Here is a 71021-nt window from a genome sequence, read left to right as displayed (position 1 = left end):
GAGTGATGGAGAGAGAGAGAGAGAGAGAGAGAGAGAATGAAAATAGGGTGCTGGAAGCTTACCAGAATAACAGAGAGTGGGTGGGGAATCCCAGGACAGTTTCACATGAGCCTCTGAGAAAGCAGGCACGTCAGGTTCATCTCAGCCAGCAAGAGAATGGGTAACTATGAGTAATCACCCATGTAAGGGTAGTCTCAGCCAATCAGAGGGAGGGTGACAATCAAAAACTATCCATGTAAGGGTAGTCTCAGCCAATCAGAGTGAGGGTGACAATCAAAAACCACCCATGTAAGAATAGTCTCAGCCAATCAGGGAGTGGGTAACAATCAGAGACTATCCATGTAAGGGTAGTCTCAGCCAATCAGGGAGTGGGTAACAATCAGAGACTAACCATGTAAGGGTAGTCTCAGCCAATCAGGGGGTGCGTGACAATCAGCAATCCCATGGCCTTTTTTAATATCTCAAAAGACAGTTGTCTTGCTGTGAATAAAGAGAAGCCTATAATGGGAAGCTGAATTGCAAAGGGTCCTCGGGCGGCGAAAGTGACACTGAGCACGGTCTCTCCACTTAACAGCTTCAGCCAGCCGCATCCCCAGCAGGTACGTACATGACCAAATGCCACGATAAGTCATACCGCTCAATGGCATCCATTACGCCGTTGCCATGGGAATTAGGTCGATGGACTGCAGAATTGGAACAGCAGCCTTGAGACCCTTGGACAGTGACAGGACTGTGTTTTGCGTGTGAAATAATAGCAGCAGCTCCCAGGAAGTGTGAAATATTGGCCGTGTGCTGTGGACTGCGATCTCTTTGGGAATCCAGCATTGCAGGCAGCGGCGTGTCCAGCGGGTCGGGGGGGGCACAAGGACACTGGCCCCTGCTGAAAGCTGAGTGACCCCCCCTCCCCGGAGCATCCCATCCCCTGTCACTCACCAGTTCAAAACATATAATTGATCAATGTATGAATTATTGCCCCTCATGTGTCCGTCACCATAAAAAATACCCTCAAATTGCCCCCTGGGGAAAAGGGACTGTTGAGGTCAAGGTGAAAGACGGGGGAGGGGCCACAACCGGGAGATAATTAGCAGTAATCAGTAAATGGCAATTAAGCAGCTGGAGAGCTGGTAATCCCCGGCGGTTTATACGTTGTACCATCAAGTAGAACAATGTCAGCAAATATAAGAATAAACACACCGGTTTAAAAAACAAAAAAGCTTTGAAAACAAAATAGTTGTCTGCAAAAAATTACATTTCACATTAGCACCTCGGAGAGATGTGGGCTTTCACATAACATGTGCTGATGTAGTTTAACGCTCGTTGACGGGCGGTTTTCGCAGTGAGACGTTCATTAAGCGTCGAGATTAATAGCCCCCGCGCTGCGAGCAGCTGAAGCAGTTTGCTTTGATACTCTTGAATGAGACACCTAAATGTGAGGGAGATAAGATACCACACCTGCTGTAATCATGCCGCCGTACCCTTCATACTGCAAGTACCCTTCATAAACAAAGAAGAAAATAGCAGAAAAATGATACATTCCATAGAAGCGTCTCCCTTAAATTCTAATCAATGCTACTGGATGCATCGCTGATTAAAGTTTTATCATTCAAATTCTCAATGACATCAGCAAGCCCTTGCTTTTCTCCACACTAAATAAAAATGCTTCATTTGTTGATTTATCTTGTTTCTGCAGTGAAACACACAGATCTCCTTCACACACCAGGCCTGTGTGCTATTCTAATGATATTTTTCAAAAGCAACGCTGCAGTGGTGTTTTGAAATCTTGGAGATAAAATTCGCCAAATGGAGGTTGGGGGACAGGGGTGTTTATAGCTATTGAAAAGAATCAGGGGCTGAGTCGAGTTTACCTGGGGCTTAACCTGGGGCTTAACCTGGGGCTTAACTTTTTTTTGAAGGAAAAAATACTCGGGGCTAAAATACTCTGGACTATAGTCCTCAGAGATTGGACCTAATGATGTCCATAGAGGGAGTATTAGGGTTACCCAACAATATGATTTGCTGAATTTTGTCACCATGATCTCAAAATGCCACTATATACCCGAAATACCACAGTATAACCGAAATACCACAGCATACCATATCGCTGCCCAAGCCTGCACGAATGCATATCATAGCTTATGGCTTGTGTAAGCAGGGCGGGAGAGGAATGGAACCTTCTGGATTAGTGTCACTAAATAAAGAAGTTACATCTTCACAAGCAGGAGCTGCTGGGGTGTGGAGGGGAGCTCAGTCTGTCATTATATGTTAATACCCAGCTTAATTCACACCTCGGGTCTTACGGGAAGACTAACTTGGACCTGTCACCCATAAACGCGATAATGATGCACAGGGATGAGAAATTTTCTTCATTCATCATCCTGACGTCGCTCATTATCGAGTAACTGGGGTCAATGATGAAATCCTCAGACTCGATGTGACCTTGGTGATGGGGGTGTCTGGACCAGCGCAATATGCCAGACAGAGCAGAAAAGCCAGGAGGCCACACAAATAAGCTCTAATCCACATTTAGGACTAGAGGAATTATTCAAATTAAGCGGCGTTAGATGGTGTAACAGGAATGGACCAGCCTGACCCGTTCTGAGCACTGTCCCAGGAGCCGTGTTAAGAAAGTCCCCCGGGAACACATGGGACTCATTACTCAGACGTCACATGACCACGAGCTGGGCTCTGCACCGGTAACTTTCTCATCATTATGGGGAAGATCTGGTTGGAAGCGGTAAATTCACATTTTATGTAGTTTTTGAGGAAGCAGGGTCAGACAATCAAAGGTTGAGAGCCTTGCTCAAGGGTCCAACGGTAAAACCACAATGCCGACCCAGGGATTTGAACCACTGACCTTCCGATCACAGGCTCAGTGTCCTAACCCGCTAAGGCATACACTGAAATATTTCACATTTTATAGCGGGTATGGACCGAATTTGTGCTGTACATTATGCACCATGGACACTGGTCCCTGGCAGATTTGACTATAAAAAACAGACACAACCCCTCCACCATCCCGGTGAACCCCTCCGCCATTCTGGTGAACGTACTGAAGCCCTGAGAATATGCTTGACCAGCAAAGAGGAATGGCATTTTTCAGTGTGACCAGTGGGGGAGGGGGCTGGGAACTATATCTCCATGACAACGCAAGCGCACACGTACCCCATTAGCCGTGGAGTGTCCGGTAAATAGGGTGTGTTTGTGCTATGAGAGAGCGGCGTGATCGTTTAAGCGGGTCTCCCCGCGTGTGTGCATGCATACAGGGAAATGTGAAATGGGAGGAGTTTATGGCCCCTCTATTTAATATTCTCAATGACTGTTTTACCATGAAGGTGGGATTTTCTAATTCCATTTCCTGTTAACAGGCCTGGATTTTGGGCAGGGCTTTCTCATGCCCGTAGGATGTGAAATTTGCCTCCCACACCCCCCAGATTAATCTCGCTCCCTCTGGGGTCAGGGGCTGGGTTCACACGGTCCGAGAGTGGCCGGTGTTCTGTCATCCTGGTGCCTTTGTGTCCGTACGTGGTTTTCATAACCGAGCAATGTCCAAACCCCCCCGACTATAATGGTACTTGGCCTGTTGATCTGGCACCGGGTTCTGTTCTACCCCAACGGGGGACCTACAATCGCACAGTGTTCCTGCCAGAAGGACAGAAGAGGTTGCAGGAGGACAGGAGGGCTAAAGGCCGGGGGGGGGGGGGGGGGGGGGGAATATGAGGGTTAATAGCAGTCAGGGGGCTCTCCATGGAAACTCATGCCAGCGGGCTGAAGGGCTTCACCATCAGTGAAATGGCGGTTATCATGGTAACACAGCATCCTATTAATTTACATCACAAAGTGAGACAGATTGATTTGTTTACAATATCGCCGTGTTTGTTTCATAAGTTTAAGAATTAATTGAGACATAAATGTGGCTAAACGAAAGCGAGCATGAGCCTGAGGATCAGGCCGCCCCTGAAGCCCGAACCACTCGCAGGACTGACGCCCGGGCAGCTCAGAGCTGAACATATGGCCGCCGAACACGGAGCCGCCGCGCTCCCGCCCGCGTGTGACCAACATCACACGGATTCACCATATGCACCGTTCTGAGAGGAGCGGGGTGGCTGCCAGCAGATGCTCAGTGCCCTCGCAATGCTCCAGCAACGGTGTGGAAACGTTACTGTTCCTGCTGCAAAATCGAGGGAGTGCCCACTCTGAGTCGTTAAGCGTCTCCCTCTAGCTGCCGTTATTACACTCCCTTGTAATTGCCGATCGCCATGGCAACCTCGACCTGGTCTCTGATCCTCTCACCTATTTTGCCTCTGCACTGGCAAGCGGGTACAGAATGGGCCGGAATGTTCTGGAATGACATGTGTTGACCAAGTGAGTCTAGTGAGTCCAGCAGTAGTGAAGCGCCAAGTGGTAGTGAAGCACCAGCGGTAGTGAAGCACCAGTGGTAGTGAAGTACCAAGTAGTAGTGAAACACCAGCGGTAGTGAAGCACCAGCGGTAGTGAAGTACCAAGTGGTAGTGAAGCACCAGTGGTAGTGAAACACTAGCAGTAGTGAAGCACCAACTGGTAGTGAAGCACCAGCGGTAATGAAGCACCAAATAGTAGGTTTTGCTTTGGCACAGCAGCTCAGAGTGTAATGACAGGGTCGGTGGTTTCCTGCATCGACGCTCCAATGCATCACTCTGATTTCAACAGTAAATCTAAAGCAGATGAGCTGTTTTTGTTCATCTCTGAGTCATTTCATCCTGACTATAAGGGAGGAGCCGATACAGAGAGCCCAGGCTAACATGCATGACTGAAATCCAGAGAAAAGAAACACAGATACGGACATATACAGGCATGGGAGGTCACATGCAAGGTCAAATACACAATAAAAGTCAAATACAGACACACACATGCTTACAAGGCCATAGACGCACAGACATGCATGTTCATATCAAATTCAAGCATCAGTCGAACATCTGATGAAGGTTCTACTCGCATATAAACACGCACACACCTGTGGCTAGGCAACCATTTTAAAAAAGCCTCAGTGACCTCTACACAAGTATACATAAATTAATTTTGCTTCATGCTGTGTGCCTTTGTGTGAAAATAATTACACTGTGGGCTGAAAGGCAGAAACAGGGGGAGGGGCAGACACTGGAGGAGGGGCAGATACAGGGGGTGGGGCAGATGCAGGGGGGTTGGGGCAGGAGGTGGGGCAGATGCAGGGGGGGCAAATGCAGGAGGTGGGGGAGATGCAGGGGGGTGGGGCAGATGCAGGGGGGTGGGGCAGATACAGGGGGGTGGGGCAGATGCAGGGGGGGTGGGGCAGATGCAGAGGGGGCAAATGCAGGAGGTGGGGGAGATGCAGGGGGGTGGGGCAGATGCAGGGGGGTGGGGCAGATACAGGGGGGTGGAGCAGGAGGCGGGGCAGATGCAGGGGGTGAGACAGGCCACATCAATGGGGTCCCATTTCAGTAGCAGCATGAGCTTCTCTTCTCACCTCTGATCACACCCACGGAAAAAAAGCTAAAAGGTGAGCTGTGTGTTCCTTTACAAAAAGTGTGTCTGAATGTGTGCGTGTCAGAGAGAGACAGAGACAGACAGAGAGACAGACTGAGACAGAGAGACAGAGACAGACTGAGACAGAGACAGACAGAGACAGACTAAGACAGAGAGACAGAGAGATGCACCCTTTTTACCTGCTTACAATGCATTGTTCTCCATGTTATTTTAAAACAAAAACAAAAGCATTTCATTGGCCACTGCATGATGAATTAATAGCAGAAATTACAAACTGAAAGTAGCATCACAACGTGAGAAAATGACAAGATAAGAGGAGCACCTTGGCGAGGCACAGCCTTTCACAGGGGGCTGTCCCTCCCGGGGTCTGTGTGCTGGATTCTCAGCCCTGCTTGGGTGCCCATAGCTACCCTCGCAGAAACACTATCCCAGAGCATCTCAGATCGTTCAAGTAAAACAATCTACCTGAAGGTCCTTTCAGATATTAAGAAGTATTTTGTCCAATGTTGGATTTATAGTTCAATAGGTGTTCTGAATACGAAAAGAAAACTCAAACATCATAAAAATGCAAAGGCAATCAGCATCCATACGATAAGAGCTTCTACACTTACGGGATACTATAAATGCCTAATTAGGTTAACATCCATTTTCCAGTTAAGATTTTTTTAACGGTTCAGCGTCAAAGGTAATTGGAGCAGGATCATGGGCCAGGTCCTGTGTGTTGTCCCACGGTCAGTACAATCCGTGCCACCCACTGTAAAACCCACTATTAGAAGCGTTAATCGTTAATCTCCCAATTAAAGTCTCTCAGAGTCTTTCTTTCCCCGTAAAGAATGATGCAACTGTTAAAGTAATTAACTTGTCAGCCGAGAGCTGCTGCTTAAATGAGGCAGAATGCTCAGATTTAATTAGCAGCGAGTGTCTGTTTTATCACAGATAGTGGCGGGATTTTGCACACAGGTCATGCTGGAACATTCGAAACTCCACAGAGGCAGAAATAACTGCCCGTAATGGCCACATAACTCTGTGAACTCTTTGTTTCATCACTTTGTGTGTCTGTGAGTAAATTCATGTAGTTAACTAAAAATAATGCAATTAATTAAAAGCATTTTTGACGCTAACCTTAACCCTCACCAAGGTAGCACCTGGATTCCTCTGGATCTGAAGTTTAGCTCCCAGTGAGGAGGAAGAGGATGTAGGATGAAGGATGAATCCCCCCCTCCCCCGGTTCATTGTAATTAGTACTGGGGCCTGTATCACAGAGCAAGATTTGTTGGTCAGATAGATAACTTGTCGGATTTAAGGTGCCCCAGTATAAATGGATTTTATTTTTCTTCATGAACATTTAGCCCAGACTACCTTAAATCCAGCAAGTTATCTTGCAAACCCAAAAATCGAGCTCCATGCTACAGACCCCAGATCAGCTTACACTAATCATTTCCCTGGATCATATTTCTTTCCACAGAATTTCCTTGGTATGACAAAAAAACTCCTGCTCATTCTAAACCTTAAACCTCTACTCTGTATGTAAAATCCTTTTTTTAAACTTTAGTGCAATGTTAATATTGCTCTATATGTTTACATTGCACTGTTTACATATTTATTGCCCTTTTGACATACTGTTTAATTGCACTTTTAGCGCCCTAATTTATATTTGTTAATATAAACAATTTTGTTGACAAACTCTTGGATCTCAAGGGGTCTGTTTCATGAAGCAAGATTTCTTGCTTAGCCAGATAACTTGTTGGATTTAAGGTACTCTGGGCGAAATGGACTTTATCTTTTGTTCACTTACATTTTGCCCAGACTACCTTAAATCTGACAAGTGATCCTGCTAATCAAAAATCCTGCTTTGTGAAACAGGCCTCAGCCTCCTTCTTGAAGGATGAAATCATGCACCAATGCTCTTTAATGAGCGGAGCAGACTCTCCGCTACCATTGAAATTCATGGCCATGACCAGACTGCATATATTCTGATCTTTAGGTGTGTTGGCGCAGAATTGTCACTTCACCTGTCACCCCAGGCCCCTCCTGTCTCCCCCCCCATCTCAATGTGAGGTTATACCTCCCTATCACGGCCCTTCTCTCCGGCTGGGGACAGGGTAGGTGGGGGGGGGGGGGCGCCCCTGTCTAAGCCCAGCCTCCCCCTTTGACATGAGGCAGCTGGTGCTGGCACGTTCTCACTCGGCAGTGGGGGCAGGGGGGTTGGGGGGGGGGCGGTCCTGCTTGCCATGTTATGTCATCGTCTTGAAGGGAGCAGCAACCCTTTTATCTTCAGGATGTAATGGAATGGGGGGGCTCAGACGGGCTCACGTCGTTAGAAGCACCGTGACAACTGCAAGTAAGTGAAAAGGACTGAAACCCCCCCCCCCCCCCCCCCCCCCCGCCCCCGCCCCCGGGTCTGTAGCCTATAGCCCTATTTCATCATCAGGATCCTCACTCCTGGGCATAAAGTCACGGGCCAAACTTTTATCATTTTGAACCAAATAAATTTCACAAAACAAATATGATATAAAATGCAGTAACAGTAGCACAGTGCTTTTTTTTTTGATTGTTGCACATGTTCCTGAAGCATGACCCAAAGCCCGGGCCTGATCACATGTGAGCGATGCACATTACAGCCTCACTGGGAAAGGGTTATGGAAAAGATCAGGCTTTGCATGAAGAACCTGCCGGATCACTGGCCCCGAGATGCATTTGATGGGGGCCCTGAGGGTGCCAGCCTGCACACCCGGGGTAATTAGCTCACGGGGGGGAGGGGGGGGGGGGCTGTTATTCTTATATTTGCAGCCAACTGACTTCCAGCCTCTGTAAATAATGCTTTCCATGGCACAGAATCCAAGCATGGATCAGAAGAACTTTCAGTCAGTGAGCCGACCGCTGCAGTGAATTGTTCAATTACAGCTGCAGAATCCATCTGCATAATTACCCCAGTGCCATCTCCGACATGCGCACTGAGGGGAACGATACAACAGGCCTCCAGAGGGCGAAATGCCTGCCCTGCAGTGGGGGGATGTCAGCGATGCGTATTCATGCTCCCCAGTACGCTCTCCAGCTGTGTGACGCTGTGTCAGTTCGCTCAAAACACTCCTTCCCCTCCCCTGATTGGCCTGTATCGATTGGTGTGCTGTCCGTCAGGCTCCGGCTTAGCCGTGCATTGCCATGGAAACAACGAAATGCACAGGTGAGGTGAAGTAGGGGAGGAAGTGGACACCGATAGTGGACCAGGAAACGTAGACCCTTCCAGCGTGCATTTTAAAAACATGCGAGAAGGTGACCGCTAAAACCTGGAGCTTTATCTTATACACCACACAAGGCTAAAGGGGTGAGAAATCAGGTTATTTTTTAACCAGAATATGGTTAAATCCTTCAAATCCGACCCATGCAGGAAGGTACCTTTGTTACATACAGTATAGATTCTACAGAGGCTACTCTTGTGTGAAGCTCAGATGAGTGAAAAACAGCATCTCTGTGCGAGGTTACTGTACCATAGCTCATAAAAGAGACCCAGGAGACCCACTGTAATAAACTAGCTTTGACGTGAACAAATACTTTGAGGGGTCAAAGCTGATTTCATTACTGCGACAGGGCTATTGAAAATGCAGATGCACGGGGAGTCGGAGAGGGACTCTGAATACAAACGAGCGTCTCATTGCACCTGCCGGCCCCAAGGGGGCAGTAGCAGAGTGGAGGGGCTGCTGTCGGCTCACAGCGACATGCTACATGAGCCCTGTGCTGGGGGGCAGAGACTACATAGGACACTTCTGCTGCCTCTGTGAGACTCAGTTATGCCCGGGTAGATATGCCCGGGTAGACTTTATATTTACTTTCAGTTACAATATAGAGCAATGCCAATATCATCAGAAACAAGAGTCATACCAATTCCTCTAGTAAACAGTAAAGGCCATTCCTATTCAACCAATAAGGAGTGAGGTTCATCCCATTTCCTTGAATCAAGTTAATCTCATTCCCACTCCTCCAATCAATCTTTCCAATCATCAGTAAAGACAATGCCCATTCCTCGAATTAGCAAAAATCAATTTCAATAATATTTCAACAAGCAAGATCATTCGTACCTGTGCTAAATCTGCAGTGAAGTTTGAGAGCATCAATAGTGAAATGAAGTTAAAATGTCTTGGCTGACCTGAACAGCCAAGGGTGTACTACAGCATTGACCCTGGAGGGGGCAGCATTGAGCTATTCTTACCGAGGTCTCATGGGATAAACCCTGAAAAATGCTGCATTCTTGTCCTCCAAACAGTGTGTGGTGATGTGACAAGCAAGCCCAGCACAAAACGCTTTTTTGCTTTGCAGAGGAACAGAGGACAGAAAAGAAGAAAACTGGGCAGATTTACACCATAAACCACATAAAAAGAGTGATTAAAAAAAAAAAACCATTTAACTATCAAGGTGCATCCAGGATGTTTAGTGTCCATTTTCAAACCCAGCTCATCACGCAACAGAAGCATGTCACAAGGTGGTTAATGACCTAACCTCAGGATTGGACGGTTCACCTGGGACATTTGTGCTGTTGTACCCTGGAGTACAATTCTTAAACAACCTCCCTTTAGGTACACAGGGGACAAATCTGGTGATGAATTGCTCATTTCATCTCATGCCTTGGCCCTCCATTAATCCAGACTTGCTTCTCTTCAAAAATTAGCTGTACATAGGAATATGGCATCCCACACACATTGTGTTAAAGAATAATGAAAAGATGCTGATGATGAATTGAAGAGGCTGGTCTTGGGGGGGGGGGGGGGGGGGGACTGCATAATTAAACAAAGCACTGAAAGAAATCAATCATTTTGACAGAGAGATCTCACAAACCATGCAGATCCAGAGATACTGTCATTATATGAGGATGTTCAATGAGTATTACTTAAAAGCATACCTCTGCCTGAACCGTATTTTTATAATTCAGGATTCAGGGACTGCGGTGGAATAACAGCGAAAAAGGCAATAAAGTTTTAGGCCAAGATTTTATTAGTGAGTTAATAACTTTAATAACCGGGTGACAAGGAACCAAAATGGCATGAACTGTAACAGAATTTGCCAGCTACAGTCTCAGTCTAAGCTGCAGTACGACTTCCCGCCCCGATGAAGACCGCGGATTGCCGGATGAGCACTTCTAATTTTGATCATAATCTTAAAATATCAGTTACACTTTTCCTTTTAGTCATTAGTTTTTTTTTGTTTTAATTTGTGCTTGCCGAACCATTTCCTCTACTTTTCTCTATATTCCTATTGGTATAATTATTTCTGGTTTTCCTGATCCGAGATAAACATATATAGACCTATATTTAATGTGGCACCTAACAGGAAGCACACGGCCTTTGAAATCATACTTCATTTATTCATTTAAAACACTCTGAGGAAATTAGACAATTCGGTATATCTCATGAGCTACACGTGAGGATGAATTAAAACAAAAAGCACAACTTGCGTTTAGTCTGAAGTCATATTATTTGTAAATTTATTCCACCTATCACACGATTTATTTTAAAGCATATCTGGCGATTATATAAGATGATTTGAAAAAAAATCGTTATAAAGAGCTACCATATTAAAATCCATTGATGTTTTCCTTTCCCACTTAATATTACATGTAAAGTGGGTCAAAGTCCATATCTAGGTCAGCTTCACTAACAGGGGCTTTTGGATGGTGCACAACTTTTTGTGCAACGCATGCTTTTGTATACAAGTAATTTAGACTATTGTAATGCGCAGTATTATCTAGTATGACTACATAACCGCTACTCATAGTTCCCTGCACTGACTTCCTGTCAGGTTCAAGACTGACTTCAAAGTTCTCCTACTTAGGTCTATAAGGCGGAAGTTGGACCCTGGGAAAATTACGTTTTAAATTTGTCACTCTTTAAACTTGACAAGACAATTACATGGATTAATTACTAAATGATTAAGAATAGCTTTAATACCGGTAATAATAAGGGGGAAAGCGATTCAGAGGCAAATTGAATTTGTCAAAATGTAAGATATTAGAATAATTTTACGTTCTACACTGAATCGACGGCAAGAAACGTAAAGTGTATAGCGGACTTAGTTCATTTTAGTGAAACTTGAGAATGAGTTACTATAATTTATTTTCACATTTATGTGGTATTAATACACTGATATTACGGTATAAGAGTGTTTTTGTAAAGTTAAACTGATTCTGAGGTAATTTGTGTTTTAAACCGACCACTCAAACAGCAATCGTTTTGTACACAGTTAAGAACAGCTGTTTGAGGCGCTGCAATGAAAAAAAAGTAGCCGAAACTTCTTTTCTAACTACCGTTTCTGTCGTACACATATGTTAATCGATCGTTGTCTTAAACTAAAATGATCGTAATATCCCCATGCCACCAGAGGAAGCGGAGAGCCGAGCGGGATGCCAGAACTCCAGCCACTATGCTCCGGGGTTAATAACGCCGAATTAATATAGACTAAATAAAAGCAACATTTAATGTAGTCAGAGGTGAACTGGAGGATGAGAACATTTCTAAAGAAATAGTAAAATCTTATAAAGATGATCTGAATATTACCCAGGCAAGAGGCTAAAGAGGTTAGTTAAGGGGACACTACAAGTGGACACTGCAGTGGACTGGTGAAGTCAAGTGTCACGTGGGCATCAAACTAATAGCAGCAGATGGTAAGAATGTATTTAGTCCAAGTTTCTCTACAGTTACTTTAATTGTGGGTGGGGGGGAGGCCTTAAGCAGACTGATGGTCTGTGAGCCTGTCGATTTCTTCTGAAGTGATTTATCAGTGAAAACCTGGGCAGGATCCAGTGGAAGATGCGATAATGTTCCGGACCTGCAGCAAACACAGGCAGCGTCATCCTTATCTCACCTGTATGTCCCTCACAACAGGGCAGCAGTAAGTAACAGTTAAGTTTCTGGAAGCTCAATGATGGTGTAATTAATTTTGGTCTATTATAAATAGTTAATTGCATTAACAATCCAAGCATTAAGACAGTCATAGCCTAGGTCCTGTAGAAAACTGCACAAGGGGGCTGCAGGAGAGACTGTAGGCGGAATTCACCTTGAACAGTACCGTGTTACTGTTTCCTCACCCTTTGTACTGTTAATGAGAAAAGCACAGGGGCCTGGTTGCAGCCTCTTCCAGGCCCAGCAGGTCATCGCTTGCCAGGTGTAGTTCACCAGGCTCTCCATGTCAGAGGTCCTGGGACACAAACATTTTGGACACAATGCCCTGCATGCTGAATTCGGCTGGGCCGGCGACTAGAGGATGTGATTGCGGTGTTAGCCAGTGAATCACATTAACACCAGAGTGAAACACAAGATATATATAAAGAAACACATATTCCCAGTGTGCAAGTAAACGGCAATCCTGTATCTTAAGCTTTTGGAAAAATATTTTTTTTAATATAAGATACAAGGTTATTTACACAATACCACCACATCATCTACGTGCTGGGGGGGTGGTGGGGAGGGGGTGATCACACATGTAATGACATACTACAAGCAATTTAGAGACACCAGCTAGCCTGACTGCATGTCTTTGCACTACAGGAGGAAACTAGAGTATCTCGTGTGTGACATTGACAGATCATGCAAATGGCACACAAAGCCAGCATTGGACGGATTCAACGCACCAGCAATGGAGATATGCCACCAACTAAGAAGCACAAAACAGCTCCTCCTTACAAAGGTGAAGACCACGTACAGACCTTTAACATATAGACATTTAAAAAGTTAAGGTAACAGACTGATCATTCAATAGGCTGATCATTCAATTGGATGTTTTTGTGTGAAACCTATGCTATGAAGCAGTCATGCAAAAATGCAGGCCAGCACACGGAATATACATGTGTGACTGCCCTCTACTGGAACCGTGTGATATCTACAAGAACACGCAAAATAAATGCTATATAGAGATGTATGCTTTGGGAAGACAGCCTTCAGTTCCTGATCATGCAAAATAATATAATATGGTTTCTCTCGTAAGCTAGCTGTAGATAAACCTGTTAAGATAACAGCTGTTTGACTGTAGTAATGCAGCTTTCTCCCACTCATCTTAACAAGCGGGCTCAGTTGAGATCTCATGTTAAACCATTAAAAAACGCTCACCTTGATTTCCTCTTACTGTCCCTCCAAGGCATCCGAGTATAATTGCATTTGGGAGGGGTGTGTTTCGTGTCGACTGGCAGTTTAATTATCAAGAGGGACCAATAGTTACAGATCTAGGTTTAGATTTGGTGGCAAAGGACGCTTTTCAGAGGGGTGTCAAGCCTACAGTCGCGCATTATCATTCAGCTCACATGTCCCGGGCTGCAGCCGGAGCGGGCACAGCCCCTGTGGGGGAATGCGTCGTGTTTCTCAATGAGCTCATTAACCTTCGCAAACGGGCTGAACCCAACCTCCTTTCATGCTAGTAGCCGTCTTGGCTTCATCCTCAGCTCCCTTACACTGCGCCGACCGTCTCCCCTCCTCCGCAGCCGGCGCGACCAAGGGGGAGAGCAGCATCTGTGCCGAAGAGCTACACTATTATCTACACCGGAGATAAATCCACATAGTAAGGACTGTTAAGAATAAAACGAGGAAAACACTGAGAGCAATATGCTCCAACACAAAGTCACCTTACACTGCTTACATGGTAAAGAGGTACTGTAGGTGATTTGTTTTCAAGTGGTAAACATATTCATCCAGTACAATTATTATGGAGTTTTGAATTCATTTTCTCTGTCAGCTTCAATATTGCTTGGGATGCAACTTACAGGGCAGAGTACAGAGAGTAGATAGGACGAAGAGCCAGAATTTATACCAATACAAAGGCTCCATTCAGCAAGAACTAAACAAGAAACAACAGGGTCACTTTAGGGTAAAAAACAAACAAACCAGTAGAACCATCTTAACAATAAAAAGGAAATACAGCCACAGAACAAGAAGACTGTCCCCTTTACCTCTAACCAGTAATTCCCCATCCTGTCTTAACATTCACTGCTACTGCAGTCGTCAGTTAGATTGTTTGGTGGCAAGGGTTTGTCAAACCACTTCTCCAGCTGATCATTGTTAGCATAAAGGCCTGCTGAGTCTTATTATCCAGGTCACCAGGGTGTCATCAAGGGCCTAGTCCTGATCACTCACCGTGGCACTGAAACCACTCATCCAGGAGGAAACTCCATGAGTAGAAAAGGGTTGCACCCTAACTGCTCTATTATCCAAGGGCCTCAGCTGTCTGCCATGTGTAAGGATTGCATTTCCCTTCCGTGCTTCTTAATTTCATTACAGGTTACCCATAATTTATCAGAAGAGAAGTCGTTACAGTTTATTTTTACTCATTGGATGCCCGAATTTAGGGACTGTACCTTTCTAAGGTTACATTCTAAGACTGAATGAGACACAGCAGTGCGACAAGGCTGTCCCATTTCGAACACCCCTTCAAGCGCAGTCTATCAATGTTTCATTTTGCCAAGTCGCGAAGAATTCACCTGATGAATCATTTGCAGCCCAACATATCCCAAGATTCACCGTGCAGAGGTAAATTGAGTGTGTCCCAGCAGGGCAATAGGAGCTAGGAGCAGCGCTTTATGACTCAAGGCTAAGGGTAGGAATAGTTGGTGATGCAAATAGAAATTATCCATAGGCCAGACCGTTCCATTCCTAAGCACTTTCTGTTTGACCTTCAAAGGACAGAGCCTACAAAGGCCACACTTTCAGAAACAGCAGCCTTCAAAGGATGTAGTTCCTGAATTCAGACACAACCACTGACTCCGTACTTGTTAAATTGTTAATTAAGCTATTTCCTCTTTAAAATGAATCATTCTCCCTCAACAGCTGCTGTTTACTCGGGCCATCAGGGCTTTAGAGAGTGATCTGTAGGGTAACTATCCACCAGTTAACAGGTAAACATGTTCCTGAGTGACACACAAAGGAAAACACACATCATGGCAAACTAAAGCGCATTTTGACATTTTATTTCAGTACCAAATATACATGTTTGAGAGTACCAACAAAACTGGTCACGCTTTTTCCTGATACAAACATTCCTCTCATCTATGAGAGGCTGTCACCTCGGAATGCCGAATTTCTGTCATAGAGCGCTCACACCTACGAGAGCTTTGATTTATGTGGCACAGAGGTACCTGTGATCTTAATTACCGAGATGAACGACCTGTATATCTCACAGAAACATCCGTGTACTGGCCGACAGAGGGCATGACTCTCCACGACTGCGACTGGCTGGGACTCATCATAACCTTGCCTTAAATGCCTTTTCGAAATTCTCCCATCAGACGAGAGACTTTAATTTTTATTATTTAGGTTAAAAATATCCTTCATTCTATGAAAAAGTGCATTTGCCTTATGAAATATAAAACTGCATAATCATCTCTTCAAAGCAGCATTCAGCAGGAATAATCAGGTGAGGTTACTGATAAAGACAAGCGTCATTAGTAAACACTAATCAGCTTTTTAGTGTGCAATGTTTCACTTTGAAGAAAACAAAACTAAATGTAGTTCTTTGGAAAAATAAGCAGATCACTTTCTCTGCCGACTTGGTGTTCTGCATAGGCTTATAGCAAACATCAACATGACATTTAAATGTTTCTCTGTAAGCACAGCAATGCTTTCTTAAAATCACAGCTGCATATCTTAGTGGCATTTTAACACAAACTACTCGTTTTCTCAACATCGATACCTTCCTTCAGTTTGTTTGTGAGAGAGAGACCTGCACCAGCAATAAACAGAGTTTAAATCAAAAGTAAAAGCATCTTTTGTTGACATCCTTTTTTCAAAGCCACATAGGACGACGGTTGATATTGGTTAAATACCTGCTGACATATCATAATATAGTTCAAAGTCACAGTTATCAAACAAAGACATAGTGTTCCTTACCCTCAGGGCTAGATTTATGATAATTAAACCCTAACATTGCGGCATTTTACCTATTAAAGCCATATGTCACCATTCTCCTGACACTCTTGTAAGCACTGAACTAGTGTGTTAATGCAACGTGCACAATTCCAGTGTAATGTTTCCTCTGACAGTGATTTAAACAGTTTTCATGTATTTTTTTTTGGGGGGGGGGGTGGCTAAGAATAAAACACCAGCAGCCTCTTGGCACACGTACAAGGTTCAATAAATAAGAAGCAGGAGGTATCAGGCTGTGATTAGGAAGGCTCACTCCCATTGTGTTTTACGGGCTTCTCAACAATCAAGTGATATAGGACCTTTTTTGAGATGAACCTACCAAAAACAAAGAAAAGAACAATATCATAAACACAAAGCGTGATACTGTGCTAAAAAAATGTCGGAAAAACGACTAGATGGGCACCTCACCTGGAAAAAGAATTGTCAAAAATGAACGTGTAAATTCCTGGGTTCCTGACTTTCAGCTGTCCGTGGATGGTTTCCTTGTGTGAGTTACAGCGTGTCAGCGGGATCAGAACCTTAAAACATGACGAGGAAAAGGTTATCCCAGATTCAACAGTACTGTGACAGTACCGGACAAATGTGATGGCCAAATGAAGCTTTATGAACCATTTGCTGTATTTTCTAACCCCACTAGGTGGTGCTCTCTGCCCAAAAAGGGGCTCAAAGCATGCACCAAAGCAAACCAAAAGCACAATGTCGTGGGGCAAAAATACAGCAAATGGTTCATGAAGCTTCATTTGACCACCACTACTATCTATGACATCAGGTTAGATCACGGACTACTTCTTCACCTTGTTCTGCTCGAGGGGGGAGTCAGCAGCTGGTCTGTGCACCACGCTGAAGGAGATGCTCTTGGGCTCGGAGGAGAAGACCCAGGCGATGGTAGGACCAGCCTCAGGTGCCGTGATAGCGATGGAGCTGTAGCAGCTGGACTTAATGAAGAGCTCCCGGGAGGTCTCGCCAAAACATGCCACGTCCTCCAAGCTGAGGGGGACCAGGAGCCTGGGGAAAGGCAGTCACGGATGTACATTCCTTTGTGGCCACTGCTGATTTGGATCTCTGTTCCCATCAAGTACATGGCCACAGAATACTGTACACACAGCCATGTGAAAGAAGACCTCAAGGTTTCAAACAAGCATGGGTAAACTCAGCTAAACTTTCATGGAACACATCAACTCATTGGGTCAGTGATGTACTGATCCCAGAAACATCTGAAATTTGGTCAATGTAAAAAACAGAAAAAAGTACAGAAGTATAATTTTATCACTACAAATTGATTGAACACTAATGAACGGAGGGAACTTGTCACCTGGATAACACAAAAATATCATATAGCTAGGCAGCTATGACATACAGCATCGAAAAACAGGAAAATAAACTCACGTGAGTTCTCCAGACTTTAGCAGGTATATTTCAGCATCCTGGACAACAGGAGTCAACTCATCAGTGTCGTCAAGGGTCATGTCTCCCACACTATTACTCCTGAAATCAACACCACCAAAATGCAGTCGCTCAGAAAATTGCAGCGCCCCCTATCCACTTGGATGAATGATTCCTGCAGGACCAAATAAGCCTGATGTTCCGTTGAGCGTTTAGCAGACAGGAAGTATTCGTGAGGAGTTCTCCCATGGGAGATTAATCCTCAATGAAGCCTAATTAATTAAAAAGCTCAGCTGGAACGAAACCAGTGTAGCCCACAGACGTTCCCTTAACAAACTGGACCCCGGAGACACACATTCGCGAAAGGGATGTCTGACACCCAAGCATTCTGTCAGCTGAAATTAAGCAAGCAATGACAGTGGATTCTGGGAACATCACCGTTGCCTTACGGACAGGAGAGAACAAGGTATTTAATGTCACCGTTAATCTTTCTCAAAAAGTGATAACAAAGCGGCGTGGTAATGCAGCTCATTCATATCATATTGAATAATCCTTTAACGTGGATGCTGTAACCAACACACCTACAGTACCGTCATTTTTGTTTATGCACGTGATCAGTGTTGATTACAGCCTGGGTTCTGTAGCAAACATGTCAGAGGTCCTGCGTCCCAGTGCGCATGCGGTAGCGTAGATACACGCGCGTGTGCGGCATGACATGACTCACAGGTCCAGAGCTCTTGGCTGAAGCGTGCCGGGCGTCCGCTCAGGAGAGCCCTCCATCACCTGAGAGAAGGAATCGCCGTCATGCACTTCATTCACCTCCTCTTCTGAGATGATGTCAAACACGCCATCGTCCACCTTAGGTGACTGCGGCGTCGCTGGCCAGCATCAAAGGAACAGTCTTACAACGGGATACAAACGTCGGTACGTCCAGATACGCAAACCGGCTTCCAAACTGGTTCACCTGCGCCAATGGGTGTTGGCCTGTAGGGAGAGGAGTGGCTGCTGGGTGTGTTGGGGGGGCTGCCGACGTCAGGATCCGAGGTGCGGCCCGGCGCGGCCCCGCAGTCCCGGCAGCAGCGGTCTCGCTTTCCGCTGGGCAGCATCCTGGTGGCGCTGTTGCTGCAGTAATAGCAAAAGGGACGGGCGCACAGCCTGGGACAAACAGCCCGCAGAGCCGATTACTGGCCAGCTCCGGGATACAGACAATCATGGTCGGAGGGACTGCACATCTCTCACGGCTTACTTGTTTAGCCCTGCTTCCTTTGGCGGAAGAGTGTCTCACCCTACCTGCCACATACAAGAAGCACCAAGTACTGATGATTCAGCTATTTTATGAAACGGGCCCTTGGGCGGGGGGGTTTGTAACGGGGACACCACTGACTGCCACCCACCTGCAGGGGTGGCGCCGGAGCCACCAGCTAAACTGGCCCTGGCAGCCGAGGCAGTGGGTGCCGTCGCGGTCATTCGGCTCCTCAGAGCGCAGATTCTGCTTGAACAGGGCGTCTTTGTCCCTGGGTTAGAGACACCAGTTTGGGTTAATTAATAAACTGGCAAATTCAAAGCAGGAGAAATGGCAGCACAACATGGGACACGGGAGCGGCATGTACTGGATTAGCTCGATGAGCCGCTCCTCCAGGTTCTTCTTGGTCCGGTAAAGGTCGTCTATCTCGGCCGCGGTCTTCATGTCACAGCTGCGCCTGTCGGCAGCCGCGAGATCCATCTGCTCCCTCAGGTCGCGGCAGGCGGCCTGTGTGGCGGACAGCTCCTCCTCGGCGCTGGCGGGGAGACAAACAGTGGCGCCTGCTAAGTGTGTGAGCGCCACCTGCTGGTCATCGGTGATAACAATTCAGTGGCATGGAGATATCCTTTAGTCAGGATTTCTCCCTTTTAAGTCTCCAGTAATGCACATGACATCAAGAGCAGTTAGGTTCAGGCTATCAATTTTGCACTAATATTAATTAACAATTTCTTAACAATAACATTAAATCTGCAAATTGCTTATGCAATCCTTTAATTATGGGAGCTGCTCCTCCAGAATAACATAAAGCAACTTAAGACCTTGTCAGATTCTCAGTCAGCCTGACCATCTCTGCACCCTTCTGCTGAATCACGGACTCCGACTTCTCCACAAGGACGTTTCTCTCCTCCAGCAGCTGCGAGTATCTGCCAATTTCATCCTTTGACACAAGAGTAAAACATTTTTTTTTTTAAATCACAGCAGAGTGTGTTCAGCTGAAATGCAGGATTCTTTAAGCAACAGAACTTTGCTTATATTTCATTTAGTTTTCAGGCAGCACTATTAGTCCCTGTCTCTCAAGCTGGGGCACTAACAGGCTTGTCTGCTAAAATGAGTGTGACCAAACACACTGGCCCAATGCCATAGTATGGCCACGGGTGTCCCTGTGGACGGGACGGACCTCCAGCTGGGATAGCCTGGCCTCCAGCCCACGCGTCTTCTCCAACTCCACTGCATGCCACTGCCTGACACTCTCCAGCTCTCCACTGGCACACTGCAGGGAGAGGCGAGGCATCACTCGGCATGCGTGTATAGAGGCCCCTTCGCAGACGACTGTCAACATTAGTGTAATGGGGTTACGAGGGACACATCCACCGCCTTCTGTTCATGTTCCTTAAAAGTTATGCAATTAATTTCTGCTGCCACATTTACACAGTGATTTCAGCAGTCTCCCCCAGCAACGCATCTACACTATGCCAATTTAATCTCAGTATTAGTGCAGGTGACAGATTCTGCTACCTGGAGCTGGTTCTGGAGGGTCAAGGCCTCACCGCTCATCTGGAACCTGACAGTGTCCACCTCCTCCCTGGCTCGGACCTCAGCCTGCTTCAGCCTCTCCTGAAGCTGAGGCACGGTGCCTGAGAGAGCCTCTGCCTGCTGCAGTCGCTTGTGCAGGCTGGTGTTCTCCTGCTCCAGTACCTGCAGCCGGCCGTAAGCCTCCTCCTTCTCGGACGTCAGGCCACCTACGCGGATGCCCAGCTCAGCCGTCTCTGTGGTGGCCTTCTCCAGGTACGCCTTGGTCTCGGCGTGCTCCAAGGCTAGCCGCTCAAGACGCTGCTTTAGCACATCCAGCTCCTCCCTGCAAGAGGCGCTCTCCAGGCTGTGGGCCTCCTCCTCAGTCTCCAGCATCTCCTCCCTCTGCTGGTGCAGCAGGATCTCCTGCACATGCCGCCGGTTCAGCTCCTCCACCTGGGACTTTAGCTGGTCCGTCAGGGACTTCAGCTCCTCACAGGAGGCCTCTGCCACTTCCAGCTGGGCCTGGGCCTTAAGCTTCTCCTTTGCCAGGTCCTGGACCCTGCAGCGCAGGTCCACAGCCTCGGTCTGGAGCCGGGAGACCTCCTTCACATGCAGCTCCAGCTGTGCCTGCAGTGCCAGTGCGGAGGGACCTCTCTCCGTACTCTGCAGCCCGGCCTGCAGCTCCTCGCTCTGCTGATCCCTGCTCTCTAAGAGACCAGCCCCCTTCAACTGCTCCCGGAATGTGGCTTCACTCCTCCTGGAGGAGGTGAGGCTGCTCTCCAGCTCAGTGATGTGGCAGCCAATGGCACGCAGCTCCTCCCGCGTGGATGACAGTGCCTCTGTCAGGATGCCCTGCTTCTCCCCCAGCTCCCGGTTTTCCAGCTGTAGCCTCCGTATCACACCCTGAACCATGGTGTCAGCTGCCTGCCCCCCCATATGCGCCTCCTGGACCTCCGTCAGCTCCCTCTTGGTTTCCTTATTCCTGCTCATGATCTGGAGCATCCTGTCATTGAGCTCCATCAGACAGGCACACCGCGCCTTGTAGTCATCCACCTTCCCGCGCTGCTGCTGCACGTCAGCCTCCGACTCGACCAGGCCAGTGCTCACACTCTGCTCCTGCGTCTCCATCTCGGGGCTGACAGACAGCTCCTCTTTCTCGGCCCCCAGTTGCTTTGTGAGTGCATGGAGTTGCCCCTCCAGCTCGTTCCAATCACTGCCCTGTCGCACATTAAGGTTGCCCTTCTCCTCCTGCAACTTCCACTTCAGCTCTTCTACATGCCGATCCCTTGCCTCTAGGGAGCTCTGCAAGTCAAGCAGCTGCATTTGAAGCTTGCGGGACTCCTTCTCCTTAACTGCTAGCGCCCCCTGCAGTTTTTCAATGGTACTGTGCATCTCCTCCATTTCACAGCCCGATGCTTCATCACGCCTCAAATCTTCAGCCAGTCCATCTGCCTCTTGCCGTCTTGTTTCAGCCTCACGCAGAGCCTCAAACTTTGCCTTCTCTGCTTCCTTGAGTTTGTCCAGAAGCACATGGATTTTCTGGGCATAGTCTAGATGGCCAACAGCATGCTGCCCCATCTCGACTAGTGCGGCATCAAGCCTAGCCAGGAGCTCATCATTCTTTTGGTTGGCACTGCGGTGCCGGGCCTCCAGCTGGCTCTCCAGGGACTTCACTAGGGCGCGCAGACCTGCTGCCTCCTCATTCGCCCGTTCCACCTGCTCCAACAGCTCCTGCTGCCTCAGCTCAGACTGGTCCAGCTCCACCCGCAGGTCTTCTGCGGCACTGCAGGGGGTCAGGCTACTCAGGTCACTTATGAAGCTCGGGCCTGGCTCAGGGCTGCATACGAACTCAGGGGCCTGTGAAAGGTAACAGAGACCAATCTGACCCACTAAGCCAACCAGGTCTCTACAAGACTCAATGGTTAAACAACACAAACCAGATGAACAGAATTGCTTATATTTAATTAAGTATTCAGCTAACACTATTATTCTGAGTTCCTGTCTCTCATACTGGGGCAGTTTAAATGCACTTTCCCACTGAAGTTCAAGAATCTAGTTCTTGGGCCATCTCGAACAGGAACTTTTGTAGTTCCTGGTCACTTTCATGTATCAGTTGGCCACCACACAACAGGAACAGTGGCCTTTATCTTACACGCAAAAAGCTCATAGGTTAAACTTCACATGTAACATACAAACCTACACCACTACCCCAAAATGATGGAGGGTGAACAACATTTTGTTAGTTATTGTGGGGGGGGGGGGGGGAGTAATGTGGTTCAAAAATACGGGACAAATCGCATTTTTAAAATATTTTTTATGGCCTGTGACACATTTGTAATTCATCATTAAATCTTAAAATATTAAAACGAAAGGTAGGTACTCTGGGGAAAGGACTTAAAAAAAGGCTCAGGAACTACCTCCAAGGAACAAAAACTGGGCCAAGTGCCAGTGCTGGAAATATGACAGAACTCATGGTTCCTGAAAAAGTTTCTGGTTCCTGAAAAAGTTTTCTGAGGTGGGAAAGTGCCTTAAGTGCCTTCAATGATATTACAGCAGAGCCCCAGAGGGATTCAACACAACAATGTACAGCCCAACCCAACGTTACTGCTGTTGTAACTGACCCAAAAATAACACTCTGTAGAGTGTAACTCAATTCTCATGGAACTGGCCGTGACTGAATGGCTGATCTCACACAAACAGTACAGAAATGGGAGCAGTTTACACTGGAGTCATAGAAAAGCTGCAGTACCTCAATGATCATAAGTTGGTATGTCCCAATCCACTTTTCCAGTACCCCGATCTGATCCATTCAATATTTCTATCTACCGAGTCCTGATCCAATCTTTTAATAATAAATATTTAAATATACATACACAAACAGTGGGCATTGGTAATGCTCTGTTTGAGTAAGCATTGTGAGTTTGCAGTATTATTCCTTATGATGTTTCTGCAAGTGTCTAATTAGATTAAATTAAACGACGTTCTGTTGCTACCTCAACTTGAACGGATGCCATCGCAATCATTGAAGGTAACTATTGGGCTACGTTGAGTTTCCAAATTAAAGAATTTCCACACAGCTGATATCTCGATAGTTGGTAGTTGCAAGCCATGTGCCTCAGGCTTACTGCAGCGTGTAACGGAACCTTACAATCTGCGCACCTGACATAAATTAGGCGGATGCAGAACCTTAAATAGATGGGGGTTTTGATCGGGCTGTGGTAGCCAATACTGATCAAGTTAATTATTTGACTCTCCCTGCCGGCCCCTGGGGGATGGGCTCCCCCATTGAGTCTGGTCCCTCCCAAGGTTTCTTCCTTCTAGGGAGTTTTTCCTTGCCACTGTCGCCTCTGGCTTACTCACTGGGGGCTTTGGGTGGGGATGCTGTAAAGTGCTTTGAGACGATGTAATGTTGTGATAACGCGCTATACAAAAATAAATTTGTTGTTGTTGTTGTTGTTGTTGTTAAAAATGCCTGGATCGGGCCGGATTCCGACCTTTGATATCGGCTGGGGACGTCAGTATTTGTAACATTTATCTTCATCGTTTTGACCTGTCAACAACAGCGAAACAGTGTCATCAGCTTGCCTCCAGTCTGCCCCAGAATATGCTGTGTGACAGTCAGCTCTCACTGTCTGGGCTGCTTTAAAATTATGTGGTTGACAGGTATTGTTATTTGTCATATGAGTAAACAGCACCATCTGCAGGTGTTATTTATTATTGCCATTTTTACACTGGCAAACAGCTATTTGTCTACAGCTATGGAGCAAGGCCAGCCCGAGCCCAGCCACCATCAAGGTGATTACCAGTCCTCAGTAGATATCATGATATCACATCATGATGTAATTGCGATTACATGGGGCATGTGCAAAAATCACCAAGGCTTCATATGAGGGGCATAACCATATTGTTCGCACTCCATCTTTTCGGTACTATCTGGACGTTTTCTTACGCCCACAATTTAGTAATCAGATTACTAAGTAGTACACCTAAATTATTAATGAGAGGTAATGTTGTGACGCCCAACAGTTAGCGATCTGTATAAATTTACTGCTTTGGTATATAGGCAGCGATGAGCACTGTAGTGAAGGTGAAGAAAGGGACAGCTCAACCGCCACAACATCTGTGGAATCAGGAGATACTGTGGATTAACAAGGTAAAAATGATGTCGCTGGTGTGGTGGTACTTTCTGCAGTTTACAGTTTGACACGTTCATTAAAACATAAGGATAGGCCAAATTTATACAGATTACTAACTTTTGGACGTCACAATATGCCTCTCATCGATACTTTAGGTACACTGCTAATCTTCTGTCAGTATATTTCTGAAAAGTCAGCGTCCAGACAAACGTCTACGCCTGTCATCAGAAGCCCTGGTGACTGCTGCGCATGCGCTACATAACTGCAATGTGATATTGCGCAGTCCTACTCCTCAGTATTAGGGGACCGGCACCCACCTGTGAGTAGCTGCTAACCAGGCTGCTGATGCTGGAGCTGCGGCTGGGGGGCCTCCACATGTGGGCCGGCGATCCCAGTGTCCTCCTGCAGGGGGCGATATGTGCGCACCATGGTATTGCTGAGGTCTGTCCCAATATAGGTCGGGATGAACCTCAAAGTGATACTTCCTGTGGTTATGCACTGTAGAGCTGGAAGGAGTGTGTTTTTTTTTGTAGCATGGACACCAACTACCACAAAGTTAGGCGTTTGTTCCACATCACCGACCACACTGGACCAATTCGGTGTTTATTACACGGCACTGATCGCACCCAAGGAACCGTCCTGCCATCACTGGTATAACGGCTGTGATATTGGCAGCCATTTCAATGACCCAGCTTACAGCCCACAAGGAGAAGTAATGCTGATCATTACAAAAACAGAAGCTCGCCTACAGCCTCGTCTCCAGGGGAAGTGTGCAGTTTCCTTACTGTTAACTTTGACGTTAGCACACCATGTGTCAAACTTCGATCTCACTCATTCCTCTTTCCAGTCTGCCCATACCCATCCTGCCCGTCTCACCATGCGTCATGACTCCCACTTGAACCCGAAGCGCAGATCTAGCCAAACCCCAGGCATACTGAGCTTTTCCACAGAATGTATATGGGTTAGGCCAAAACCTTGCAAAAACCCGGTAACGCCTAAGTTCATAACAATGACTCCTCAACGTGAAAGCGTTCCTCGCCCCTCCCCCCTTTGTACCTGGCGAAAGTGGGCCAGGACGAGTCCAGGTCGAAGCCCCTGGAAGCCACGTCAAACTGGACCTCGTTTAGCTCGTACAGGTGATTGATGATACCCGCTGCAAGGTGGGACTTCAGGAATGGGCTGCGAGCATAATACCAGTCGCTGCGTGGAGAGAGGACGACAAATGTCAGGACCATGTGGAAAAAGCCCTGAAGAGGACTGCATGCGTGCCACATTTAATCAGCCAGGCGTTTAACCTTATGTTTGCATTTCTCCTTAAGGGCAGATGATAAAACACCGTAAAGAGCTTCTGCGTGGACAGAAGCATGTTTTGAAGCCCCTCAAGTCACACTGCCGACAGGAACAGGGAAACGATACAGACGATCAGCAGTTAATGGAGAAGCAAGTCTGAATAAAGGAAGGAGATACTGGACAAGTTTCTGCTCAGAAATATTTTTATTAATATCCATTAGATGGAAATATGGTCAGACTATAATATATGAAAAAACCGAATCTGAAAAATCTGATGACTCTTCTCTGACAAGGCTCTGACATAGAAAATATTTCATGAGGAATATGAAAAACTGACACACAAAAATTCTATAAATCGTGTTGGTTTGTCTAAAGCAATGGTTCCCAATCCTGTCCTTGGGGATACCCAGACAATCCATGTTTTTCCAGGTAGGGAGCAAAAATGTATACTAGGAGGGTGCAAAAACGTGGGCCATCTGTGGGTGCCTGAAGATTTGGTTGGGAAACAGTGCTTTAAAGAATGAATTCAGGATTCATCTTCTATGTGTTATGCGATCACCCAGCCTACATTATGGAAGATTACTCTGTAATCTCTATCAAATGTACTGGTGAAACTGGTGTGCTCTGGCCTGCAGCTTACACAGCAAACTGATTCTACAGCAAATGCTGCATTTCCATTTTGCTAAACTTTAGTCAAATACATATATACACCTGTCCATCACCACATATGAAGTGGTTTCTGCTCCAATGAAAGAAGCCAGCACTGTGGTAACCAGAGCACCTAGAAAGTGACATGCAGAGTGACTTGTAATGGCTACCTGGTGACCCGCTGGTTCATCAGGCATTGCTGCAGGGTGTCGGCCAGTCGCTGGTGGAACAAGGAGTAGCGGATGAAGGCTCTGCCTTTCCCCAGGGAAGTCTTCAGCTGAAACGGCGAGATGCTGCAGGTTATCTCAGCTCCAGAGTGGGATGGGAACCAGGGGGCTGCAGCTTCAAGGCCCATGGAGCCAAAATTATATACACAGCTCTGGGTAAAGGCTCTACAACCAGCTGTAAGAACATCAAGTTTAGTCAGCCTGCATTCTCAGCTTAAGCCACTGGTGACTGAAACTGAAGTCACACCAGTTTCAACAACTGGTTTAATTTAGGCAAATTCACGGTCGAGGCCAGAAGTCTGTAGTTTGTGTGAAGATCATAAAGAATGTTACCATCATCTGGGCCGTACTACCTTCATGCAATATCTTCAATATCTTCATTCAAGTATGATGTGTGCAGTCTTCATTAGACAGAGCTGATTTTATGTGGATTTGTATATGAATAAGAAACTCTGGTCAAAGTAAAAAGCACCTTTGGATAAATCGAGTACAAGACATAGACATTTACTTACAAAAAAATACATGAAATATTATTCATATATATATAATTAACCAAGTGATCAACTGACTGATTAGCTGAATGTTAAAATAAATTTTAAAATTAGCTCTGTTTTACATATGAACATGCAGCTTGTGTTCCTCCAACCTTTATAACCATCACAAAAGCATGGTATCCACAAAATGAAAGGCATGTCTACTTTTCTGGAGAGTAGAAAACTCCAGATGCAAAGGATTTCCAGAAGTGAGACGACAAGAGAGTTGAGGATTACAGTCGCACAGCTGACATGAGTATCGACGGGGGGGGGGGGGCAGCTTACCGAAATTCCCCCTCTGGCCAAAAACCGCCAAAAACTATGGTGACTTCTTGAGGAACATTTACTGATGGAGATCCTGGCAACAAGAATGACGTAAAGCGGCAGGATAACAGAGAGCTCGCTGTCAGCAAGGTGAGCTCCTGGGAACGAGAGACGCGCCTCGAAAGTGAGCTACAACTGACGCAAACAGCTTAACAATGGTGACCAGAAACAAAATACTAATCAACTGCCCAATTAGCACATGGGATAAGAGTGGGGAAAAATGGTCATCAAAAACTGAAGTGTACAGCGGCAATCTCCAATGGGGGGCATAGAGGAGAAGGAAGTGTATTATCACTGATGTTTGACAGAAATCATGTGCGTGCGTGCCTCGTAGATTTGCTGTAAATGATGTAATTTTATTATTACATAGGTTTGTTACTTGAAACTTTAAAGTTTCCCATTTATTACAGCAAGCCCTTTAGGTCAGACAAACTTAATAAGTAACCAAATGTTGTTCAGACCATCGATCAGAGGTATTCAAATTATGGGCGCATCCCTCTGGTGGGGTTCAAAGGAATTGCCGGGGGGGGGGGGGCACAGGTGAGGGCGGGAAAAAACAGAGCTGTAGGGGAGGGGGTTGAGCTATGAGTAGATCTACTTTGAAACTGCAACCTTCAAAAATATTTAAAATAATGTGAACACATCGTATGCCTGTACACGTTTTACGACGCCGACAAATTTAACTAACCAAAATGTGTAAAACAGACAGGCACCACATAATGAATACAACAGACTGTGTGCTAAAAGTTTACAATAGGAGAAATGCTGAGTTAATGCATACCTACTTGGAGGAACCATATCTAGCTACTAGTAGTGTTAAAAGAAAACGTGATAGCAAAGCAACACCTAAAATGATTAGAATCAGAAAAGATGACAAATCATATCTATAATACCTTTTTGTGTGTGTGGTTTGGGGGGGGTGGAAAATCAGGACAAATATATCAGCCCTAGGGGACCCTGTCAAAAAAATTTTACCACTGCTGAAGACCTATAGTACACAGAACATATGTGCAGCGCTGGGATTTGTGTTTATATACATAGGCAAATAAAGATATTCATATAATCATGTAGTGTATATACAGACCTGCATAACTTTATTTTATGTGACACACACACATACATATAAATATAATTTATATTGTGTGTGTGTGTGATATATATATATATATACTGTATATCTGTATATATATATATATATATATATATACATACACACTGTACACATATATGTATGTATGTATGTATGTATATGTATATACACTCACCTAAAGGATTATTAGGAACACCATACTAATACAGTGTTTGACCCCCTTTCGCCTTCAGAACTGCCTTAATTCTACGTGGCATTGATTCAACAAGGTGCTGAAAGCATTCTTTAGAAATGTTGGCCCATATTGATAGGATAGCATCTTGCAGTTGATGGAGATTTGTGGGATGCACATCCAGGGCACGAAGCTCCCATTCCACCACATCCCAAAGATGCTCTATTGGGTTGAGATCTGGTGACTGTGGGGGCAATTTTAGTACAGTGAACTCATTGTCATGTTCAAGAAACCAATTTGAAATGATTCGAGCTTTGTGACATGGTGCATTATCCTGCTGGAAGTAGCCATCAGAGGATGGATACATGGTGGTCATAAAGGGATGGACATGGTCAGAAACAATGCTCAGGTAGGCCGTGGCATTTAAACGATGCCCAATTGGCACTAAGGGGCCTAAAGTGTGCCAAGAAAACATCCCCCACACCATTACACCACCACCAGCAGCCTGCAAAGTGGTAACAAGGCATGATGGATCCATGTTCTCATTCTGTTTACGCCAAATTCTGACTCTACCATTTGAATGTCTCAACAGAAATCGAGACTCATCAGACCAGGCAACATTTTTCCAGTCTTCAACTGTCCAATTTTGGTGAGCTCGTGCAAATTGTAGCCTCTTTTTCCTATTTGTAGTGGAGATGAGTGGTACCCGGTGGGGTCTTCTGCTGTTGTAGCCCATCCGCCTCAAGGTTGTGCGTGTTGTGGCTTCACAAATGCTTTGCTGCATACCTCGGTTGTAACGAGTGGTTATTTCAGTCAAAGTTGCTCTTCTATCAGCTTGAATCAGTCGGCCCATTCTCCTCTGACCTCTAGCATCAACAAGGCATTTTTGCCCACAGGACTGCCGCATACTGGATGTTTTTCCCTTTGCACACCATTCTTTGTAAACCCTAGAAATGGTTGTGCGTGAAAATCCCAGTAACTGAGCAGATTGTGAAATACTCAGACCGGCCCGTCTGGCACCAACAACCATGCCACGCTCAAAATTGCTTAAATCACCTTTCTTTCCCATTCTGACATTCAGTTTGGAGTTCAGGAGATTGTCTTGACCAGGACCACACCTCTAAATGCATTGAAGCAACTGCCATGTGATTGGTTGATTAGATAATTGCATTAATGAGAAATTGAACAGGTGTTCCTAATAATCCTTTAGGTGAGTGTGTATATATATGTATATATATGTGTATATATATATATATATATATACATATATATATATATATATATATATATATATATATATATATATATATATATATATATATATATATATGAGAGAGAGAGAGAGAGAGAGAGAGAGGACTCTACTCCCACAATACACCTCAGTGCCCTTATTTTGAGTTACAAATATAGTGTGGCTTTCAGGGAAATGTTAGAAAAAGAAACAAATAACACGCATCTGTTTTTTAAACTTCACAGTGAGTGGAATGACTGCACAAACCACAAAAAGCATGCTTATTTCCCCCAGTCAAAGAGAGCCGACCTGCACTTCTGTAACCTAAATTAACTGACATCGTTCTGACAGGCGCCTGTCAGGAAAACACACTCGTTCACGAGACCCGGGTCCATCTACCTGACCCAATAGGTAACGAAAGCTGAGCTAATCTCCATGACACACAGCCCATAGAACTCACCTCCTCAAGAGCTCTAGTATGCCAGGAACAAACAAAACCTCACCAATACAAACGGCCAGGGACCCTCAACAGATACACGCGGCCAGGAAACATACCGTGGATCCGCTTACCTCAGGGATGGACTTGACATAGCGGATCCCGTCATTGGCTCCCTTAATCTTGCCAAGGCAGTCACTGAAATAATCCCAGTAATCTTTCCTTGTGCCCAGCAAAGTTTTCTTCTCTTTCTGGTCAAACTGAACACATCACACATTTTTTTTTAAGACTCAAATGGCAAAGACGGGGGTCACACTTAGCATTTAGCTTTTTTTTGATAAATGTGACAAGAAATAAAGGGACTAATTTTATTGAATTGCAGCCCATTTTATTCTACATTAACAATTAGCGCTACATTGTGGATTAGTGTGTCACGGCCGTACCTTTATTCAAAGTCCAAAACCTGATTATCATTAGCTAGTTTTCGGAAAGCCGCTAACAAAGTAGATTACTTTCAGGGGTCTCGCCCATTGGGGTGCAAGAGTCCTGCTATGCAGGCTCTGGTCCAGATATGGAGGATGGGAGTGTTTGTGTAACATTTATGGGGAGCAGCGGAACCCACCTGCAGCAGGTACTCCAGCTTATAGGAGAACTTGTGGAGGCTCACGCTGTCATCGGTGATTGGTTCTCCAAGCTCGTTGTGTTCCCGCTTTAGCTCTATTACAGCATCTTGGTCAGGGGTGGGAGAGGGACCATCAGTGTGCATGTACAGGATGAGCCACCAGACTCTGACCGCTGGGCATCTCTACTCCACCGTAAAGTGCACCATTTCCAGGGTTAATTTGCTCACAGGGACAGAAGACCCATTCACAAGGTTAACTAAACTACAACTCAACCACCTAAGAAAAAATGTGCTCTGCAGTCACGCAGTGAATTGACGCCCTCATGCATGCTCTGCCGGGCAACAGTGGCAAAAAAATTGCTCTGGGGGGTCTTTATCAAACAGGAAACCCCCCAGGAAATATCACTCTAGCAAAATTACACACACAAACACGTACAGCAGACAAAGAGAAAACATACAGTCTGCCTCTGCAGGAAATACTTTTGGTTTGCTTCTTACACACACACACACACACACACACACACACACACGGTTTACCCTGCAGATCTCTGATAATCCTTTGTAGCTGGTTCTCCCCGACTGTCACAGTGGCCATGTCCCTGCCTGGGGGGTGGGGCAGGCGTCAGCGTGCTGAATCAGGGGAACATGCACATTTGGAATTAAGCACACACTTGCACACATAAACACTGGTATCCAAGCACACAGCAGTGGCAGGACTGAGTATCTGCACTGATGTGATGAAATGTGACATGCGACTAAACCCAGCTGGTGCAATCAGGATGTGGGCCATTTGTGAAACCTCAACCGGAGGAAGGTACCAGAAGAACGACTAAAGAGGAAATGTTGACTATAATCACTGGGGAGGCATACTCAAAGACCACTAAATGCAAATACAGGAGGACTTCTCCGCATCGTCTGAAGCCCGTGGAGGATCACAGAGCAACAGGCCATGAAGAGGAGCAGCCCATACTGTCAGAACTTTGCAAGAGCTGTAATGGAGCCTACCCATGCGATTCAGCACAGTCTAGCTTAACAGAGAAAAAGTCAGAAACCATTTAAGGACAGTATGTGCAAACATCTGCATCTGCCCTGCTCTCTTACTTTTTTATTAACCTTTAACTTCCTGAGAACCTACATCTGCATATAAGGACATCATTTTTATTTAAAACCACTAATTGTTCAAAAAAAATTATGTTCGGTTTTTATGATTATGAGGTCCTACTAATCCCAAATAGCTAAAGGAAAATAAAATATGCACACCAAACAAAAACTTAGGAGGTTAAAATTACTTTTGGTATTAATTTTTGCCCCACCCCATTTCCATACTGATTTAAATCAAGGTCCCACCATCATACTAAAGAAAATACTCACAAGGCATCTCTGCAGATTTTCTGGCCAAATACAGCACACTGTTACCGAAGGAGGCTAAAAGCTGACAGCCTGTGCTGTCAACACTTAAAGGTTAGCGCCAGTATGACCTCCTCCAAACGTGAAACAGGACACCTAACAGACTTAAGCAGCAGGCCACACTGGAAACAGATTTATAACTAGAAATATTTGCTAAATCACACCATTTTAGATGCTGGTTCCAACTCCACGCACCTGACAGGATTTGATTTAATACTGAACAGCAAATCTCACAGTCGAGCAGTACATACGTTTAGGCTGCTACTAAAAGTTTCATAGAGGTTTGACTTAATCCCTACTACCGATTACAGAATGAGACATTTTGAGAATGATCTCCGCTTAACAGTATGTCAGGTGTACTACGACAAACCTAACCCAGCTCTATAACAACCTAATCTCTAAAAGTCACTATCCGGCACTCTCAACCGCAAAACCAATAACAGAAAACCTAAGTCCAGACCAATTCGTGTGACTGATGTTCATGGAAACCACTCTGTTACGGATGGCCTACCAGCACTAGACTCTGCAGCTGAATAATCATGATGCAGAGATGTGTAAGGGTATACTGTACCTTATACATTTGTAAAAGAGAACTGCTTAGGGCACAATAGCTCACTTGCTTGTTCTTTAAATATAAGCAATTGCACCGTGCAAATCCGCTTTATTTAGCCCATATCCAGGACGGTCAAATACCCGCCCCACTGGCAGAAGACTGCAGGTGCCCGCCTGATACCGGAAATCTTACCCACATCTGATTTTGCTCAGACTCATATGGATGTATGCATTAATGACGCATGTCAGGGAATACTGTATCCCTCTAAATAGGAGGTCCAGGGTTTACCGACCCTAACCCATCTCATGGTGTCAGATTCGTGCTTTTTAACGTGTTTTAAAGTACTGACACAACTCAGAAAGAAAAAGGATACCACAAAACAAAACAAAATATTACAAATATAAGAACTGTCATAAGCAAAAAGTTATATTTTAAAGTAGGGCGACGTCCTTACGCAGAGACATTAGAACTGTCGGCTCTGTAAGCGATCTAACGAAATCTAAGTATAGTGGGTCCAATCTGCGGACGCATTAAAGTGAACATGATCGCAAAGGTTTAAAGTGTTAAAGTCAGGGCTTTGTAAGTGATCTGGGTAATTCTGCAGGAGTGACGGGTCCGAATTGCGGAGAGGGGTTAGCATATTAGCCGATTAGCCCGCATGCGCTTGCGCGTCAATAAACCTGTCAAAGTGAAACCCAAAGCGGCTTTCCGCGCACTCCGTCTGTTCATACTCGCAGTTTAAGCAAAAATACGACAAGAAGATGGGATAACAAAACTCCGACATACTTAAGAAGGCCGGCGCTCCGCTTGAGTTGAAAGACTCGATACGCGGCGCGATACCGGGTCCGAGAGGCGGGCGAGACGGTGTGATTGACAGCTGCCTGGGCGAATGGGAGCCGCGGTAGGGGTGACGGCGGCGCGGCAGTTAGGTTGCAGCGTGCTGCAGGGGTTTAGTGAAGCAGGTAGAGGACGCCCTCCTGTTAAAGGGACCCTTCGCAGCCATGTGATGGTTGGGTGAGGTGGGGGTTATGTGTGCAATCAGCGCCTTTGGTTAGGGTTGCTACAAGTAATGTATAATTTCACTGTCGTTACCAGTAATTCTGTCACTGAATATATGAGGAATCTACTCCTATAGCATACATGGGTGGTGTTATTGCACTGCTTATCAACACGGGTGCATAGATATCCATAGGCCTACCTCTAAAGAGTGGTGCTTAGTTAATTAAGTTATGTAAGATATGAGAGTTATGTGTGATTGTGCTGTTCAAAACAATTTCTATCACTATTTTTGAAACACTATTCACACATTTTCTGGAATTCCCAGCAGTACAACGCGTGTGTTTTCATATTGTAGTGAACGGCCCTGGGTGTGGTCACTCCCTGCCTGCTAATAAGGAACACCTGTGACCGGGATGGGGAGGGGGTAGAGACTGCCGGGGGGAACGCAAAGATATTGTCAGAGAAACTTTAGGCTGGGACGCTGGCAGCATTTTGGGGAACGTAAACAGGGTTGTGTCCGAATGACCTAAAAACACAAGGTGTTTTACACCTTGATTTTGAGTTAGTGATGTAGATTTGAGTACTAATGAGTAAGTAACGAATACCAGGCTGTAAAGAATCGTTACTAGTATTCAGCCGTTCAAGGATTCGTTGCTGACTAACGAAATGACTGATCAAACCGCCCAATCGGCACTCGCCATGCACTGTTGTTTGCAGCAGTTCTGGCTGGCATGCAGTTGCAGCTGGTTTCCATTATCTGAATCCTGCGCTCATTGTCTGTCTGTTGTATGGCCCACATGCGAGTCTGATGGGCTGGGTAACGGCACTGACTGGCTGGCCGGGGTAATTAGTCGCCCATCGCCGTTCTAAGGACAGAAGATGTACGTACGTCTTCAGTTCATTGTAGTAACGAGTATTAAGTAACGAATACTGGACTGCCGAGTACTCGGTAGTAATGATTACTCAAAAGTCCTGGCAAGGTGTGTGTTAGCCCTCGGGAAGGGACTGAAATCCGTGGAAGATCTAATAAAGACTTTTTTTTTTTTCTTCCCCCTATCTTGGTCGTCCTTATTTGGCTGGACCTCCCCAGCGTTACTAAATAAAAAAAGGTAGTGGCAGTAAACATTGACAATAAGGCTCTTAGTGAGTGTACTTGTTACAATAGTTTAAGCTTTGGTGTTGTAAGCACAGAAATCATAATGTTTAATATGGAAAAACTCTCGCAAGTAACACGGGGAACATAATTGTGTTGTTGTTACTGAGGTTTGTTTTTCGGGGGGGGGACTTACATAGCGAGGTGAGTGACACAGTAGTCTGGTTGTAACTTCCAGAAAAACAACGTTATTAAAAATACGACTGAAGTTGATAAACGAGTCCTGTGTCTTCAATCCATCTCCCGTGAGCCAAAGACCCCCGTCCTCGAGTAGTTGAACAGAACTCACCCGGAGACCGTTACCGCATACCAACAATTTCTTAAGTTAACAGTGTACGATTAGGTAATGTCGGCCCAAGCAAATTTTAACATCTGAAGTGTAATGCAAAGTTTTGCTTGCTGGCGCTGAATTGGGCAGGAAAGAGCGCGTTTTGTAGTAGTGTTGATAGTCAGCCAAGACTGATAATTAGATAAGCCTGAAAGAAATTCAGCCTATGAAAACTGATGCAAATTGATTATCGTCTATCATATGGCGTGACATTCATGCATGTGATTTAGATTCAAAAATGACATTTGCAGTGAACAGAGATTGGATTGAAGTTATTTATCCAAGTTTCTCTTTTTAACATTAAAGTACTTCAAAGAAAAAAGAGACTTAATTTAATTAGATGAGTTTCCTCCATACAAGTACTACCGAGTATATTTTCATGCGGAATTCTAGTAGTTTGAAACTACTAGATTCATACCTCATTTCTGCTTTCACTTAGCAATTTTTTTGTTTGTTTTTTTTTGTGGTATAGGTCAGACCACATTATGAAGAATAAGTAAGAGGCCTGTTTATAAGTGCTGTATAGACAAAAATATACTCATATATATATAAAATACTGTGAGGTTTGTAGAAAATAGTGATTTCTTATATAAAATATGGCTAATTAAAATATTATGAATAAAGTTACTTAGCGGCTAAGTTTATATACGCAACTTTCTTTAAAAGGATGCAGAACTATCAAGCTTGTCTTGACAGGTTCACTTCCAAACAAAAAACTGCATACTTGGTTGTGTCTGTGTCACATTTCAGCCATGCGACATGCAACCCAAAGGATTGCAGCCTCATTATGGGAGACACAACTGGAATCTATAAATGCGACTGATCTACTGCCCTGCTCATATGCACGCATACACATATCTAGTTGCACAGGTAGTTTATTCATGTATTAATTTGTTATACAGTCCCGATCAAAAGTTTAAGACCACTTGGAGAATGGCAAAGAATCATATTTTGCATGGTTGGAAATTACAAGAAGAAATGGGAGTGAGACAAAACATTTTCAAAGGCCTCGTCTCCTTGAACGCCACAGAACTGCTCGTTTGGAATTTGCAAGAGAGCACCAAATATGGGACATTCAAAGGTGGAAGAAAGTTTTATTCTCTGATGAGAATTTTTTTTTAACTTGATGGTCCTGATGGTTTCCAACGTTACTGGCATGACAAGCAGATCCCACCTGAGATGTTTTCTACGCGCCACAGTGGAGGGGGCACCATAATGGTCTGAGGTGCTTTTTCCTTCAGTGGAACAATGGAGCTTCAGGAGGTGCAGGGGCGTCAAACGGCCGCTGGCTATGTCCAGATGTTGCAGAGAGCATCCCTCATGACTGAGGGCCCTCGTCTGTGTGGTAACGACTGGGTTTTTCAACAGGACAACGCTACAGTACACAATGACCACAGGACAAGGGACTTCTTCCAGGAGAATAACATCACCCTTTTGGCCCATCCTGAGTGTTCCTAAATCCAATTGAGAACCTTTGGGGATGGATGGCAAGGGAAGTTTACAAAAATGGACAACAGTTCCAGACAGTAGATGCCCTTCATCATGCAGCTCTCTTCACCACCTGGAGAAATGTTCCCACTCACCTCATGGAAATGCTTGCGTCAAGCATGCTGCAATGCATTTTTGAAGTGATCAACAATACTGTTTTTTTTGGTGGTGTGGTCCTAAACTTTTGATCAGCTGTAAAACAGCCTGTTTCAGTTTAAGCTTTGTTTCAAATAAATTGCATGCTCAAAAAAACGTTTAGTCTCACTTCCATTTCTTCTTGTTGCATGTTGAAGCTCTACTTGGAACCTTATTAAGATCCAACCATGCAAAATATGATTTTTTTTGCCATTTTTCAAGTGGTCTTAAACTTTTGATCAGCTGTGTATGTACTTATTTGTAAGACTTCCATTAGGAAGGAGGGTGAACGGAGCCATATGACAAAGGGAATGGCAAGAATTAACAGTAACACTTGATGGGGCAGAAATAATATATTATGCCATTACTTTTGTATTAACCACAAACTAAATCTTAGTTACATACTGATCTCGTGTTAATTAATCATTAATGAATTGTGACACGTTTTATCTCAAGCAGTTACTATATTTGTTACTATATCGGTTGATTCTCTAAACCTCTGACACATCTTTTATCTCTAGTAGTGACTATATTTGTTCATGATTTGTACTTAAGTAGTAACTGAGTTATTTCTAAGTATTAACGCACTGTCAAGTAACGTGTTACAATGGGGCAGTGTGAGCCTCTGGCCTAGAGGGTGTGGGTTCCAATCCTATGGCTGACGCAGTAGTCATGGTGCTGCTGGGCTGCCGCGTCAGTCCCTTATCCCTGTCCGATCCTGGAATGGCAGGCAGCGAGTCAACCTGCCCTCTAGAACCCATACTTTCCTCACTTTGTCTAAATAAACATAAATGAACTCAGGATTAACAAAACGGCAGGGAAGAGAGAAAATCATTTCAGCATGAGAAGAAACAAGTGGACGTGAAAGTAATAACAGAAATTGAACGAATAAATGGGGTCATTACTGTACCAGCCCCCCGTGCCCCGATGCATCCCACCAGCTTACAGGAAAGCTACAATGCAATCAATTGTTATCTAGTGAATCTTCCTTTTTTCAATACCTGGTTCCTATTAATCTCGCATAATACATGCATGTTCAGCAAACAAAAAACAATTCTGTCCCATTCAACTTAGGAAAAGGTAGGAGACAATTTCATTTCTAATTGTGCGAATGAACGGCACAGATTCTTCTCTAAGAATTACTAATTGATTACTACTGTTTAGATTGATTTTTTTTCTTTTCATAAGCATATTTCATATTTATATAAGAGAAATGTTACTGAAAAGTTTGCATTTTCCCAATACATGAAGGTTCAGTGATGGTCATTGTCAGTGGTTGTCAATCAGTTTACAGGGATGGATTCTGGATCATATACTGAAGACTTTACCCCTACTTATGATTATAATGAATCTTATTATGAAGAAGATCTACTGTGCAACAAGTCAGACGTTATCAAGTTTGGAGCAGTCGTAACACCGGTTTTTTTGTGGATTGTCACATTACTGAGCCTTTTTGGGAACAGTCTTGTTTTGGTCATTCTGACAAAGTATGAAAACCTGAAATCACTCACCAACATCTTCATCCTAAACCTGGCTCTGTCTGACTTGCTGTTCACGTTTGGACTGCCCTTCTGGGCTTTATACCACATCCACGGCTGGACCTTTGGAGATGAAGCCTGCAAGGCTGTAAGTTTTCTTTTCTATGCTGGGTTCTACAGCAGCATCATTTTCCTGACCATAATGACCATCCATCGGTACCTGGCCGTGGTCCACCCGCTGTCGGACCTGGGGTCAAAGCGGCTTTGTTACGGTTCTATCACTTCTTCCGCCGTCTGGATTGTGAGTTGCTTAGCTGCAGTACCAGCTCTTGTGAGGCATAAAGTGCAAAGATTTGATGGAGTACAGTATTGTGAATATACTGATAAACAATGGAAAATAGGTGGAACATACCAACAAAATTTTCTCTTCCTAATTGCATTGTGTGTGATTACCTTCTGTTATGTTAAAATACTCGGGACATTACTTCGGTCAAGATCGCATACAAGGTACAGAACAGTGAAACTCATTTTTATGATTGCAGTTGTGTTTTTCCTGGGGTGGGCTCCATACAACGTTCTAATTTTTTTGAAATCGCTCTCGGATATTGGGGGCATTTGGCCCTTCACAGAGTGCCCGGTCAGCAAAGGCATCGATTTTGCCTTCTACGTTTGCCGACTCGTCGCCTTCTCCCACTGCTGCTTAAATCCCGTCTTTTACGTCTTTGTGGGAGTGAAGTTCAGGAGCCACCTGAAGAAGCTACTGAAAAAGCTGTGGTTCTGCCAGGCCGGTTCTGTAGACATTCAGCACCGCAGCAGCAGGGCTGTACATTCCAACGGCGAGGAACTGTCACTGTACTAGAGCGGTGGTTCTCAGTCCTGCTCCTTAATTACCATCTGCCAGGAAGCTTCCAGTCCAGCCTGACCTCACTAAGCAGGTGTTGCTCCAGGAGCAGGATTGAGAAACACTGTACTAAAGTACATTTATTAGTCCATGAGCGAAAACCGATGTGGAAAAATGTAAATGTAAATTCGTTAACAATGCAGATTTCCTATATTGTTCATGGGGTAATAAATTCCTGTTTTACATTTCATCTGCAACACCCGTATGTATTATAAACCAAATCTTACAATGACCTGCATGTGTGAGTGGAGTTTGCGGGATTCCTTTCGTATAAACCTCGCCCTCCAACCCTTAATTGCCCCTAGTGTGTGCGTATATGTGTCCTGCATTGTATTAGAATCATGACCACGCTGTGCCCCCCTCCCTTAACCTAATCCAGGGTAAATCAATAAAAAATAGAATGCAATTTAAAATAATAGAATACAGCATAAAAACGCTGCTTTCTGAAGGAGGGCCTCTCTCTGCTTTAAACGAGTTTGTATATTAGCGGTAATATGTAGCTAATGTAGCATAAAATTACATGTAGCATGTAATGTAGCATGTAGCAAATGTAAATATGAAAATGGCGTGCCAAATACATTTTTTTTTTTTTATACTTTTAATCAACTTTCACTTTCATCGAATTGCACATCTGCCAGTGGGAAATGATATGAAAAAATTCCTCCTGCAATTGCACAGAGATTGTTCAGTAACCAGTGAATCATCTGTTAAATCATTTGTAAAGACTGATACATTTCCATGTTTGGTTACTATGTATGTATATATGGCAGACCAGTGTACTATTAAAATCAAGCTTCAGTCTGTACCCAGTATCAATGACTGAGTGGAAAAAAATGAATGAAATATGATGTAAAATCCATACTTGTCTTGTCACGAGGCAGGGAAGCAGGCACAGGAGCCGGGGAATCGGGGGAACATATTCTGAAGAGAGATACTTAGGAGCACAAAACAACATCAATGACCGGACTCGGAAAGATACACTAACACACACTTAAATACACACCGCAGTAATCAACATCACTCGAAACAGCTATGAACACGAGGATTCCACATGAGGTAGAGAGGGGGTGTGGCACACAAGAGGATCACCACAATCGGTGCATGACGGTACCTTTTAACCATTCACAATATCCCGAGCTGCTCTTCGCATTTGCCTCATTTCCTTGCTACTATCAGTCATAGTCAAAGCCCATGCAATGCTATCAAAACCACTGAGCCAGACTGCCTGCAGTTCAGCATCTACTTTAACAGTGTGATGTTACAGCAGGATGCTCTGGGTGAGGAGACAATCCACTCAAGTTCCGGTCATCTACAACTATCTTTAATCCGGAGCTGAACCGGCACACCACAGACTGGACAGGGAATGTGGACTTTCTAACGGAACTGGGTTCATTGGTAGGAAAAACTGCTAAGCAACATGAAGGTTCACTCTGGTATTATTAAAATGGGAAGTAGGAGGCATATTTTCTACAAGCATTGCCTCTGCTAAAAAGTAAGAAAATATCAGACCGAATTATTCCGGTTCTCCCAGTGCGGTTTCACAGCATATTGTATCATGCAAATGAGGTCAGAAATCAATACAAACCAAGCTGAAGGTCTTTTCATTTAGCACACTTGAACACACAGATCCTTCCCCGCCCACCAACATGTAAAGTCTGCATCTTCTACAGTTTGTATTTCTTGCATGACACAAGGTCTGTTTTGACACGTTCCTGCATGTAAGGTAAGAGCTCCATGTTTAATTGTTCTGAGAGGGACAAATGCCCAGCACAATGCAGCTATCAGGGCCGAATAGCAATCCCATCTGAATAAAGACAAAAAACCAGTTCAAACAGTCAGAATGCAAACAAGAACTGAACCACAAAAGAAAGGAAGCAGGCCACATACACTGCATGTTAGAAGTATCAGAATGCACCTCTTCATCACTGGATTCAGGTCTTTCATTCAGACCCACTGTCATAGGAATTGCAATAAGTATAAGTGGTCTTATTGCAAAGTGGAAGTGTTTAGGAACAATAGAAACTCCGCCACAAAGTGGGAGACCACACAAAGCAACAGAGTGGGGTTGCCGAGTGCATAGTGCATAAAAGTCACCAACACTCTGATTATTCATCGCATTGCTGCGGTTTGTTTGACGCGATCGACATGCTATAAAAATTTACATGTTGGCTAACAACAAAAGGCATATGTGCACCAACTAACAGCAGAGATTTACTAGTATACAATAAAAACCACCGTCGATTCTCGATACAAACCTTTCATTATATTCTCCAACATTGCAAACACAAAGATCGCTCACAAAAAAGTTCGAGATTGTTTCCTTCTTCACGTCATTCCAGGCTGATCTCAGGAAGTTCATTGCATCTAGAAGGGAAGGGGTGTACTGCGTCTTCTTTTCATCATGGAGCAGGTATTGGCGCATCAACCTTTTCCTGTGGTACGCCTTAAGGTCTTGGATTATCCCCTGGTCCATTGGTTGGAGCTTAGTCGTTGTGTTAGGTGTGAGGTAAAAGATCGTAATGGCCTTGAGACCGGGAACATCCGGATGAGCTCTACAGTTGTCCACGATTAGTGCCACCTTCCTTTTTTCTGCTTGGAACTTCCTGTCCCACTTTTTCACCCATGCACTGAATAGATCTCCTGTGATCCAGGCTCTTGGCTGGCCATCGTAATCGCATGGGAGAACTTTGGTCTGCTTAAAGCATCTGGGAATCTTGGACTTTCCTATAACGTAGAGCAAGGTTTCTCAACCCAGTCCTCGGGGACCACCAGACGGTCCACGTTTTTGCTCTCTCCCAATTGGCAGGGAATTGGGAGAGAGCAAAAACATGGACCGTCTGGTGGTCCCCGAGGACCGGGTTGAGAAACCCTGACGTAGAGCATTTGGCTTTCATCCATGTTAGCGGCAACTAGCACTGTAAGTCGGTCCTTGGACTTCTTTCCACCATGACAAGCCTCCCCACGAAACTCCATAGCCTTGTCAGGAAGGCATTTCCGAAACACCCCAGTTTCATCGGCATTAAAAATGTTCCGAGTGTCATAGGTTTTCAAAAGTCTGCGCATTTGAGTCTTCAGCCATGAATCCACCTGCTTCTGTTGAACCGCAGCTCTTGCTCCACAAATTGCTTTGAGGACAATGTTGTGCCTCTTTTTGAAAGATCCAGCCACCCCTGACTTGCTTTAAAGTCAGGGTGTCCTAGCTTTGCAGCAAGGATGTCCGCCTTCTTCATCAGCACGGGACCATTGACGTGAAAGTTTGTCGATCGCGTATTTGTGAACCATTGAAACGCTGCATCGTCGACACCTTTGTGCACAGCCACTCTAAGTTTTTTTTTTCTTTCTGGACCAAAGACAAACTTCTCGTACATTTGCTTTATCACGTCAGCCTTCTTTTTCCATCCTGAAATGGTGTTCGCTGGAATGCCATGCTGACGACTAAGGTCTGCCGGTTTCGTTCCTTTTTCTAACTGCAATATGATTTCATACTTTTTCTCTATTGACTGATTGTCCAGTTTTCTCTTAACACCTCCAGACATTTTTAGAAGGAAAAAAAATTACAGAATAGCTACAGCGTGTTATCCCTCAGACAAGATCAACAAGAGTGAGTGAACCGTCATGGGATAGTGAACGATCATTTTATTGGTTAGTCTGGATCGCGATTCACTGCTGCGTTGTTCTGCCAATTACCATGCAAATGCGACTGTAATTAGATAAACCTGAAAGAAATTCAACCTATGAAAATTGATGCGAATTGATTATCGGCTGTCATATGGCGTGACATTCATGCATGTGATATAGACTCAAAAACGACATTTGCACTGAATAAAGATTGGGTTGAATAGTTATTTATCTAAGTCTCTCTTTTAACGTTAAAGTACTTCAAAGAAAAAAGAGTCTTAATTTAATTAGATGAGCGCCGTAATTTCCTCCATACAAGTACTACCGAGAATACATTTTCATGCGGAATTCTAGTAGTTTGAAACTTAGATGCATACCTCACTTCTGCTTTCATGTATAGCAATTTTTTTTGTTGTTTTTTTGTGATATAGGTCAGACCACATTATGAAGAATAAGCAAGAGGCCTGTTTATTTGTAAGTGCTGTATAGACAAAAATATACTCATATATTTAAAATACTGTAACAGGTTTGTAGAAAAATAGCGATTTCTTATATAAAATATGGCTAATTAAAATATTATGAATAAAGTTACTTAGCGGCTAAGTTTATATACGCAACTTTCTTTAAAAGGATGCAGAACTATCAAGCTTGTCTTGACAGGTTCACTTCCAAACAAAAAACTGCATACTTGGTTGTGTCTGTGTCACATTTCAGCCATGCGACATGCAACCCAAAGGATTGCAGCCTCATTATGGGAGACACAACTGGGATCTATAAATGCGACTGATCTACTTCCCTGCTCATATGCACGAATACACATATATCTAGTTTCACAGGTAGATTATTAATGTTAATTTGTTATATGTACTTATTTGTAAGACTTGCTTTATGAAGGGAGGTGAACATAGCCATATGACAAAGAGAATGGGGAGAATTAACAGTAGCACTTTACCTGATGGGGCAGAAATAATATATTATGCCATTATTTATGTATTAATCACAAACTAAGTCTTAGTTACATACTGATCTCATGTTAATTAATCATTAATGAATTGTGACACGTTTTATCTCAAGCAGTTACTATGCTTGAATGCCAGACAGCGAGTCAACCTGCCCTCTGAACCCATACTTTCCTCACTTTGCTAAATAAACATAAATGAATTCAGGATTAACAAAACAGCAGGGAAGAGATAAAATAATTTCAGCAGGAGGAGAAAAAAGTGGACGTGAAAGTAATAACACAGAAATTGAACAAATAAATGGGGTCATTACTGTACCAGCCCCCTGTGCCTGATGCATCCCACCAGCTTAGTTTCATAGGTACTACAATGCGATCAATTGTTATTTAGCGGATTTGTTCCTTTTTTCAAAACCTGGTTCCTATTAATCTCGCATAATACATGGATGTTCAGCAAGCAAAAAACAATTCTGTCCCATTCAACTTATGAAAAGGTAGGAGACAATTTAATTTCTAATTATGCGAATGAACGGCACAGATTCTTCGCTGAGAATTACTAATTGATTACTACTGTATTAATTAAATTTTCTTTTCATAAGCATATTTGTATAAGAGCAATATTACTGAAAAGTTTGCATTTTCCCAATACATGAAGGTTCAGTGATGGTCATTGTCAGTGGTTGTCAATCAGTTTACAGGGATGGATTCTGGATCCCCTGCTCCATATACTGAAGACTATAACTCTACTTACTCGGATGATTATTCTGATTATTATGAAAATCCTTTAGATAATCAACTGTGCGACAAGTCAGACATTATCAAGTTTGGAGCAGTCGTAACACCGGTTTTTTTGTGGATTGTCACATTACTGAGCCTTTTTGGGAACAGTCTTGTTTTGGTCATTCTGACAAAGTATGAAAACCTGAAATCACTCACCAACATCTTCATCCTAAACCTGGCTCTGTCTGACTTGCTGTTCACGTTTGGACTGCCCTTCTGGGCTTTATACCACATCCACGGCTGGACCTTTGGAGATGAAGCCTGCAAGGCTGTAAGTTTTCTTTTCTATGCTGGGTTCTACAGCAGCATCATTTTCCTGACCATAATGACCATCCATCGGTACCTGGCCGTGGTCCACCCGCTGTCGGACCTGGGGTCAAAGCGGCTTTGTTACGGTTCTGTCACTTCTTCCGCCGTCTGGATTGTGAGTTGCTTAGCTGCAGTACCAGCTCTTGTGATGCATAAAGTGAAAACAGATCGTGGAGTACAGTATTGTGAATATACTGATAAACGATGGAAAATAGGTGGAACATACCAACAAAATTTTCTCTTCCTAATTGCATTGTGCGTGATTACCTTCTGTTACGTTAAAATACTCGGGACATTACTTCGGTCAAGATCGCATACAAGGTACAGAACAGTGAAACTCATTTTTACGATTGCAGTTGTGTTTTTCCTGGGGTGGGCTCCCTACAACGTTCTAATTTTCTTGAAATCACTCACGGATATTGGGGGCATTTGGCCCTTCACAGAGTGCCCGATCAGCAAAGGCATTGATTCTGCCTTCTACATTTGCCGACTCGTCGCCTTCTCCCACTGCTGCTTAAATCCCGTCTTTTACGTCTTAGTGGGAGTGAAGTTCAGGAGCCACCTGAAGAAGCTACTGAAAAAGCTGTGGTTCTGCCAGGCCGGTTCTGTAGACATTCAGCACCGCAGCAGCAGGGCTGTACATTCCAACGGCGAGGAACTGTCACTGTACTAGAGCGGTGGTTCTCAGTCCTGCTCCTTAATTACCATCTGCCAGGAAGCTTCCAGTCCAGCCTGACCTCACTAAGCAGGTGTTGCTCCAGGAGCAGGATTGAGAAACACTGTACTAAAGTACATTTATTAGTCCATGAGCGAAAACCGATGTGGAAAAATGTAAATGTAAATTCGTTAACAATGCAGATTTCCTATATTGCTCATGGGGTAATAAATTCCTGTTTTACGCTTTATCTGCAACACCTGTATGTATTATAAACCAAATCTTACAATGACCTGCATGTGTGAGTGGAGTTTGCGGGATTCCTTTCATATAAACCTCACCCTCCAACCCTTAATTGCCCCTAATCCAGGATAAATCAATAAAAAATAGAATGCAATTTAAAATAATAGAATACAGCATAAAAACGCTGCTTTCTGAAGGACGGCCTCTCCAGATCAGGACGGGTTAAGGCACGACATGGTGACTCTCTCTGCTTCACGCTACATCCTGCCTATTGATCTCTTCATCTGAGGCATGTTGTCGTTTGTTTGCCTCCTAATCACTGTTATTAATGTCAGCTCTGATGTAATTTGAGTTTGGTCTGTAGCTTTGCATACTTTCATACATGCAGTCAGTAACAGATTAATAGCTACTGTATGTCTTTTTCCTGCATCAACATTTGCCCAAAAAGAATTATTTTGCTTAAAACCTTGCTTGTTTTGCTTAATATATTCTATTAAGGCCTTAAAAAAAAGACTGCTTTAAACGAGTTTGTATATTAGCGGTAATATGTAGCTAATGTAGCCTTATAAAAAAGACTGTATAAAAATAACCAGTAATATGTAGCTGTATATGGTTGAATTTTGGTTTCCTGTCACTGTGTAAATGTTTAAAATTCAAGGTGCCTCTGATCTCAAAGTGAGACTTGCGGCTCGGTGAACATGCAAATATAAATATGAAAATGGCGTGCCAGATACATTTTTTTTTTTACTTCAACTTTCATCGAATTGCACATCTGCCAGTGGGAAAAGATGATGTGAAAAAAATCCTTCTGGAATTGCACAGAGATTGTGTTCAGTAACCAGTGAATCATCTGTTAAATCATTTGTAAAGACTGATACATTTCCATGTTTGGTTACTATGTATGTATATATGGCAGACCAGTGTACTATTAAAATCAAGCTTCAGTCTGTACCCAGTATCAATGACTGAGTGGAAAAAAATGAATGAAATATGATGTAAAATCCATACTTGTCTTGTCACGAGGCAGGGAAGCAGGCACAGGAGCCGGGGAATCGGGGGAACATATTCTGAAGAGAGACACTTAGGAGCACAAAACAACATCAATGACCGGACTCAGAAAGATACACTAACACATACTTAAATACACACCACAATAATCAACATCACTCAAAACAGCTGGGAACACAGGGATTCCATACGAGGTAGAGAGGGGGTGTGGCACACAAGAGGATCACCACGATCGGAGCATGACGGTACCTTTTAACCATTCACAATATCCCGAGCTGCTCTTCGCATTTGCCTCATTTCCCTGATACTATCAGTCATAGCCCATGCAATGTTATCAAAACCACTGAGCCAGACTGCCTGCAGTTCAGCATCTACTTTAACAGTGTGATGTTACAGCAGGATGCTCTGGGTGAGGAGACAGTCCACTCAAGTTCCGGTCATCTACAACTATTTTTAATCCGGAGCTGAACCGGCACACCACAGACTGGACAGGGAATGTGGACTTTCTAACGGAACTGGGTTCATTGGTAGGAAAAACTGCTAAGCAACATGAAGGTTCACTCTGGTATTATTAAAATGGGAAGTAGGAGGCATATTTTCTACAAGCATTGCCTCTGCTAAAAAGTAAGAAAATATCAGACCGAATTATTTCGGTTCTCCTAGTGCGGTTTCACAACATATTGTATCATGCAAATGAGGTCAGAGGTCAGAATTCAATACAAACCAAGCTGAAGGTCTTTTCATTTAGCACACTTGAACACACAGATCCTTCCCCGCCCACCCCCATGTAAAGTCTGCATCTTCTACAGTTTGTATTTCTTGCATGACACAAGGTCTGTTTTGACACGTTCCTGCATGTAAGGTAAGAGTTCCATGTTTAATTGTTCTGAGAGGGACAAATGCCCAGCACAATGCAGCTATCAGGGCCGAATAGCAAACCCATCTGAATAAAGACAAAAAACCAGTTCAAACAGTCAGAATGCAAGCAAGAACTGAACCACAAAAGAAAGGAAGCAGGCCACATACACTGCATGTAGAAGTATCAGAATGCACCTGCATCACTGGATTCAGGTCTTTCATTCAGACCCACTGTCATAGGAATTGCAATAAGTATAAGTGGTCTTATTGCAAAGTGGAAGTGTTTAGGAACAATAGAAACTCCGCCACAAAGTGGGAGACCACACAAAGCAACAGAGTGGGGTTGCCGAGTGCATAGTGCATAAAAGTCACCAACACTCTGATTATTCAGTAACTCTAGAGTTCCAAGCTTCCTCTGGCATTAACCCCAGCACACAAACTGTGTTGGGAGCTTCATGGAATGAGCTTCCATGGCCGAGCAGCTGCATGCAAGTCTCACATCACCAAGTGCAGTGCCAAATTTAGGATGGAGTGGTATAAAGCACACTGTCACTGGGCTCTCGAGCAGTGGAAACATGTTATGTGGTGTGTTGAATTACGCTTCTCTGTCTGGCAGTCTGATGGACGAGTCTGGGTTTGCCAGATGCCAGGAGAACCTGCCTGACTGCATTGTGCCAAGTGTAAAACTTGGCAGAGGAAGTATAATGGTATGGGGTTGTTTTTCAGGGGTTGGGCTGGGCCCCTTTCGGTCCAGTGAAAGGAAAGCTTAATGCTTTGGCATACTGAGACGTTTTGGACAATTCTGCCTCCACCTTTTGTGGGAACAGTTTGGGGAAGAGCCCTTTTCTGTTCCAGCATGACTGTATCCCAGTGCACAAAGCAAGGTCCATAAGGCAATGGTTGGGTGAGTTTTGTTTGGAAGAACTTCACTGGCCCACACAGTACCCTGACCTCAACCCCACTGAACACCTTTGGGATGAACTAGAACCGAGATTGCAAGTCAGACCTTCACATCTAACATCAGGGCCTGACTTCACAAATGCTGTTTTGAATGCATGGGCAAAAAATCCCGCTGACACAAAATCTTGTGGAAAGCCTTCCCAGAAGTGTGGCAGCTGTTATAGCTGCAGAGGGGGGACCAACTCCATGTTGATGCCTATGAATTTAGAATGGGACGTCATAAAAGTTCCTGTAGGTGAAATGGCCAGGTGTACCAATACTTTTGTCCATACAGTGTACCTCACAAAGATCTTTCTTCAGGGACGTCCCTTGTATCCTCTTAGTTTAATCAAGGAAATTGCAACAGGTGTGATTCCTCTGCAGTTGAGGTGGAATGTGGCCCAGCTGGGCATGAATGCCAGGGCCGATGACTGGAGCTGTTTTTCATATTTTGCTTCCTGTTACGCTACATCACTGTCGAATTCTCGCATCTGAAGGGTGTCGATTAATTTTCTTTAACCGCACATGTAGTGTTGACCAGGTAAACCACACCAGTAAATCAATGCGTGATTATAATCTTTAATTATTAATGTAAAGTACAAAAACAAATCATTTATAGGGACTTGTTGTCCCCTTCCTGTAGCAACACTAGGACGTCACCCTATTTCAGCACCATAATGCTCATCCTCATGCAGCTCAGCTCACACAAGAGCGTCTGTAGCAACAGAACATCCAAACAATGACTTGGGGCCCATTCTCACCGGGCCTGAATCCTATTGGCCTGTTGGGGATGTTATAGGCCGTCCCATATCCTCCACGGAACCATGTCCCCCTAGCACACAGATATTGGTACACGCACTAGTGGAAGAGTGGGAGAGGATGCCCCAGGCTGTCCTAGGTAACCTTACACAGAGTTTGAGATCAAGATGCACTGCTTGCATAGCTGCACATGGAGGTCATACCAAATACTGAGGACAGAAGCAGGGCTGCCAACTCACGCCTTGCCCTTGCCTGCTTTCCTGCACGAGTCGTGACAGAATGACCAGACTCGCGAAGACTATGTGAAGAGGAATACCTCGACATTACAGATGAGCTACTTTATTGGCTGAATCAGCCCAAAGTCTGGGATGATCCCATACTGCGGGCTATAGCCAACCGGAGTAGGGACATTCTGGAGGAGATGTCTCTGCCCGGGGACGCACGCCTTGCAGGAGAGGTGCGCTGAGACGTGGGGTGGCAGAATCTAACATGTGCCGAGTTGCTATGGACAGCGACTATTCTACAGTCTGCTGTCTGAGCTGCCTGAGGTACCCCCGACTCCTCTGAAAGCGGCAGCAAAGGAGAAAAAGCGGGAAAGCAGAAGACGGGAAGAGAAGCCGGAGCTCTTCTTAGGGGCCGTCGCTATTACTGCTGCCTGCCATACTGTGTGTCGGGAGGAAGCCCTCCCAATTCTAGATCCGGTGGTGTTCGGGCATGCTGCCATCGCCCTGCCTGAACGGACACCCGAAGCCCATCCGCCTGCCGCTCCGCTGCCAGCGTTGGCAGCGTGCCTGTTTTTTGAAAAGGGGCCAGGTCCATTGGGGATGCCATCCCGCGGGTCCCCAAGTTCCTTAAATGGACAGTGCCCCCAGTGGTTCCTCTTGTGCCTGCAGATTTGCCCCCAGTGGTTCCTCATGTGCCTGCAGCGCCTCCTGCTTCGTTGGCCCCAGAGGTCTCCGCACTGCCCCCTGCTGGTGCTGAGTCGGCTGTGCCTGCAGCGCCCCCTGCTTCATCGTCCCCAGAGGTCCCCGCTATGCCTCCTGCTTAGTCGCCCCCTGTGGTTCCTGTGCCAGTGACGCCCGAGACGCCGCCCGAGGCCCCGGACTGCCAGACTGACGCTCCTCCCTCCATAGTGGAGTCTGAGGAGGAGCTGGAGTGGGACCCCTCGGGGATCTCCCTGACCTTCCCCGTGCCCCTTCCTGTGACTTCTCCCATGCTTCTCCCGGTGACTTCCCCCATGACCACCCCAGTGACGACTTCACTGTCACCCCAGTGTAACAGACCCCAGCCGGGTCCCTGCCTCTCAGTCTCCCGGAAGGGGAGGGGACACCTGCGCCGGGGCCAGGTCCTGTCTGCCCTACCCCCCGACTAGCCTGCGGGTCCCCTGTCTCCGACTCATCGGTCGCCTACGCCTTGGCTGGTGGCAGCTGCTCCCTCCTCCCCTTCGCCTGTGTCCCCTTCCTCCTTGCCCCCTCTGTCTGTCCCTTCGCCTTCCTCCTCCTCACATTCAGCCTTCCCTCCTGCTCCCTCCTCGCGCTCGCCGAGGGTCCCTCCGCGTCCGGCCTCTGCCCCTGCGGCTTCCACCCCTCCCCTGCCGGGGTTCTCTCCGGCTCCCCGTTTCCCCCTGCCCTTTGCCTCCTTGCCCCCTGCCTTTGTGCCCCCTGTGTTTGCCCCCTGTCCCTTTGTGCCCTCCGTGCCTGCTCCTCGTCCTTCTGTTTCTCCTCACGTATAAGTAAAATATTAAACCTTGCCGGTATCTAATTTTTAATACCGTTTAACCTTTACACCGCAATGTATGGTGTTTCGATGGTAGTTTAACAAGCTATTCCAATATTTTGAAAGCTTGCCGTTAAAATTCACCAAGCGGTGAAAGGAAATACTGTATCTCGTTTTTAGTTTGTAAACATGAAAATCAGGGTTGGCAACTTTGGTCAGCTGGTCTGCACACGCATTTACATCTATGTATCAGTTTTATTACCTTGTAAATAGGTCTGTAGGGTTTGCAAACTACACCAACTCTTTTGATGTAGCTAATTTTAGGCTTATAATGGAATAATATAAATTTGGCGTAAGATTTCTTGCGTGAAAGTCTGAAAATGTCAGTGTCACGGCAGATGCGTGAGAGTTGGCAACCCTGGTGAAAATAATGTCTTGAAGTTCAAATGTGTAAAACAAATGTGTGGTAATCATGGCATAGAAGAATTTGACCTACATTACTGTTCCCATAATATCAATGTTTACCGGGCCATTTTTTTTGGTCAAAAAATGAGGAATTGCAAGAGTGACACACTATTGATTGTGAATCTCAATAGCAAGAACACAAATACCATACTTTTGACTTCCAAGCACGTGAGAACGACATCTGGGGATTTTTACCGTCCTCTGTACTTCTGTTCTTGAGCATTGGAACTGGTCTTTGCCAATGGAAGATGACGTCAAACCATTACACAAGAACACAAGTATGGTGAAGTATGAATATTGACAGTCACCCCTAATCTTTTTGATAACTTAGAAATCTCAAGCAATTTTTACAGTGGCCCGTAAGAGTCAACAAGCGTAACCACCTCCGGTTCTTATAATGTGATATAACAACACGTAATGCACAGCTTGTTGTGAATTAACCCTTACTTGTTTTTTTTTTAGACCATCTCTAAAAAAGCAAAAGTTTTGTCAGTATGCTGGTCTGGAGCAGTCAGGTGTGTGTTACTACAATGCTAAGGAGGAAAGACATCAGCAATGATCTCAGAGAAGCAATCAATCTTGGAAGGGTTAAAAGGCCATTTCCAAACAATCTGAAGTCCATCGTTTTACAGTGAGAAAGATTATTCACAAGTGGAAACATTCAAGACAGTCGCCAGTCTTCGCAGGAGCGGACGTCCCTGCAGATTCACCCCAAGGTCAGACTGCGATGCTCAGAGAAATTGCAAAAAACCTAAGAGCTACATCTCATACTCTACAGGCCTACAGGGGCGTGGCATACAGGAGGATCGGACGAGCAGGTCATGGCAGAACCCCCCCCCCTAAAGGCACGCACTCTGGGCGCCTCAGGGGAGGTGACAGAGGAGATGAGACTGGGGACACGGGACCTGAAAAACAAGAGTAAAAACATCAACGAGGGACTGGGAACAGAACAGAAACACAGAACAAGCACAGGGGCAACAGCCAAGACAACACCTGACATAAGACGGGAAACACAGACAGGCAGACCAGGAAGGGAGACACAGGGGGAACACCAACAGGCGGAATGAAAGGGCCAGGAGTGAACGCATGAGGTACAGAGGGATGAGCAGCAGAGACAGAAGGGACCAGGGGGGAACAGGCAGGAGGACAGAACACCAAAGGACAGCGGACAACGGGGAGCCCAAGGGAACCCCGGCGGACGAGGGAAGGCAGCCGCAGGGGCCACAGGCGGACGGGAGGATGGAGCCGGAGGGGACCACACAGGGGACGAGGAGACAGGCCGAGGGACAGACGGAGGAAACGAGGAGGAAGATGGAGGCGGCACCGGGAGAGGTGAAGAGGAAGGCAGAGGGGACCCTGGCATAGGCGAGGAGGAGGGGGAAGACGCCGCAGACGACAGCGCAGCCAAAGCCGGGGAAGGCGCCGTCCGACGCTGAGCCGCAGTGGGGGGACCTGCAGGCGACCGAGTCGTCAAGGCAGGGGGACCCAGAGGCGGCCGACGAGGCATCGGATGGAGGGACCGCAGGTGGACGACGAGCCCCTTGAGGGGGACCTGCAGGCAACATCCGGACTGGAGCCGAAGGACCCACAGGCTGCCGCCGAGCCACAGCCCGGGAGAACGAGAGCGAGCCAGGGGGCAGGCCGGGCGGGACCTGGTCCCTGCGCCTATGTCCTCTTTCCTTCCGGGTCACAGACAGTCGGGGACCCGGTTGGGCTCCACCATGGTGGGGTGATGGTGGAGGAGTCCGTTCACCACACAGTCAGGGACCTCCTTGGGGACAGGGATTTCCGGCGTAGGCGGAGCCAGGGCCTCTGGCACAGCAGTGGGCAGAGCCCTAGGCTTCCTCAGGCGTCGGCGCAGCTGCAGGTGACGCAGCAGGAGCCTTGGGTGCAGGCGTCACAGCAGGCAGAGACGGAGCCGCAGCAGGAGCTTCCGGCGGTGCAGCAACCGCCGACTCCGGGCCAGCAGGGGGCCCCGGGCCAGCCAGAGGGACAAGCGGAACAGGCAGACCAAGCGGGACAGGCACAGCGGGACAGGCACGTCAAGCAGGTCAGGAACATCAGGGGTGAGGCCCCGCAGGGGGCTGAACATCGATAGCCAGGACAGGAACTGCTAAAGACAGACCCAGGGGTTGCATCCCGGCAGCAGGTGTTCCCCTTTTAAAGCCCTGTGGGACCCGTGGGATGGCATCCCAAACCGACCTGGCCCCTTTAAAATGCAGGCGTGCTTCCCAGAAAGGGGTAGGCTGCTAGCAGTGGCAGCTCAGTGGCCTTAATGTGGGCTTTAGGTACCTCAGTCCACGACGCGGCTAAGGCGACATCCAGGGGGAACACCACTGGGTGTCGAATCAAGAGGGCGTCCTCCGGATATTCAGCGGGGGAAGAAGCAGCGATGGAGACGGACCCCAGAAAGATGGTGGACTCTCCTTCTGGTCTTCTCTCTTTCCGCTTCTTCCTTTTCTTCCGGGTCGTTTGGGGCGGCGAAGCTACTACATTGTACATGTAGTAATCCAACTTAACCTGACCAGATGCGTGACGTGACTATTAGTAATCCCGACTATGTACGTATCTGCGCTGGGTATCACCGGCACACCGCGCACCTTGTAGGCGGAGCCTGCATGTCCGTTATAACCGAACAAAACTACAGCTAAAACCGGCACTGGGGACCAAATTGTTTGTCCGTTATAAGTGAAATTCCGTTATATGTGAGTCCGCTATATCCAATGGTTTTTCTGCCTGTTCTTAAAGGCGCGCGGCCGGGACCAGCGGACCTCGTCCGTTATAGACGATATTCCATTATAAGCGAGTCTACTATAATGGGATACTGTATATCATCTTTATGTCAAATTATTACGTATGTAGATGCTTAAATTCTTACACGTTACTGAAACATGAACCAAATCTGACATCCAAAGAGAGCTTGGTCTGCTGCTCCATCACATTGGGGTTTTATATTGCAAAGCCACTAGTTTCTGTTACTTAACTCTATGCATGTGGGCGGCTGTATTACATTACCACAGTGAAACAGTCAAAAGCGAATGCAAAAGCATGAAACAAACTAAGCGTATTATACATTTGGTATTATATTCTGCCCTTTTTGTGACAAATTTATTGCTGATGCAACATGTATGTTTTATTCAGGAAATGTTGGAGAATAAAATATGGTTGTTTGTTTAGTTAAACAATCAACAACAAAAAAAATATTTGGGGCTTGGTTTGGGGTCATGTGACCTAAAGAAAACCCTCCTCTGATATTATCTAGTGTAAGGCAGAGAAAGGACCGACAGATTAATAAGGCTATAGGTAGTGGGAATAACTCACACATGCATACTGCAAATAAGTATATGCAGGAACGCATACCACACACATGCACACACTCAAAAAAAAAATCCCGATACCAGCCTGAGTCAGTGAGAAAGTGAATGAGGAAGAATGTGTCTTCATTTCGTCGTGCATTGGCCACTCCCTGTCTCCTTACGGCGCAGAAAAAAAATCTTCCGAGCCACAGATGCATTTTGATGTGCCTCGTCTACCTCTCAAGGGACCCGCGGCGTGTTTTTTTAACCTTTGTGATCTTTACGTGACCTCTGCTGCCACTGTTCATGGGTGTATAGGCCTCCTGAGGACATGGATGGTAACCAATCTTACAACAATTACAGTGGCAAGGTAGACAACAATTCAGAATATGATAAGGATCTGGTGTATCTTTGTGAGTCCGAGTACCGAGGTTCTGCCAGCTCTGCGACAGCGGCTTGCTACGCCATCATCTTCTGCCTCAGCCTCACTGGGAACCTGGTGGTCCTCTGTGCCCTCATCAGGTTCGAGGACCTGAAGAAGGTCACCAACCTGTTTGTCCTGAACCTGGCTGTGTCGGACCTTGTGTTTGCGGTCTCGCTCCCATTCTGGATCACGGACCACCTCCACAGCTGGGTCTTTGGGAATTTCCTGTGCAAGCTGGTGAGCGGTTTGTACTTCATCAGTATCTACAGCAGCCTTATGTTTCTGGTGGCCATGACTGTTGACCGCTATATCATAATAGTGCAGATGCCGCTGGCCCGGCATCCGAAACGCCTGCTGGGGTCTCGGGTGGTCTGCGCCGTGATCTGGGTCATCAGTATCTCAGCCTCTGTGAGGGAGATGGTTCTCTCCAGGAACTTGCCTGATCAATATACCTGCGACGTTGGAGACCAGAATTCCCAGGAGGTCTATATTAATCACGGTCTTCATATTTGTTTTTTATTCCTCTTGCCTCTGATTGTCATTGTTTTCTGCTACTCCCGGATTCTGAAGACTGTGCTATCTTCCAGGACCAAGAACAAGCACAGAACAGTGGCTCTCATATTTGTAATTGTGCTGACGTTCTTCATTTGCCGGGCTCCGTACAACGTGATGATTGTTTTCATGCTGAGAATCGACGAAAGAGACTGTGACACACAGAAGAGGCAAAATGTGGCATTTGCCATCGTCCGTACCCTGGCATATTTTCACTGCTGTCTCAATCCTCTGCTGTACACGTTTGGAGAGAAGTGTAGGGCTCATATACGCAGACTGTTTTGCAGTCTTCCTCAGGAAAGGTATAACAGTGTCAATTATCATGCTGCTCATAGCTCAATTGTCATTGACAAAGCAGTTGTGATTAATGGAAAAGCATCAGCTGAATAAGTTCAGCAGATCTCAGCCTAAATGTTTTTGAATCGTTTGAACCTCAGCTGTGGTTTTACTAATATTAATATCTATTTTATCTATTATTTTATTTGCACAAAGTATATATTTTATAAAAGTGTATGTTGTTTGATCTGTATTATAGTTAGTTAAATTATTTTATACTGTCATATATACGTATTTTTTTTAATATTTTATACTGTATTATAGTTAGCATGCATTATTTTATACTGTCAGTTTTACGCTCATTTTGTCCCAAAATGGAGAAATGTCATCGATACCATGTGTACAATTAGCATAATATATAAATGCAAAGTAAAGAAAATAAAGAAAAAATAAAATAAATTTGTGTCTCTTTCACTTCCTGTGTAGGGAAGAGGCGTTTGCACTTGTCACAGCAAAAGCTGTGAACGGCTCTAAAAGTTTGCATCCGCTCAAATAAAGACGCCACCTTATACCATTTGCGGCACTTGTGTGGTCACTAAGAATTTTTAGCAGCATGATGGGTTGGGCTGTTCTCCCTGCTCATGCAGACAGACATCACACCTCAGCATCAGGCTCCTCTGGTTATGACTCCCAGATCTTTTGCTAACAAACAGCTGTTTCTCTGATGCCAATCTCTGACTCATTTACTCAAGGTAAGACGTTCTGTTGATTCTATTGCTTTTTTCAATGAGTACCTTCATTGTCACGGTATTTGATTTTAAATATGGTATTTTGGGTGAGTAGGTCAGGCTTGTTTTTTTTATCTTCATCTATAGTACAAAAGTTAATACATAATTGTATATATACTTTATTATTAAATGCGTAGATAACAATGTAAAATTGTTTCGATTTAAATTGAAGTTTGAAGAAACATTGTTACTGTGTATTATCTCTGTTACGATCAATCACTAATACCAATTGCAATACTGCAGAAATATGAGCCCCACCGAGAAAATCCTGTGGAATACCACACCATCAATTGGAATAAGTACCCCAGATTATTATTATGATTATGGAAATGACAGTTTAATATTTCTGGATGATGACGATTCTGTGCGCTTTGGGGGACTGTTTTCTGGTGTCTTCTACTGCGTGATATTCACCTTGAGCCTGGCTGGGAACAGTCTCCTCTTCTGGACTCTGCTGAAGTTCGAGAACCTCCAAAGAGCACCCAACATGTTTCTGATGAACCTGACCGTGTCCGACCTGATCTTCACCATCCCCCTCCCCTTCTGGGCCGTGTACCAGCTGCACGAGTGGGTGTTTGGGGAGGTGGCCTGCAGGGTCTTCAGCGTGCTCTTTTTCATTGGCTTTTACAGCTATATGGCCTTTCTGGTCATAATGGCTGTGGACCGCTACACGGCGGTCGTGCGCGACGTGATGTCCTGGAAGGTGCGGCAGCGAAATAAGCTCCGCGCCGTATGCATCGGCGTCTGGATCCTCTGTATCACCGCCAGCCTCCCGGAGGCGCTGCTCTCCGAGGCGAGATCCAGCACCAACGGCACCCTGTGCGAGTCAGTGGAGCATCATCACACCCTGCGGCTGTTCATGTACTACATGCACATAATCGTGTTCTTCCTCGTCCCCTTCGCCGTCATTCTTTACTGCTACGTGAGAATCTGGACACGCATCTGGAGGTGCAAATCGAAGAAAAAACAACAAGCTATAAAGCTCATACTTGGCATCATAATAGGATTTTTTATATGCTGGGCTCCGTACAATATTGTTCTCCTCGTCAAATCCCTGCACTTACAGGATACTGCAAGCCAGGCGAACAAAAGCCTTAATTACTCATACTATGTTTGCCACTGTCTGGCCTACAGCCACTGCTGTCTCAACCCATTCCTCCACATCTTTGGCAGTGAGAAGTTCAGGGGACAGGTTTACCTGATATGTGACTCCACACGTCACCTGCAATCGAGTCAGAGTTTCACCTCACAGAATGCAAGCATAAGGACGTCCGTGTCCAGACAGACATACGTGTGACAGCCTGGAAAGGCTGCTTACTCTCTCAGCCGATCAGCCGCTTGCAGGCACGCAGCTGATAGGTTTTTGATTTACTGTGGAACATAAGTATGCGACAGTCAGGCATAAGAGTAACAGTTTTTTTCTGACCAGCTTACAGTCACTAGTTATGTAAATGTTCTTATTTTTGTATGTAGCGTAATTTTTTTGCATTAAACCTTTTTGTTGCAAATGAACAGTGGTTTCTTTACTATTTGGGAACGTTCGACACATCATGCAATGTTACTAAATTAAGTAGTGTCCCCTTAAATATCAGGCTGTCCCCTATGCAGTTGTCCCTACCCATGGGCGTAAATTAATCAAATAAATCAAAACCAGCTAAGACAACCCCCCCCCCCCCCCTCAATGTTCCGGCCAAAGTTACGCCCTTGTCCCTACTAATACTGAAACCAAACTTAGACCCTTGCGCAGTCGTACTTTAAATCCTTAGGAAATAGTCTTGATAAGTGTTGCTGGAAAAAGCGCAAAGGAATTCATTTATTCTCGCCTTGTGCTGTAACCCCCACTGAGCTCTTTTTTGCTCTATAGATCGTCCTGAAACGTGAAGTTGTTCCCATCCTGTAGTCCTGATTAACAAAAAACAAACAAAACAAAAAAAAGATGAACGTGAAAACGGAAACATTTCTTTCCATACTGTATGTTTTACATTTTACGGTAATTTAAGGGAAAACTGCTCGCATAAACCGAAACAATCAGCAGCGTGAGGAAGTTAATGTGTAAGAACAAGACCGAAATTACGCAAAAAAAAAGTCATGCGTGTCTTTAAATATGATCTTCCCTTTCTTTGAACTAGTCCTGTAATACCGAAATTAGTTTGAGAAAATATATACAGAACTTGTAAAAAAAAATGCATCTTGTGTGTTTAATATTAACACTGTGATATAAGTACATTTGCACAGTTACTTTGTTTAATTCATGTAATTTGCCATTGAGTGCTTGCACAATCGCACTGAAATGTGACTTGGGATCTAGTTTGTCTGTCTAAACCCGTAGACAGTCCACTTGTCTGCATATGAAGGTAGCGGGTAAGAGGGCGCAGCAATACCGGGTCATTAGCATGAGACGTGGTCAGGACCGTAATACAAAGCAGGTGTAAGCAACTGACGGCTCAGGGTTTAATACAGTAGGCCGGTGGTTTCAATTCCACTTTTGTTGTGTGTGTGTGTGTGTGTGTGGCATAGGGGGAGTTTGGGGGCAGCCTGAGTCGAAATTGCTAGTAATTGACAAACGCGGCATTGCACACGTTTTGCACTGGCTCTTTGCACCTTTGTATAAGCGGCTTCTTGGTGCCCTATAGGTAGACAAAATAATAGGTTATTTATGCATCAGATACGTACAGAGCCTTTGCAAAGAAATAAAACGCTCTTATACTTTCGAGTGCGCACCCGGGTCTCCGTAGTTACGTGCGTTAACGCATAAGGTAAGCAAGATGCAGGCTTTTTACGCCCCCGCCCCCCAAGCGCAAATATCAACCTCCGCTTATGGTGTGTGGGCGGAGTTTGCGTGTTTTCCCCGTTTCGTGCGAGTTTATTCCCTGGACTCCGGTTTCCTCCCGGCATCCTTTACGGGGTGTACTAAGCCTTGTGTTCTGTGCGGCCATGGAATAGACTCCAGACCCCCCTTCCCACGCAATCCAGAACGCACGGAGACGATTATAAGTTATAAATAATAATAATAATAATAATAATAAACAATAATAATAATAATAATAATAATAAATATTTACTAATAAAACTGAGATGCAATATATTCTGATTTCCCCTTACATACATAAAGGATTTCTAATACCAGTCTATGAAACCATACCAATCCGAAAAAAAATATGAGGCTTACGCTTGAATAAGCAGCGACACTCCCAATTCCAATAGTCTGCACCTACATAGCTGTGTTAAGCTTATTTTTCTTGGGGGAAACTCTCAATTTGTATCGCAAGGTATTTCTGGCCGTGTATAGCGCTGTATTTACCGGCATAGAGGCCGGGTGTGTAATGCTCTGCCCTCTCTGCTCCTGCTCTGATGTCCACCGTCCAGAACCTCCGATCTTTCGGTAACTGTCGTCTCTGCACGACCCACCGATCTAGTGCTGACTGCCTGCAACCGCATTTTTCACCTCGGCTGTTGTCACCGCAGTGGCAGCGCAATATTGTAGGGTTTTCGGTTCGACCATAACGCGTGACCCTCTAACATTGTCCCATAAGAGAGGTATGTAAGATAACCCCCCCCCCATTTTTAACTGGGTGTCCTGGCTGCACCAACCCATTAGCAGATCCCTAAATCAAGAAAAGGCGTGTTCTGGCCTCAGATGGTGCGCTTCACTGTTTCCCTGGCCGCAGGTATACGCAGCTACCTGCTGTATGATTGGGTTACGCTTTATTTTTATTTTAAGGCCACCGTACGTGTGATCAACGCGTCATTGCGTAGCGGAGAGAATATTAAAATGACCCCGGCTGCATGATTTGCATGGAGCAAAAAGCGGACAGATGGAAATCTGAGCAGCCCTTAACACAAACGCTACCTGCATAACTTAAAATTAAGTTACCGAAAGCTAATAAGCATAACTAGGCTAATTGTATCAAACAAGGAGCTTAAACGTGGAAGTAAACTGTACAGCTGGGTATCACACTGATAGTTTAGCTATCAGTCTTTGCCTGGGTGATTAACACCTTTAATGTCTGGAGTTTATTATACGTGGACCTCGAAATAATCATTGTCACGTACATTCTCCATTGATTATATTTTGTAGGCGTCCCATAAAAGAAAAACATCCGATTGGATGTAAACTGCAGAGGCTTGTTTGTCCCCGGAGAGAGACTCCTGATTTCAAGCCATTTATAGTTTCTATTACAATTTTTGGCTCATGAGATTTGGCACATAGGCGTGTAGTTGGTTACAAGTGTAAAATGGACTAAATCATGTGGAAGGAATGTTGTGGGAAAACTTGCATTTCACAGTTATGCGATGGTACACTGAATGATCATTATTACCTATTTACAAGGGTTTCGAGATCACGCTGTCACGATCCACTGCTAACAACTATCTATCCGACATATTACGTAATTAACGCCGTGTTTAGTACGATACTGAGATGACGTTTATGAAACAGTTTGAAATGGACACCACGGTTTTCCCGGTGACGTATAACAGGTTTTACTCGGTAGTGTAAGTGCACATTTTCGCTTAGGGTCTGTGGCCTGTCACTGGTTCGGGATGGAGGGAGTTCTTAAGTGGAATATATCCTCCTGAGACCTAAGGAAAAAAGTGTCCTTCAATTGTAGGTTATTTGTCTTTGGAGGAAATAAGACATCGATCTATACAATTTAGATTTTTTCAAATTTATTCTTATTTTAATTTCACAGCATGTCCTCTTTAGTGCACAAGAATAAATACGTTTCCCAACATCAGTAAAAAAATAAATGCAAAAATACAATGTCCACTACAATGGACATAAATTAATAGGTCGGGTCTCAGGAGGATATGGGAGAATATAGTTGAGGCAGTTGTAAGATGATTTTGAATCTCTGCGACAGACATTTAGAGTTACCCCATTTTTTCCCCATTTAGGGAACCTGTTTTGAGTGGTGCCACAGGTCGGTGTCGATTTGTTGTGTCGCGCTGCAGCATGATGAGCGACGGTCGTCCATCCGGCTTCCACGTCAGGGGTCGCGGTTGATGTAACTGTGCACTCTTTCGTGTCTTCGGCGAATGGAAAACGAACCGCAGGGACCCGAGAAATGCAGACGCGTTAACGCGTGGAACCTGTTAACTGTGTGGTTAACGACACATCTCTGAAAAACCAGCTAACAATAACCTGCAAAAATAGCAGTACTCAGTATAGGATGTGAAGAACATTCATGCAGTGCTTCCACTGCATTTCGTGTCTGAAATGAAAATGAGAATTATAAGCTGTGCGTGGTTAAAAAGTAACATACCCTCTAGTTTACATGTTTTGGTGCTAGACTAATGTTTCCTTAAGCACCTTAAAGTGTGATCTTATGCTGTTTTCCGTGGGGGTGTGTTTTGGACAGAAATGTGCTTGCAATGGGGCAGTGATTGAACATCCGGAGTACGGAAAAGTGATCCAGCTCCAGGGAGGGGAGAAGAGGAACATTGGCCAATTCCTCGTGGAGGTACGGCGTGTTTTTCTGGATACACAATGGATTCTTTCCAAAAAAATTTAAACACTGAGGCAGGGAATCACTTTGCTGAAGCCGTTCGATTTATATTTGCGAGGAAATTAATCGCTTTGTAGCGTACAAATGCCCAAGCTTCTCAGGTGGAAACATAAGACATTATAAAACTACCGTTCGCTGCTGATGAGTTTACTCTGATGAAGTTCGGAGGGGCGTTACTTCAAATTGAAGATGAATTATCTGTTTCCTTGATATTGTTTTGTTCTTTCACAAATGATGACAGACAAGCGGCCAGATCACTTAAGTGCGCAAAGCTGGGAGTTGTGACAGCTTCTTATCGTTACAGATCGGCATCTTTGAGGAGGAGCAGTTGGAAGATCACGGATGCTGAGGTCATGACAGCATCCAAGAAGCCACAAAGAGCCAGGCTTTGGTCACATCCCAGAGATGCAGTGCTGCTGAATAAAACAAATGATTGTGTATAAAACTGATTTAACATGTTTCTAAGTTGAATTTAATGGAGGAAAGTGATGTCATTCAGCACGATGGCCAATCACATCTTTGTTTTGGGTCACTCTGGTGTAAAGAGGCAATGAACTGCTTTTCTTGAATCCATACATCTTAAAACTCCTGAGCTTGCATCAACTCCCAAGCACAGATTGAACAGCTGGGCCTGTACTTGTAAATGTCAGTCACATGTCTCATCTGACGCGATGGCAGAATGTCCCATGATCTTTTCTGTTGTCATCGTCAGCAGCAATCACTCTATTCCATTGCTGCTAGAAGGTCCACGCTAAGCTATGCTAACAAAAGCACCCTCCTTTGGTGTAGTTTCATCGTGATCTATGCAGGTCCAGCAGTTCTGGTGGATTTGGGTTGTAGATGTGTTTGTGGTTTGGCACAAAAATGGTTGCCAGGGATCTTGCCGACAGTTGTGACAAGCACCCGTCCTGCTATTGAGGTATCCGAACATTTAATGTGAGAAAACATGTCTTTTGGGAATGGAGATTTGAGAATGGAAACGCTTGTCACCTATTGAGCTTGAGCAAAGTGCGGCCCTTTCTGGTGCCACTCTGTGCGGCTGAATGTGTGACTCTAGCTGGGACTGTCCCTGCTCCACGTCACGCAGAGCCCAGGCAATAGTGAAGTGAGTCAACTTTCAGGATAATGGTGACTACATTTTGAAACTAACACGTTGCATATCTGTAAATGACAAGGTGTCAAACCCAGTTAGAATGCACCTGGTAGCAAACTGACTTGTCCCTGTGTCCTAATGATTTTTGTATGGTGTCACTCTCTTTGAATAAACTTCAGTAGCGGTGTGACCTTTGGTAAGAATGATTCTAGAGCCGTCAGCTGTGTTCACACTTTGCAAATCCCACGAATCATTTCCTACCAAGAACATGAGCTGGGTTTGCAGTACAAGGTAGCATCACTTTACCCAGGACTCTGTCAGTGCCTCAGCCAATGTCCATGCTCCACTGCTACCAGAAGAACACTGTCTTACACTGTGGTGTAATGCATGTGTATGGTAATCAGGGCTGGGGTTATGATCTGAGAATGTAGTGGAAGTGACTGGGAAGTTTTCCATGTGGCACAAATATGGGAAACCGAAGAAAATGGGGCAGACTGACATTTAGAGTCGGGGCCTGAGGTTTAATAAGATTTATGGACTGTTTCTGTATATGCTGTGGAAGATCCGGTAAGGACAAGCTTATTATATTGGATAGAGGAGGCACTGAGTCCTATCAATGTGAGTTTCAGTTGTCATAATTGAAAAACTGGGTAATGTACTGAAAGAGGGAAGTAGAAGATACTGTGGTTCAGCCCCACAATGAATAACAAGCTTTTACTCAGTAATGTAAGTGTACGTTTCTTACTTAGGGTATATGGCCTCTATCATGTGAGTTTATGTGGGGATGGGGGGGTGGGGGGGTGGAGGAAGATTCCTTGCAGATGTTTCTCTTCTCCGTGCTTTTTTGTAGCTGGGAGAGCAGACTAGGTATCACATACATCTGCTGAGAGCTGTGCCAGGGGGATCTGCTGAAACCAAGACTGCCTGTTAATGGACATGATGATGGGCAGAGTTTTGGTAACAGTCAGATCGCTTGGCTGGCAGGTGCATCACGGGACAGGCGCCCATCTCCATCAAAAGGCTCCTCGAGACCTATGTCCCATCTCGCCCCCTTTGTCAGCAGACCAATGTCTTCAGGCTCTCTCTCCCTCTCCAAGAAACACCTCAAGACCCATCTGTCTCGTGAATTCCTCTCCTAAGCTGATGCCTCTTCATGTTCCCTCAATGTTCTTATGTTGCACTTCTGGTCATCAAATCATCTAAATAACTTCTTGCTTTGTTGGATGATGTGTAGCTCCTGCTCCAGTACTGCTTACACTTGTAAGCATTATAGGTGCAGCCTTCAATCTGACACCAAGCTTACTATTTCATCCTCACCATTGTCCTTTCTCTCTTCTTTCTTTCTTTCTTTCTTTCCCCTGTTTTCTATTATTATGTCTTGATAATACTGCAACGTATCACGACACACCCATATAAAGCACCTTGGGGTGACTCTGTTGTGAAGGGCACTATATAAATATACATTGAGTTCACTTGAATTGCATTTCCTGGAAGTCCCACCTAGCTGGGTTTACGCCTAGTCAGCCCCTGGTCAGCACATGTGCCATTTACCTCGTTAGTGTATTTCTTTGGACAAAATCATCTACTAAATATTTAAAGTGTAAATGCAAATTTGAGCGGAGGCTTTGACTCGCTCTTATTTAACCGGATCCCGCACATTGCAGAGTGATTGGCTGGATGTGTTGGAAGCGGTATAGCCGCTCAGGTGACTGCAGAGGCACTGCAAAGGTTACGGGGCCAGACATCGGGACAGAACATGGAACTAGCCCAACGGTAATCCTCTTAAAGAAGCAGGCGGCTGCAGGCAGGACAGTCTGGCTGTCGCTGGTGAGCGGAGGGCTTCTGGACTTACCCTGGTCACTGCTGGAGATGTCGCACCATGGTGCCTCACAGTGTCCGAGTCATTTTCGCAAATTTATAAAAGTCTTTATAAATCTCCCTTTGTACAGTTTATAACTTATTCTTCACTGGGTTACTGCCTAACTGGCTAACTTGATCCAGGCTTTGTCACTAAGGGTGTGTTGAGTTTAGCATGATGTTATAAAGCAGAGCTTTGGGGGCTCTAACAATTCCTGTAATGATTGCTTCTGGTTTCATTTTTGTTTCCAAGGCCCTTTTTTTCAACATCCCCCCCCTCTCCCCCTCCCCCGCCATTAAAACTGTGCTGCTGTGAGTTTCAAGCTATTATTATTATTATTATTATTATTATTATTATTATTATTATTATTATCTTCTCTGGAATTGTTTTGACTAGAGACTAGACGGTTTCTGAAATATCAAGACGACGCCATAGCGCATGGATAAGCTTGAACGCTAAAGGGTGGACAAAAGAACATCCGATGCAGTTAAACAGATACGGTACATTAAAAAAAAAATAAGTGTCAGCACGCGCGGAAAATATTTATTTTGTAGCGTTTCGCGGAGCGAAATGATCCGACGCGGTGAATGACGGCAACGTAATAACGCTGTAACGGCAGCTGTTTCTCCTTCTTCAAAGACAACTTCCTTTTACCTTCTTTGTCTTTACTTGGCAGTGTGTGGAAATGTGTTGTTATCGCTCCTGATTCTTGCCAGGGGCCACACAGCTGGTGTTGTTTTCTACTTGATTGCATCCCATCCGCCTCCCCTGTCCCTTATAGTCCTCTAACCTCATTCCCTGCAACTTTTTGTCATGACCCTAATTTCAGTTTTTTTCCACTCTTAATTCCACTGATCTTTAACGATCACACTCGCCATATGTGCACAGCAATAATTTGCTGTTAATGCCGACGTCTTCCTTTTCACGGTGAAGTTTGCATATTTATGTATAAATGCGCTCCAGCGTATTTTATATAAAATAAAAGCTATTCTGTTTTTTTGCTGCATTCTTTAAAGCATGAATCCATTGTGCCCCTATATGACATTAACTAGTCTGTATGTTCTTAGTTTCGCCTTTTGTTGCTGGTTAACTTGACATGGCGACATAACCATAAATTTAATGTCATTCTTTGAAACACGGATTACCGTGGAAGTGGGTGTGATGCTGGGTAACACTCTTGCCTCACTGTGAAGTGTGCATCTTCGCGCCCTGTTTGGGTGGCCTTCCTCCAGGTGCATTGAGCGGGGATAGTGTATAACACTTTGAGACAATGTAATGTTGCTGTACAATGTAATGCCCTGTAAAGTAAAACTGAATTGAATTGAAATACATCGATTTTCACAGTCCAAAGAGTTGGGTCGTGTATGTGTTTGTCTGTTACGTGTGAGAGTGGCATCCCGTTCAAGATGCTCTGTGCCTTGTACACCGCTATAATGGGCTCAAACCCACGCGGTATCTTTTCTTGGAAACACGGTTGGAAGATGGATTGATGGATGGATGGATGGATGGATTGGAGCATAGGCAGCCCTTGACCTCATCTGGGGAGACGTCGGCCATTTTACTTTTGTCTCAGCCCCTACATCCATTTAGCGATTTGTGGCATCCCCACTGGGGGCTGAGCCCCACTAAGATACTACAATCGCCCCTGGATTGGAGTAATTGATTTTGCCTATGACTAGCTGGAATCCCGATTTTGACCACTAGAGGAGGTAGTGGGACTGTCGTGGAAAAAGTCTGCAAGAGAAGTAGAAGCAGATCGCATGATTAATGCAGAGTATTTTAGCTCAAACACTTACTGGAATCCCCCAGGACGGTACACCCGATATCTTCTGAGAAACTATGTATGAGTGCATGGGGCAATATGGGCTGAGCTGTCTATGTAGGCATTTCCATGTGGAAAAAGTATGTAGTCGTCGTTTGGACTCAAAACTTCCCAAACAGTTGCAAATCACCTAAGATAAGAATATCTTCTAGGCAAACAGTGAATTATGTATTATACATGAAGTAATTAACGTTATGAAAATATATATTTTAAATTATTGTTATAAAACATACATTAATTTTTCATAGATATATGTTTAATGTTCTGCTTTACTGATGTGTAAAGTAGATAAGAAGCAATTCGTTTTTGTGTGTCAGATAATATTTTACAACACATCTATAGATAGAAAGTACTTTACAATACACTTAAGTACATTACTTTTTTATGAGGGTTAATGTTTCAAGTCCTGTGTAATCTCACGGCGCATACTGATGTTACGGCTATTTTAAAGAACTGGAAATCCATTTCCATTTTAATTTTTCATGCTTATATTTTAATGTCTTCTCAATTATACCATGAATCGTAGGGGAAAGACGTAACATTGGCGCGCGGGAGAAGTCAAAGTGAAGAAAGGGGAGACAGAAGATGACAAGTCCGTCTTTCCTAGGCCGTTCCCCTTCGGATCCTGTTTACTCACAGTATCAATGTATTTAATTAAGTTATGTAATTATCAGCCCAGGTGTGGATTTAATTGAACAAGATAAACAACGATCCATCTGGAGTATTCATATGTAACCTCGTCCTCGGGACAGCTTGTTTATAATAACCATAACGTCTGTCATCCACCCGTCCGTCCGTCCGCCTGTCTCTGTGTCTCCCCTTCATTTTGTAGGAGGCGCCGGAATCCCGCTTATGGGGTCCCGCTTTGCGCTTATAAGCGCCGGTGTATATATGCATGTGCTGATGATGTCACTGCACCTGTTTGTACCTTTACCGAAAGCTGGTACGCTTTATAAGTGTGGTGTTTCTGATCAAACGCCAGGCCGTGCCCATCACCTTGCGGATCCCAGTGCGCTTGCCTCCGGCACCACTTCTCCAAGTACAGAGCTATATAGGCCATTGGCAGGACGGCATCTGAATAAACTGCCGATTCACCCTTGAAATGAATTGCCTCGCTGAAAATATCCAACAGTATAAATGAATGTAAAACACGAAAGCTGCTTTGAATTCATGGCATAATTAAAGTCACAGGTGTCGGATAAGGACATTATTGTATAATGCGTGATGTTTCTTCACATGTATTATTTATCATCATGCATCTCCCTATTTTTAGCCAATATTTGTGTCAGGTTTAATTATTACGTTGACGTTAGCATGTTTAAAACGCGTAACGTACTTTATTCCTTATTTAATCTAAGTTCGTAGCACAAAGGTATGTGTAGGCCTACCTATTTCTTTCATTTTAATTATGATTGAGGCAGGGTTTGCCATAAATCCGTTACAGTTAAAATCACACGAGTGTTAGAAAACACCAAATTTGTCACGATAAAGTTAATTTTAACAATAGTTGCGACACAATCGGCCAGGGTCATTTACTGAAGAATGCCATGAATGTACTATTAATTTCAAAAGTAAATAGAGGTCCCTCGGTAGGAGTAATTTGTGGTGTTAAATTGTACTCACCACTTCTGTTATCAACATATCTGCTTTTAGTCAAACGCTAAAAAGGAAACATAATAAAATTGTCGGTAATGTCCACTGAAACCATCCAGCTCTGTGACAGAGCGCAATGTTACATCGCTTTGTATAAAAGCGACAGTGAAGCACTGAAATGTCACTTTGAAAGGCTGGTAAAATGGCACCTTTGCTTTCCGAATTGTATAGGTTATCTGGACTATAAGCTGCCATAGAAACCAGCTATTGGATCGCTTAGCTATTAGGACTAAAGAAGCCCCTATTAAAAACCGGGAAAGTGGGACTCCGGCGGGTTTTGGCCACCACCCGTCAATTTATACTGCCAAGTTTAGCAATATGTTCATGCAAGCACTGAGTATTCAAGGTGAGGAGCCGTGACCGGCGTGGCTTAGTGTCACTTCAGAAATGTATGGCCCCGTTACTTAAGTCAGCCAAGGTCACTTAAGAAAGGGGCTGAAAAAGCCACTTTAAACTGCTTAACATTCGCCTCTCTCAACGTCTGGAGCTGGACCGAACTCTTAGTTACACTCGTTTGTTTTTCCCCTTTTTTTTATTGAGCTGCTGTTAATGGTTGATATAGACTACGGATATAATGATTATTCTGATATAGCAAATACGATTACACATAGGCCTACCCTAGATGCTTCCAGACACCTTTCGGTTTTTTTTTTGCTTTGATTTCAAACTAACCAAGTTATACATAGTTTTATGTTCCCCCGTTTCGCTTCAAGTATATGAAGAAAGAAGACAACACAAGCCACGGGAAGCCTATCGGGGTGTTGGTTAATGAGACAGAGTTGCGTATGACAGACAGCTGGGTTTTTATGGTGAACAAATGAAACAAGCTTCCGCCGCCGTTAATAAAGCTGACATCTTCTCAAACGACGCCTTGTCATCATTACACCTGAATTCTTAATCGCGTTATTTATTTATTTGATAACCGATTTCCTGTTTGTAAAGACGCACTTGCAGCTATGTAGCCTTGGTCATGCGGAGCGGTGCACGTTCACGGCGGCGCTTTACTGCCCCCTGCCGGTCACTGTCATATGGAGCTCGGCCTCGCGCACAAATGCCCAGTAAAATATACGGGTTCGAGTACCGTGGCTCGTTTTCGTCAATGAAACTTCTGTAACAACACAGATGTCGTTAACATTCCTGACAAGACGCGTAAAAGGCGGGCCTAGTGTTTATGCTTGGTTGAATTTCTTGTAATTAACTGTCGAGACCTTGGGATATCTGAAAGGATATGAATGTGAGGAAAGAAACATCAAGATTTACAGATAGGCAGACATAATAATAATAATAATAATAATAATAATAATAATATAAAAGTGCCTCCCGTAACAATGCCAAGAATCTTCCGCTTTAATAGTGAGATATAGGTGGAGTTGCAGCCTCTGTCCGCCGTTGTGGGGACTCCACATTCTGAGTCTGGCAGAAGGGGGACAGCGTGGGCGACCGGTGGGTGTGTGTTTAGGGAGATGGGGGGGGGGAGGAGGGTGGCCACCCGCGGAGCCGCACCACGGTGGTGACAGGTGCAGCGGGGCTGACGGAGCGCAGAGCATCACCTATCCGCGCCACCGCTGTCACTAAGTGCCGGCTGGAGCCATCGGAGGGGGGTAGGGCCGCGTGGACAGCGGAAAAGTCCGAGTTCGCGGTGGGGAGTTACAAAAAGGCAGAAAATAAGCTAGAGAAACAGGCATCTTTCGTTCTCTGTTCATTTCTGCTTGTCTTTATTGCTACTTTAACAACAAAAATGTTTTTGAAATACTGTATCCT

The 71021-nt window shown here is 44.9% G+C and overlaps 5 protein-coding genes and 1 long non-coding RNA gene across 7 annotated transcripts; 5 read left to right on the top strand and 1 right to left on the bottom strand.

The window, feature by feature from the left end:
• The first annotated feature begins 12258 nt into the window (after positions 1 to 12258).
• Positions 12259 to 26136, top strand: LOC140588827 (uncharacterized). Its single transcript, XR_011990032.1, has 3 exons — positions 12259 to 12378; positions 13035 to 13173; positions 25988 to 26136. It is a non-coding gene; the product is annotated as an uncharacterized lncRNA (long non-coding RNA).
• fyco1b (FYVE and coiled-coil domain autophagy adaptor 1b) lies at positions 15419 to 34131 on the bottom strand. 2 transcript variants are annotated; one of them, XM_072711247.1, is made up of 18 exons: positions 33988 to 34131; positions 31779 to 31844; positions 31242 to 31348; positions 30754 to 30879; positions 26777 to 26883; positions 25725 to 25868; positions 24986 to 25070; positions 20536 to 22389; positions 20198 to 20290; positions 19839 to 19957; positions 19388 to 19555; positions 19172 to 19291; positions 18742 to 18932; positions 18502 to 18655; positions 17781 to 17879; positions 17189 to 17399; positions 16803 to 16912; positions 15419 to 16709 (listed from the first exon to the last, which is right to left on the bottom strand). In XM_072711247.1, the coding sequence occupies exons 2-18, from the start codon at positions 31834 to 31836 to the stop codon at positions 16634 to 16636; spliced, it is 3822 nt and encodes a 1273-aa protein (XP_072567348.1). In that variant the 5' UTR covers positions 31837 to 31844; positions 33988 to 34131; the 3' UTR covers positions 15419 to 16633. The 2 variants fall into 2 exon arrangements, with proteins under 2 accessions (XP_072567348.1, XP_023671413.2); XM_023815645.2 differs by having other exon boundaries at positions 31779 to 31871; positions 33988 to 34130.
• Positions 34132 to 38362: 4231 nt separating this feature from the next.
• Positions 38363 to 40488, top strand: LOC111845866 (chemokine XC receptor 1-like). The gene is made up of 2 exons (XM_072711681.1): positions 38363 to 38384; positions 38592 to 40488. Exon 2 carries the CDS (start codon positions 38601 to 38603, stop codon positions 39639 to 39641), a length of 1041 nt encoding a protein of 346 aa, XP_072567782.1. The 5' UTR covers positions 38363 to 38384; positions 38592 to 38600; the 3' UTR covers positions 39642 to 40488.
• A 4146-nt stretch (positions 40489 to 44634) lies between these two features.
• LOC140577599 (chemokine XC receptor 1-like) lies at positions 44635 to 47179 on the top strand. Its single transcript, XM_023815559.2, has 2 exons — positions 44635 to 44753; positions 44951 to 47179. Exons 1-2 carry the CDS (start codon positions 44706 to 44708, stop codon positions 46019 to 46021), a joined length of 1119 nt encoding a protein of 372 aa, XP_023671327.2. The 5' UTR covers positions 44635 to 44705; the 3' UTR covers positions 46022 to 47179.
• An 8101-nt stretch (positions 47180 to 55280) lies between these two features.
• LOC111845864 (chemokine XC receptor 1-like) lies at positions 55281 to 56559 on the top strand. The gene is made up of 2 exons (XM_072711246.1): positions 55281 to 56194; positions 56299 to 56559. The coding sequence occupies exons 1-2, from the start codon at positions 55619 to 55621 to the stop codon at positions 56419 to 56421; spliced, it is 699 nt and encodes a 232-aa protein (XP_072567347.1). The 5' UTR covers positions 55281 to 55618; the 3' UTR covers positions 56422 to 56559.
• Positions 56560 to 57154: 595 nt separating this feature from the next.
• Positions 57155 to 58839, top strand: LOC111845863 (chemokine XC receptor 1-like). Its single transcript, XM_023815557.2, has 2 exons — positions 57155 to 57291; positions 57571 to 58839. The coding sequence occupies exon 2, from the start codon at positions 57575 to 57577 to the stop codon at positions 58622 to 58624; it is 1050 nt and encodes a 349-aa protein (XP_023671325.2). The 5' UTR covers positions 57155 to 57291; positions 57571 to 57574; the 3' UTR covers positions 58625 to 58839.
• Positions 58840 to 71021: the final 12182 nt, after the last annotated feature.

The sequence above is a fragment of the Paramormyrops kingsleyae genome, chromosome 4 (assembly GCF_048594095.1).
Source record: "Paramormyrops kingsleyae isolate MSU_618 chromosome 4, PKINGS_0.4, whole genome shotgun sequence".
NCBI lineage: Eukaryota > Metazoa > Chordata > Actinopteri > Osteoglossiformes > Mormyridae > Paramormyrops > Paramormyrops kingsleyae.
This window is presented reverse-complemented; position numbering and strand designations above follow the sequence as displayed.

What these genes read in the sequence shown, in the direction of transcription:
- LOC111845866 (XM_072711681.1), top strand. Translation starts at nt 38,601, where the DNA reads ATGGATTCTGGATCATATACTGAAGACTTTACCCCTACTTATGATTAT.
- LOC140577599 (XM_023815559.2), top strand. Translation starts at nt 44,706, where the DNA reads ATGTTCAGCAAGCAAAAAACAATTCTGTCCCATTCAACTTATGAAAAG. An exon ending in CCCATTCAACTTATGAAAAG is followed by an intron (nt 44,754 to 44,950) that starts GTAGGAGACAAT and finishes GTTGTCAATCAG; the next exon opens with TTTACAGGGATGGATTCTGG.
- LOC111845863 (XM_023815557.2), top strand. Translation starts at nt 57,575, where the DNA reads ATGAGCCCCACCGAGAAAATCCTGTGGAATACCACACCATCAATTGGA.
- fyco1b (XM_072711247.1), bottom strand. Translation starts at nt 31,836, where the DNA reads ATGGCCACTGTGACAGTCGGGGAGAACCAGCTACAAAGGATTATCAGA. An exon ending in CCCTCCAGAACCAGCTCCAG is followed by an intron (nt 20,291 to 20,535) that starts GTAGCAGAATCT and finishes CTCTCCCTGCAG; the next exon opens with TGTGCCAGTGGAGAGCTGGA. An exon ending in CGGCTCATCGAGCTAATCCA is followed by an intron (nt 19,292 to 19,387) that starts GTACATGCCGCT and finishes TCTCTAACCCAG; the next exon opens with GGACAAAGACGCCCTGTTCA.
- LOC111845864 (XM_072711246.1), top strand. Translation starts at nt 55,619, where the DNA reads ATGGATGGTAACCAATCTTACAACAATTACAGTGGCAAGGTAGACAAC. An exon ending in GAGACCAGAATTCCCAGGAG is followed by an intron (nt 56,195 to 56,298) that starts GTCTATATTAAT and finishes GCTATCTTCCAG; the next exon opens with GACCAAGAACAAGCACAGAA.